The following is a 70,913-nucleotide window of genomic DNA, read 5'->3' on the forward strand; positions in this document are numbered from 1 at the left end:
ATCTGAAATCTTGGCATGTGGAACCTTTTTGGGGCCTCGAATTTATCCAACTCCACTGAGAATGGTGTCCTCAACTTGACCGAGGATGTGACCTCGGCATTCTGCCCCTTCCTCTGGAGGTAGTCCCTCAAATCTTCCTTAGTTCAACCAGGAGTTCGGCTGTCAATGGATTTCAGCCTTTTTGGTGCGCTGCTCCCAGCGTCATTATGAGTCCTCTTGGACTTCTCTTCATTCATCATATCAAAACAAAGTTCCTTCTCTTGAACATACCGATGTTCCTTGACATACGTTCCTTTGGTACGAGGCGTCCTCTAAGACTCTCCTCTTATTGACTCTGCTCGCCCGGCATCCCGTGAAGGCTGATGTGTGCATTCCTTCACCCTGTCATGCTGAAGGACTGCTGGGACGACTTTCTGTCCCCCTTTCTGGGCATCATTCTTGGCCACTAGAATCGGCGTGTCCTTCAATGGAAACGGTGGCTATATGATGTTGTTTTGCATCATGAAATTGACAACCGATTGTAGGTCTACCAACTTGTTTGCCATTCCCTTCATCTCGCCATCCCTCCTCAGGCATCTATCTTTCCATACCTGGAGGTCACTTTCGTTGTAATACTCGCCTTGACATGCTTTCTTCAGTGTGTCTCCTTCTTAGCCAACGTCTTTTTCCAAAGGATTCTGATCCTGAGGTCCTTCATTGCAGTTCTCATCCTCCACATTTGGATCGGTATGTTTGCCACTCCCACTAGGGATGTCGTCTTTGACCTTTTCTTTCTGCCTGTCATTGGCCATCTATTCTCGTTACTTTCCCACAGACAGTGCCAAATTGTGGGTGTTGATTTTTAACCACACAACCAAACAGGGAAACTCAGCAGGACAGCACCAGTAGAATAGATTAAGCCTGAACAACCTGTTACAGAAAGATAAGAATACGGTGGTAGTTCGTCCACCCGGGGGCATTCCGACGATCAAGTCAATAATTCTCTCTTAAAGATAGCCAATAAGGCTTAACTCACTAGACAGAGCCTAAAAAGCATACCTTAGACCCATGAGGGTGCCTTACTTTTATAAAGCATACCTTAGACCCACGAGGGTGTCTTACTTTTATAGTCAGCTTTAACCTGATCCCTGTAGAAGCCTAACTTCAATGGATTTTGGCTCAATGCTTATCCTAGACTCCCAACTAGATAGAGATAAATTCCCTAAGAGCTTTCTTTATCTTTATTGAGACTGAGGTCCTCCCCCATTCTAGAACTCTTGTTCATTATCCGCTCATCTCAGATTCCGATATCTTCAAAGATAACATTGACCTAGCCAAGATCATCTCGCACATGACCAAGCCACGTGGCACTCTGGCTGACACGTCAGCGTCACCTCAGCCACGTGTTGTCATTCATAAAATATGCTCCCACATGTATATATATATATATTATATGTACATAAATATACTTTTATTTTATATATATACATATATTTCACCCATGCACACATAGCTTACTAAAAAAATATAACTATCTTTCTAAACATAAAAATTCTAACCTGCTAAGATAGCTTACTAAAATAGTAACTTCATAAACACCTATATCATATCACACGAGATTAGATAATTTTTCTAGTTCATCTACCTTGTTGAAAAAATATTTTTCTAAAATAAAAAAACAATTGGAGAGAATAATTTTTTTTAAAAAACACTACCAAGTAGTCTGGTAGCCAATGTCCAATGTTTTATGTTGGGGGTGGGGTTGTAGAGAAGAAAAGTATTTAAAAATGAAAGCGATTATGTCAAAAAAATGTTTGTGAAAAATATATATATTTTTGATTGACAATGTTGAATTCAAAATTTTTAAGAATATAAAAAAAAATGTTGTTTATTAAGAAATGTAACATTATTAAAAAAAAATGGGTTTAAATTTTGTTTTTATTTTAAATCCACTTTTTTTGGATTTTTTTTTTTTTTGGGATAACTCTGAACTCAAAATTTAAATTAGGTTCTGTTAAAAAAAAAAAAAAACAAAGAGACAAAAGTAATTTATGTTTCACTATTACGGAATCTTTCCAAAAGGAGGCAAGGCAAGCGAGACAAAAAGACGAGAGACGATGAGGTAGTGTGATTTGTTTAAAAATTAAAAAGAAGAGTTTTTATTTTAAGGGAAAATTACCATGTAGTCCTATGTAGGGGATCTATTTCCCTTCTAATCCCAATTTATTTTTAATAGTTTAATAGGTCCACAGTTTTTTTAGTTTTATACCTAGAGGTCCCATTTTTTATTTTCGTATTTTTAAATGACTGTGTTACCCTTTGTTTTGAGATCTATATGTACGTGAGAAATCAAATTTTTGCTTCGTTGAAAAAAAGGAAATCAAATCTTCGTCTCCGCGATCTCGATTTCTCTTCGTTGTGGCGATCTCATTGTGCTGTGTGGTCGATCTCATTGTGCTGTGAGGTGGATCTGGTTGTGCGATTTGAATCTCTGTGTACAGGCGATATCTTCGTACGTTGTCTCTCTCTCTCTCTCTCTCTCTCTCTCTCTCTCTGGTGATAGATATATGTATGTGTATGTATGTATCAGTCGATACATAGATATACATATATATGTATATATATATATATATGTCTGTGTGTGTATGTCGTTTGTATTTGTCGATATATATGTATGTATATATATAAGCAAATTTGCGTGATATGTGGTTTGTGTTTGGCGAATTTTGTTTGTTTGATTTTGATTTTGTTGATTTTGTTTGTCGTATAGTGTAATGTATTTTGAAGTTGTATTTTGGAATTGTGAATTCTGGTGTTTTGATACTGATATGTTGTAAGTGTATAATTTTGCAGTTTTGGAATTGTAAATCGTGCACTGTTGTTATTGATATGTTGTAACTGCATAATTTTGCAGTTTGGAATCTGTGAACAATTGTTTGTTGGTTTCTGATTTTGTAGTATGGAGCGGTGTTTCATGTTAATGTGCAAATACAGTAATTGTTGTGCTGCTATTAAGATTAGTGACGGATGTAGTTATGATGAAGTTGTTGAGAAAATATGTGCGAAGTTCAAGGAGTTGAGTGTTGGTAACTTCTGTTTGTTTTTCTCTGTTCCTGGATATTCTAATTGTATTGTTGAATGTGATGATGATTTGGGGAATATGCTGTCAATGGTAGGTGGTAGTGGTTGTCATGTTGTTGATGTTATTGTGGGGGATAAGAGAGTTGTGGAGGTTGATGATGGTAATTCTTGTAGGATTGATTCTGTAACTTGTGAGAGTTCTTTTGTGAATGATTGTGATGATGTTGGTGGTTTGTTGCGTAGTTTTTATCCAGAACCAGAGAGAGTTTTGTTGTCTGCTAGTTGGAAGGGGATTATACATAGTGTTGGTCAAGAATTTGAAGGTGGAGTGTCGGGGTTCCGCATTGCATTGGCTAAGTATGCGGTTCAGTGTGGTTTTGCAGTGAATTATTTGAAGAATGATGCAACAAGAGTAACCGCTGAATGTATGATGAAGTCGTCTACGGGTTGTAAATGGTTTGTGCATGGAAGGGTGTTGATGGATTCTGGTGTTTTTTTTATAATGAAGTTGGATAATGTGCATACTTGTGGGGTTGTTGCTCGTAGATCTTGTAGCAAAATGGTTGGTTCTAGACTTGTGTCTGATATTGTGCAAAATGATATTAGTGATAATCCGTTGACTCGTCCTATTGAAGTTAAAAAAAAGTTGAAGAAGCAATATGGTATAGATGTTTCTTATCGGGTTGCATGGTTAGGAGTTGATAAGGCAAGAGGTGGGTTGTTTGATGATTTTGCAACTTCTTTTGACCAGCTTCGATGGTACCTTGAGACGGCTATGAGAACGAATCCGGGAAGTGTGTTTGAATTAGATGTGGATGAAAGTAGTGGGTGTTTTCGGAGGTTGTTTGTGGCATTTCATGGATGTTTGTATGGCTTTCAATTTTGTCGTCCGTTGTTGTTTGTTGATGGTACATTTTTGAAGGGGCGTTACAAGGGGCATTTGCTTGCAGCAACATCAAAGGATGGTAATCAAGGTATGTATTTATTTGCAGTTAGTATTGGTTTAGTTTGTCAGTGTGTTATTGTATTGTGAGTCTGCTAATTTTTGCAGTTTCATGTGGTTTTGTTTGCAGGTTTGTTTCCTTTGGCTTTTGCGATTGTTGACGTTGAAAATCAAGATAATTGGATGTGGTTCTTAAGTCAGTTGTTGAAGGCTGTTGGTTCAGGCCGGAGATTGACTTTTGTGTCGGACCGTTAACATGGATTGCTAGACGCTCTTTCAGTGGTTTTCCCCAATGCACATCATGCTTATTGCTTGAATCATTTGAAGAGAAATTTGATTGACAAATTGGTGGGACTTCGTACTAACTATAAGCTGTGTTTGATGAAAATATTAGTTAAATGTGCTTATGCGCCAACGGTTGCTTCTTTCCAACATTATATGGAGAAATTGAGGCGTATTGCTGGGAATGGTAGAGTTGATAGTATGTTGGATGGTTTGCAAAATGATAAGTGGGCCAATGCATTTTTTAGAGGGAAACGATATGGTGAGATGTCATCTAATGCTGCCGAGTCTTACAATAATTGGATTGGTGGGGCCCGTGAGTTGCCTATTACTTGTATGGTTGATATGATTAGGGTTCAAATCATGACTCAATTGTTGGATAGAAGAGCTGAATCTAGAAGATGGACTACGAAATTGTGTCCAGTTATGGAAAAGAAGTTGGTGGACTCTTTGGAGCTAGCTAAGTCTTGGGATGTGATTGTTGCTAGTGATACTGTGCTTGAGGTTCATTCTTCTATTTCTTTTTATGTTGATATTGGTAGACAAACTTGTTCTTGCCATGAATGGCAATTGAATGGTTTTCCTTGTTGTCATGCTGTGCATGCTTTGCGTAGTAGTGGTAGAGATGTGTATGGTTTCATTGATCCTTTTTTTTTCATGTAGATTGTTTTAGAGAGTCATACAAGGAATCTGTTTATCCAGTGCCTTCAAGTGAGAGATTTGACTTTGATGGTGCCAGTAGTTCGGTTATCAAACCTCCTATAACGAAGAAGCAGCCCGGGCGGAACAAGAAGAAGAGGATACCTTCAAGGGGTGAGAATGTGAAGCAAATCAAGTGTGGGAGGTGCTTGAAATATGGGAATCACAATAAGAAGACGTGCAAGGCTGCTATTTGAGGCCACAATCTATTATTTTGGATTTGTATTTGAATTTGAGGAATTATGATAATAAAAAACGTGATACTTGGTATTATGGAAGTAATGAATAAAGTTGGTTGAATTGTTTTTTGTTTGTTGATGTGTTTTTTACTTATTGAAGTTGTTTTCTAATAGTCTGGTTTTGTTTTTTATTTTTATGGAATGCAGAGAAGGTTGTTGAAAATTTCTTATTGAAACAGTATAATATGGAAACGCAGTTCATATTTCATAGCGATAAAACTGTATAATTTTGCAGTTTTAAGAATTATTAGAAACAACCTGATGAAACCGCATAATTTTGCAGTTTTAAAAATCATTAGAAACAAGCTGATGAAACTGAAAAATTTTGCAGTTTGAAGAATTATTAGAATCAACCTTTACTGTATGAAAATATATGCAACCACAAACAAGTAGACAAACAATCAGAAGAAGAACCACAATAATAATAATAATAATAAGAAGAGCAACAACAACATCAATCATTTTCACCATAACCATGATAACCAGAAAAAGATCATTCCCAAAAGTATATAAAGTACTTGTCACATGTTAAAAAAGAAAAATAAAAAAAAATAAAAAAAAAGGTTCAAAGATATGTTCCCTTGAATATTTGTATTGTTAAGAAGTTTGTTCATTGTTTCTATGGTTTGGTATGTTTTGTCAACATTTGGTAGTGCTCGAGTTTCCAAGATCGGTTCCCATCATTGAGGAATTGATTGATGATTTGTGCTCGAAATTTGACCCATTCAGTTGGACGAAGTTTTTTCTGCACAGGTTGCCAGTTGAGATATTGGTTGATAACATTGCAGACGGCAATTGCACAATCATTCCTGCAATGTTTGAGATGAAGTTAATTAGTTAGGTGAAACTGCAAAAATTAGCATATTGGAAGATTAGTTTATGGATTTTGTATCTTACGAGTGTGGGGTTTGTTGTGGGCATTCCTCAATTGATGCAATTTCTGTCTCGCACTCTTGAGATGAAAACATGTTTCCCTGTTTGCTGAGTAATGCTTTATTCCATCTCAGTTGATGTTGTTGCTACAAAATAGTTAGTGGGTGTTTTTGTTAGTTATAGTGATGAGTTGAGATGTTTGTAAAGGAATGGAACTAAGTATGAAATTTTATTTTAGCTTACAATTTGCTTTGCAATTTCAAAGTGCTTGTTGTGGCAATCTTTTGCTGGTCTCAAAGAGTCATAGTGTCTCCATATTCCATCAGCATTGTTAAAGACCACAATTGTCCAATGGTTGTCGTGGTTGATTGGGAAATGGATATATCTGTTTTTCATTGCTTCTGGAAAATGGTTGTCCATCAGTTTTTCTCTCAGTGCTTGATCTTGGTTTTGTAGTGGAGTCTGTAAGTCATATATATGTTTGAAATATGTCATAAAACTATGTAGTAATACATGTTGATAAAGTAGAAAATTTTGCAGTTGTAAGGTATGTTAAGTTTTGCTTACATTGATGAGTGTTGAGAAAACGTAAGATCTTCCTGCGTATGGATTGCTTGCAAAGACTAGATCGTTTTTCTCAAATTCTTCAATGGTTGGTTGGAGTGCCAATTGCTTTTCTGAGAAGGCATCAATGACCTGAAACATGTTATATATGAGAATGTGTTAGGTTTGTGGAATAGGTTATTGAATATGTACAGAAACTGTAAAATTGTGCAGTTGGAGACCTACATTCCTATATAAGGGTTCCCTGTTGGTCAATCTGCATATATCTGAAAAGTATACGCAGTTTTCATCTTCGCTGCCAGACCAGACACAAGCAGTTGATTGTGTGTTGTTGATGAGTTGAATTTGGTCTTGGTCTTTTTTGGATAGGCTATGCCAAACCTTGTTTGTTTTGCGGCATGAAATGGTGAGTGGCTTGTTTGGGATTGATTCTTCCTGGAAATCATCATCACTTTCCAATACTTGAAGATTTGTCTTCTTTTGATTGGCATGCTCTTTTGGGTTTGTTTCAGCAGCAACTGGTTTCTCTTGGCCAATATGTTCTTGCATCTTTTCTTTCTGCTGTTGTTTTGCTTCATGAGCACCCTCTTTTTTGTTGTCATTCTTCTTCTCTTTTTCTTCATTGGTACCCTGTGTTGGTTTGGGTACATCAGCAGCAGTTTGTGTCTTGTTTGTTGCATCTTCTTTGGGTTTGGTCATTGGTTGGTATTCAAAATCTGGGTCATGTGCTTGTTTTCTTGATTTTTGTTTGATTCTCTTGACCATGGATCTTTGTTGGGGACTGCCAGTTTTTTTGGTGGACATTTCCTTCAATTGATCTTCTTTTTTACGCAATTCAGCCATGAATTTTTGTTCCATTTCTTGCATTTGTGCTCTCAGGGCTGATATGAGCTTGTCCTTGTCGTCCTCTTTGGTTGGTGTTTGTGGTTGGTCATGACCTATAAAAATGTTGGATTGTGTTTTGGTTAGTTTAATGAAATTTTGCAGTATGCTTTAGTATTAGACAATAGTTTACCTTGTGCATGAAGTATGTCAGATTTCTCTTGCAGTTCTTCTTGTTGGTTTGTCAGTTCTTGTTCATTGACTTCTTCGTGTTGGTTTGTTTGTTGTTCTTCTTGTTCTTGTTGTTGGTCTTCTTCTTCATCAAGGTGTTCTTCTTCTTCTTCTTCTTCTTCTTCTTCTTCTTCTTCTTCTTCAGTTTCTTCTTCAGTTTCAGTTTCTTCTTCTTCTTCAGTTTCTTTTTCATCAGTTTTTTCTTCATCAGTCACTTGATTTTTTTCATCATCACTCTTTTCTTCTTGTTCATCACTTTTTGGTTCTTCTTGTGGTTTTTGCTTTCTTTTCTTTTTTTTTTTTTGTTGTGCTTCTTGTTCTGATTGTGATTCTGATTCTGAATGATGTTCTTCTTCAAGAAAGTCATCCTCATCACTGTCTAGAAGTGTTCTTTTTTTTGTTGCTTTTGTTTTCTTTTTTTGCTTATTGTCCTTTTTGTGGTCTTGTTTCTTTGCTGAAGAGTCTGTTGATGTGCTTTGATTGATATGCAATAACTGTATTTCTTGTTCAGTTGGGGTTAAAGCACTTTGGTTAACCTGCATTGGAACAATGTGGCATATATCAGTAATACTGCAAATTTGGTCAGTTTCATAAGATGAGTTGTACTGTGAGTAATGTAGGTTAAGTGTCGAAATATGTTTTTTGAAACTGAAAAATGTTACAGTTTCATAACATGAGTGATGTTAAAGAAGTGTGTGCTTTGAAACTGAAAATTTTCACAGTTTCATAATATGATTTGTACTACAATGAATATGAAAGGAGTGTTGAATAGATTTGTGCTAGGATAGTATCGAAGAGTTTGAATACCTTTTCAAAGTGAGCGAGGCTGATGTGTTTCCACTTGGAGTACATTTTGCCAAGGTTCCATTTCATAAACCTTGGGAAGCCTTCTTTGTTGGATGGTCGGAGGAGTTTACTGTGCTCACAGTACCAGTACTGTAAAAAAAAAAAAAAAAAAATTGAAATATGTTAGATAGTTAGAAATAGGTGGATGTCTGATATTTTTGTGGGAAGTAGTTGAGTAATGTGTTTACCAAGAGTAACATGACGCATCCAGTGACATGCCTTGGGTTGTTGTTTGCATTTGCCATTGAATTCATCAGTGTGTCTTTTATTGCCTCAACCCAATTGTACTTCTTGATGTTGTTGAGATTGTCAACATAGTTGAGGAAACTCCAACTGAGTGTATGGCCTGTTGTGGGCATGAGAAGTTTCAAGCACAAGTAAAAGGTGATTACCCTTGCAAGATCTTGACAATCATTGGTTGATTTTCCTTTTTTTGTTTGTTGAAACATTTTGGTCAAAGACTTGCCATCCAATCTCTTGACTGATTTGCATCTTCGTTTGTAAAATGGAAGCTCAAAATCCTTTGGTCTTGCATAGGATTTGGTGGTGATGCTGTCTTCTCCACAGTCGATACCAAAAATGAGCTTGACATCACTGGTTCTGAGTTTCATTTCCTTTTTGCCAAGTACAAATGATCTTTTTCTTTTGTTGTAGAGTGTTGTCATTTCTGCTACAATAGAATTGTAGCATCTGCACCAAGAGGCCTTCAGTTGTGTTGAGGAGAGAGCATTTATAAGGGGCCAAAAAGGGGTTTTTTGCAGCTCTGTCTGTTGGGCTTTTGTGAATTTGACCCCCTTCAACAGTTTGATTACCGTTCCGATGTTGGAACGATAATTAAATTGTTGGACTCTCTTTGCAGGGACTGCTGCTTTTTTTTCTTTTGATGCCTTGGTTTTTGTTTTGGGAGTTGATTGGCTTTCTTGGAGCTTTCTTTTTTTGGTTGGAGGAGCTTCTTGGTTTTTTGTTGGCTTTCTTTTGTTTGTTTTTGTTGTGGTTGGAGGTGTGGTTGGTGTTTGTTGGGTGGGTGGGGTCTGTGGTGTAGTTCTTGGGCTTTTTCTTGTAGGTGGTGTGGTTGTTTTGTGGGTTTTTTGGTGGGGTCTGTTGGGTTTGGTTGTTTTTGGGTATGGTGGTTTGGTTTTTTGTGGATGGGGAGATGGTGGTGGCATTTGAGTGGATACAGGAGAGGGACTTTCAAAAGGGGAGATGGTTAAATCCCTGATTGGATTTGTGGGCATACGGGTTTGTTTCTTCCAATATCTTCCAACAGCTATTTCTGAAAAAATGAAAGTGACAACAGGGTATGAGTAATATAGTGACAAAACTGTATAATTTTGAAGTTTTATATGCAGTTTAATATGAAGTTATATGTATTTTGTTGGTAAGAGTTACGAAACTGTATAATTTGACAGTTTGATTTGCACTTTATAATAAGTTAGCTATTTGTTTTGAGTAGTGGTTAAACTGTGTAATTTTGCAGTTTCATTTGCAGTTTGAATAAATTTAGATATGTTGCTTGTATAGTGATGAAATGAAACACTATGATGTTGCAGTTTTTATAAGGAAACAGTATGAACAATAGGAACAGCCCATTGTATTTTGTAAAAAGCAACAATAACAACAAGAAGATTAAAAATTCAAAAATAAGAATAAGAGAAGCCAATATTGAACAACAAGAATAAGAATAAGGTGTTGAATGTGTAAAAACAGGGATTTATGTGCAAAAACAGTGTTTAGAATGTTGAAAAACAGGGGACTATATATATATATTAAAAAAGGGTTTATACATTTGGAAGTATGTAAAATGTGTATATAAGAAATATTAAAGAATGATGTACAAATGTGAATGAAAAATAATGAATATGTGAAGAGAGATGTTACTTTTTTTCCCCATTTTTGTGAATCGGAAGTCAGGAACTATGAAATCTCTTCAGAGTGGTGATGGTTCTTCGTGTTGTTGAGAGTCGCCGATTGGAGAATATGAACGGCTTGGTGTTGTGTTGAAGTTGAACAGTTTGGTTTTGTGGTTAGGGTAGGGTTTCAGAGAGAATGGAGTCGAACGGAGGAGAGATAGAGGATTGAGAATGCGATTTCGAGCGGCGGAGATGTAACAGTGTACTGATCAGACTGAGATGATTGTGGGTGATGAAGATGAACGGTTACGTTTTCTGGTTAGGGTTAGGGTTTCAGAGGGGATGGAGTTGAACGGAAGAGAGATGGAGGACTGAGGAGTTGATTTCGAGCGGCGGAGACGTGACAGTGTAGTGATCGGACTGAGATGATGGGGACGTGGGAGATGGTTGCGCGCGTGTAAATTGGATGATATATTGTGGGTATTTTCGTCTTATTGTTAATTTGAGGACTTAATGGAGTATTAAATTTGTTTTGGGTCTAAATGGGGTATGATATGTTGGGCTTGGACCTTTGGGTCAGTCGCCCTTATTTTAATTCTTAAACGTAACTTTGTTATACAAAACCCACAACACATAAGCAGCCTATGCATTTATGCTCGGCTAATTTTACAAAATTTATTTGAAAGTCGAAATTAACCGAACTTGTAGTTATATTGACCTCAAACTTTTAGCAAGATAAATTATATTTTAACTTAATAATTTAATATTTATTTATATTTATTTATATTTTGATCTCATCATTAATTGTATCTTGCCTTTAGTCACGGTCATACAATAGTGTCTTAGAGTATCCACATCAGTCTCAGCAAATTTTGAGCCAAATTATAACTCAAAATCCACTTTTGTATTTTAGCTAACCTCTTTTTTATATACACACATTCAAACTCTCTATTCTAAAATTCTATTTCATTAAAATATTATTTTTATTCTCCTTTTCAATTTAAATATGTTTTTTTCCAATGCACTATAGTAGCAGTAGAGAGCAGCAGCCGAAGGAAGCAAACCCACTGAGGGCTGATCGACCGGCTGGATGGTCGACTGGTCAGGCCAAAATTCAACAAAACTTCCTTCTCTGCAGGGACATCTAGGTGGACATCTGGGAGAACGTCTGGTGCGTGAGAAAATATAATAAAAATAGATTAACCTGTCTCAAAAAAATAATAAACTATTAAATAACAAATGAATAGTACCTCAACAAATTTACTGTAGCGAATTCAACCAAAAGTTAATTTGGAAATAATTTGTTAAGACTGATGGAGGAAGAATTTGATGATTTACTAGCTATATTTAACCTTTTTTTTTTTTTTTGCCTCAGCGGATGCGGATGCTCTTATACAATTAGATTGAATTTATCATCAATTTTTTCATTAAATATTAAAAAATTATTAAAAATTAAAAAATATGAATTAAAAGTTCAAACTTTTAAAAAGTCCTCAATTTTTAAAGTTTTCAATTTTTAATTTTGAAAATTAAAGTCCTCAATTATTGAAAACTGCTCAATTTTGAAAGATAAGTTTTCAATTTTTTATTTGGAAAATTAAAGTTCTCAATTATTGAAAAGTGCTCCATTTTTAAAAACAAGATTTCAATTTTTAATTTTGAAAATTAAGAGGGTTTTTTGAATAATTTAAATAAGTATATTTTTTTTATTTTTTATGAAAAGATGTATAGAAAAATAGAAAAATAATGTGACCTAAAAAAATTAAAAATAAAAAAATATGCCAAATAATCCCTAAAGTCATCAATTATTGGAAAGTCCTCAATTATTGAGAGTACTAAGGGGTTGCTTAGAACCAACTATTTTAATTATTTTTAAAAAAATTTTACAAAAATTACAAAGAAAAAAAAGAAAAAAAAAGCGCGACTATTTATAATAAAATTTAAATTTTTTTTGACTAAAATATTTTTAGTCCAAGACTAAGCCCAAAAGGCACGGTAGGGCTCAACTTGTTTCACATTATCTCATGAGATTGGAATCATGACGTAAGCAAGATTGAAGGTTGTTTTTTCCTAGGCTAGAAACCACTAGACTACATAGAAATGGCAATGATCAAATGCTAAAATAATAATAGTAATAATAAATATTAAAAAATAAACCCGTAAATGTAAAAATAATTTTTGAGAGTTCAAAATTCAAATGGCTAGATTTGATTTAGTTTTTATATTAAGTTTTGAGTATAGAGATGTGTTTTGAAAAATTTAAATGAGTTTTGAAAAAGAAAATTTATTTGGTTATGAGTTTTGAAAAAAATTTGGAAAGAGTTTTGAGTTTTGAATTGTATTTTAAAATTATTTTGGGTTTATTTTTTAAATATTTAAAAAAATTCTTAATTTTATTTTCTTAGGATAAATATTTTTTATTATAAATGTTTCTTTACTATTTTTAATTTGTGCGCCGTATTTTTTTTAAATCTTTTAAATATTTAAAAATTTAAAATTTTTTATTTTACTTATATATTTTTTATTTTAAATATTTTTTTCCATTTTTTTATATTTTAAATATTTTATTTTTTAAAATAATTTAAATATTGTTATAAATATTTTTTATCTTTTTAAATATTTAATTTTTTAAAATTTTAAAATTTTTTGGATCACTCATATATGTCTAAATCATAAAAAATTATTTGGCCAATACGTACAAAAATAACAAAATATTTTTTCGAAAAAATAAAAAATATTTTTTTTCAAAAATAAATAAAAAATATTTTTTAAAAAAATTAAAAAATAATTTTAAATAACAAAATAGTTTTTTTGAATTTTTTTTTGAAAAAGTAGAGTTTTGAAAATAATTTGCTTATGAGTTTTGAAAAGAATTTTTGAACTAAATTTTGAAAACTTTGTTTGGTTATGTGGTTTGAAAAGAGTTTTAAATTTTTGTTATTAAAATTATGATTTTAAATTCAAATCAAATGCTACAGATGGCCACGTTTGGTTAAGTTTTAAAATTAATTTTAAAGATAAATTTTTAAAAAGAATTTTCAAAATTTGAAAATTTGTTTAGTTATATATTTTGAAAATTAATTTATAGTTGGAGTTTTGTAGTTTTATAATTTGATTGATGTATAGAATGTAAGAGAAAATGGATAAGCTCTGCACCATATCTCATCTCTTTATACCACTCCATACTCCTTATAGGGGTTTTAATTCGGACCCGCACTGATCATCTGAAACATTTATTTTGTAGGTCCTGTAATAAAGGTCATTTATGCAAAAATTTAATTTTATCAAAAAGTTATACATCGGATTTTGTTTTATGAAATAAATGGTAAATATAATTAAATTTAAACCATCTATTTTATAAAATTGAATCATATTTGTTCCTATGTTTATAGTTGTCCTATGAAGGGATTTGGGTTGGCTGCTGTGCGGTGGTGCACAATAGCCACTATTGTGTAGCTAAATGGGCCCATTTCGGGCCAATTTTGATAATCTGAACTGTTTACATTTTAGAATATATCAAGTAGAACATACCTGTTAAAAAATCAAGTCAATCAGATATCGTTTACCCATTCATCCATTCACATTTGTATTCATTTTAATACTTTAAATCATAATTGTTATTTTTTTTGTAAATACAAATGTGTGTGAATGAATGGGTAAACGATATCCGATTAATTTGATTTTTTGTAAGTATATTCTACTTGATATATTTTAAAATGTGAACGGTTTGGATTATCGAAATGGGTCCCAAAATGGGCCCATTGAGCTGCACAACAGTCGCTGTTGTGCCACTCTAAATCCCCGATGAAGCTAATTTTTTTATATGAGTGACCTTTATTGCAGGGCTTATAAGGTAGACTGTTCGGAGGGTCTGAATTAAAAAAAATAAAAGAAATATGAAGAAGGTATAGAGAAATGAGAAATGCAAGGGAACTTATCCAAAATGAATGAGAGAGAAAAGGGAAAAAATGATTGATTGATGTATAGAATACGAGAAAAGAAGATAAGAGATAGAAAAAATGATTGAAAATAGCTGTGAAAAATTTATAAACTAAACAAAGGCTCTGTTTGATTTAAAGGGTTGTTTGTGATGATCTAAATAAGTGCAGTTTTTGAATTTTTATGAAAATATGTGCAAAAAAATAGAGATGTGATGTAACCCAAAAAAAATAAAAAGGGTACTTAGGCCTCGTTTGACAATTACATGTTTTAGCTAAAAAGTTACTATAAGTTGTCACATCACTCTCTCTACTTTTTTTGCGAATCTTTTCATAAAAAGTTCAAAAAGTTACTAAAATAACTTATTCTCAAATGAGGCCTTATATAGTGTATTCTAAACAAGGCCTTAGGATGGTGTGTTTGGTTTCGTTTTGGGAGATAAATTTTCAAAAAAAAAATTGAGAAAAGGGTTTAGAAATTTTTTTGGTTTATTTGGTTGTATATTTTGGAAATCGTTTTGGAGTTTGTGAGTTTGGAATGATTTGATATTTTGTTATAGTTGAGTAGATGTGTGTGAGAGAAAAAGTGATTGAGAATGAGAGAAGAGAGAGAAAAAAATGATTGATTGATGTGTACAAGATATAAAGTGATTTTGGAAATTTTTTTTCCAAAATTACTAAACCAAACAAAATTTTAAAAAAATTTCTCCAAAATTTATTTTTAAAACAAACCAAACAAGGCCAATCAGTGATGGAAGATAGAGAGAGAATGAGTGGGAGATAAAGACACTAAAGGGTGCCCCCAAAAAAAAAAAGTGAGAACCGTGGTGAGACCATTCTTTGATTTAACAATTTTGATTTCTCAACTTTTGATTTTTGTGATGCATTTATTGTGTGTATTTATGTTTTGAGGGATGTTTTGAGAAGTTGGTAAAAAGTTAAATTTTGACTTTTTATCAAGTTTTTTAGCTTTTTGAAAAGTGATTTGGAAAGTTAGTAAAAAACTGACTTTTGATTTTTTAGTTTAATATTTATTTATGATGTCAAATCAAATTAAAATGACCAAAATATCTTTACCCAACATAAGAAATTTATTTTTTTATTTTTTTGTTATAAGCCCCAATTTGTAATTTCACACTTGCGTTTTTATAACTTTTCAAACCAATTTTGTTGCGTTTTTGCCACTTGCGTTTTTAGACCAAAGATAAAAAACGTGACTTTTTATTTTGGTTCCCAAAACGGCACTGAGTAATGTTAGGGAATCCAAATAATTTATTAAATATTTTACCAAACCTCTTATATGAATGTAGGACTTACACACATGTGGATTTATATGGGTCTTACACCCATGCGAGAGATTTGATAAAATATTTGGTAGATTAATTGAGGTTCATAACATTTTCCTTATGTTTTTATTGTAATTTGTCATAAGTTTTACGCTGTATTTTGTTACGAGATTTGACAAGGAATTTGAAAAGGAAAAAAAAAATATGAAACTAAGTAAAATATATGTATATTTTATTAATATTTTATCCTTTTTTTTTCTAAATCTTTTTCTAAATCCCCAACCACATAACATTAAAAAGTTGAAAAAAAAATTAGATTAAAATAATACTAAAAAAATTTAGAGATTGGATTTTATTTTATGCTTCCATAAATAAAATAACAAATTCAAAAATATTAAGAGATCGGGGAGAGAGAGAGATCGGAGTAAAGCACATTGCCAAACCAAAGAGGGAGAGGTTTCTCTCTCTAAAAGTTAGACAGAGAGAGAGACAGTGGCAGAAAAGATGGGAAAAGAAATAATAATAAAAAAAAAAATGAGCCAATTAACCCACAGGACAACCCATGTGCGTTCTGTACCACGCAGACCCCTGGACACAACATCACACACACACAAAAATAGTATATATATGTATATATATATTTTTTTATATATATATATGCATATACTTTACCCATGCACACGTATAGCTTACTATAAAAATCTAATTATTTTTTTAAACATAAAAATTCTAACCGGCTAAGATAGTTTATCAAAATAGTAATTTCTTAAACAATCATATCATATCACACGAGATTAGATAATTTTTTAAGTTCATCTATCTTGTTGAAAAAATATTTTTTGAAAATAAAAAAATCAAGTGGAGAGAAGAATTTTTTTTTATAAAAATACTACCAAATAGTGTGGTAGCCAATGTCCAATGTTTTATGTTTGGGGAGGACGGGATGTAGAGAAGAAAATTATTTAAAAATGGAATTGTGAATGTGATTATGTCAAAAAATATATATATTTTTTTGATTGACAATGTTGAATTCAAAATTTTTAAGAATATATAAAAAAAATGTTGTTTATTAAGAAATGTAACATTATTAAAAATAAAAAATAAAAACGTGGGTTTAAATGCTGTTTTTATTTTAAATCCACTTTTTTTGGAATTTTTTTTTTTTGGAGATAAATTTGAACTCAAAATTTAAATTAGGTTCTGTTAAAAATAAAAATGACAAAAGTGATTTATGTTTTACTATTATGGAATCTTTTCAAAAGGTAAGTGAGAAAGAAAGGCAACGCAGGTGAGACAGAAAGACGAGAGATAATGGGGTAGTGTGATTTCTTTAAAAATAAAAAGAAAGAGTTTTTTTTAATTTTTTTTTTAACATAACTTTGTTATACAAAACCCACAACACATAAGCAACCTGTGCATTTATGCACCGCCAATTTTATAAAATTTATTTGAAAGTCGAAACCAATCGAACTTGCAATTATATTTTGACCTCAAACTTTTAGCAAGATAAATTACATTTTAACTTAATAATTTAATATTTATTTATATTTTGATCTCATTATTAATTGTACTTTGCCTTTAGTCACGGTCATACACTAGTGCCTTAGAGTATCCGCGTTAGCCTCAGCAAATTTTGAGTCAAATTATAACTTAACATCCACTTTTTTATTTTAGCTAACCTTTTTTTTATATACACATTCCATCAAACTCTCTATTCTAAAATTCTATTTCATTAAAATATTATTTTTTATTTTCTTTTTCAATTTAAATATATTTTTTTCAATGCACCATAGCAGCAGCAGAGAGCAGCAGTTGAAGGAGGCAAACCCATTGAGGGCCGGTCAACCGGCCGGAAGATTGGGCGGTCGACCGATCAGGCCAAAATTCAACAAAACTTCCTTCTCTGCAGGGACCTCCGGGAGGATGTCCAATGCGTGGGAAATTATAATAAAAAATAGATCAATCAGTCTAAAAATAATAATAAACTATTGAATAACTAATGTTGTTGAGGTATTGTAGCAAATTCAAACAAAAGTTAATTTAGAAATAATTTGTTAAGACTGATGGAGGAGGAATTTTATGATTTACTAACCATATTTAACCTTTTTGTTATTTTGTCTCAGCTGATGCGAATGCTCTTATACAATTAGATTGAATTTATCACCAATTTTTTCATTAAATATTAAAAAATTATTAAAAATTAAAAGATATGAATTAAAAGTTCAAACTTTTAAAAAGTCCTCAATTTTTAAAGTTTTCAATTTTTAATTTTGAAAAATTTAAGTCCTCAGTTATTGGAAAGTGCTCAATTTTAAAAAATAAGTTTTCAATTTTTAATTTTGAAAATTAAGAGAGTGTTTGGAATAATTTAAATAAGTATATTTTTTTTACTTTTTATGAAAAGATGTATAGAAAAATAGACAAATAATGTGACCTAAAAAAATTTAAAAATAAAAAAAAATATGCCAAATAATCCCTAAAGTCATCAATTATTGGAAAGTCCTCAATTATTGAGAGTACTAAGGGGACGTTCAGAACCAACTACTTTAATAATTTTTAAATTTTTTTATAAAAATTACAAACCAAAAGAAAAAAAAAATAGCGTGACTATTTATAATAAAATTTTAATTTTTTTTTACTAAAATATTTTTAGTCCAAGACTAAGCCCAGAAGTCACGGTAGGGCTCAAAGTGTTTCACGCAATTTGGATTGTCTCGTGACATCAAAATCACGATGCAAGCAAAATTGAATGTTATTTTTTCTTGAGCTAGAAACCACTACAGTACATATAAATGGCAATGACCAAATGCTAAAATAATAATAATAATAATAATAATAATAATAATAATAATAATAATAATAATAATATTAAAAAATAAACCCGTAATTGTAAAAATAATTTTTGAGAGTTCAAAACTTAAATGACTAGATTTGATTTAGTTTTTACATTAAGTTTTGAGTATAGAGATGTGTTTTGAAAGATTTAAATGTAACGCCCTAAAAAATTACAATACAAATCAATTAACTATGAGATCCATAATCATAAAGGAAACATTATATTTTATTCATCAGAGTGTTCTATACAAAAGGTGGTACATATTAATCAACAAAATAGATGCCCTACGGGCTTACAACTTTTCAAGTGATCACTTGGTTACAACAAAAGAAGAATTCTAACTCTTTACATATAAAACCCTTGACTTGAATTTACATTTAATATCAGAACAAGATAACAAAAGAGAGTCTTCAACTCCAAGACCTCCCAAGTTAAAACCTTGGAGGCGCCATGTCCCCTGTTCCTGAAAAATGATATCCCAAGTAGGGTGAGACAAAACTCAGTAGAGATATGCTAAACAAAATATGAGAATCAACTAAAATATTAGCATCCGATAAATGTTTAACACATAAAATCAACTTATACACTTTCCATGGCCAATCAACATTTACATGCACTTTTCAACCCATTTCCTTTTATTTATCCAATTCAATTTAAAATGAGACTACAACTCATATTATTAATACTTCAATAAGAAACATTTTTCATGCACTTCCAATCACTTGCCATTTTACGAAACTACGTCTGAGGGAACCGGCACCCATAAATAAATAGGATTTCGGGACTTTCACCCAGGACGCTCCGGCCAACTTAGTTATCAATGGAGTCCATCCCCTATCTCCTTCCACACAATGGAGTACATCCCATATCTTCTCACATACAAAGATACATATACAATGTATTAAACACGTTGGCATATACAATGACCCAACAATTCACGTATTCAACATTTTAATCCAACCGTCATATTCAATGACACAATTCAATTGATTAGTTCCAATTTACATAATCATCATGCAGTGTCTACAACATTCAAGACTATCCTCTACCGATAGCCCAAAACAGTTATTTCTAAACAGATAATAAATTTATCAAACAGATAATTTATCAACTTTTTCATAGGTGGGTGATTATTCAATCCAACCACACCATTTATACACAATTCTTTCCAATTTCATAGTTTCCAAACCAATTCCATATTCCCACAATGAATTCACCATTTATAAAAAAATAGTTATTTAATTCCAAACTAGGGCATTTTCTCCCAAATTTCACAACATTGATCCAAAGATCCAAATCTCACCATTTCAACAATCATACACCAATAACCCATTTTTTTGACCCACATACACATGGAGTTTAAAATTGAAAACCCCTCTTTCACAAATTAACATCCAATCCTAACTTCACCCAAACTTCTCAAATCCAACCATTTATACAAAATGAGCAACATTTACGTTAAAACTCATAATAGTGAGTAGAATATCCCTACCTCAAATAGAGAAGCTCAAAGGAGAAGGAGAAAGAAACTCAAGATGCTCCAAATCCACACTTTTTCGGATCAGGTGAAGTCCACGCAATGCTCTAGCCTTCCTACAAAGAGGCTAGGGTAGAGAGACCCCAGAATAAGGTGTATTTGTAAAGAGAGAGCGAGTTTAGAGAGAGAGGCAGCCGAATTTAGGGTTTGGGATGAAAATGAGATGAAAAAGTGATGTATAAACCCGCTGCTGCGAACTGATATAAATAGGGCTCACTCGAGCGAAGGAATGGTCGCTCAAGCGACCAGGCACAAAAGGACCTCGCTCGAGCGCAAGAATCGTCGCTCGAGCGAACAATGAGAAGCTTTAGGTTTGAACCAACGCAGACGCATGCTCGAGCGAAAGAGTTCTCGCTCGAGTGACGGATCAAACAACACAGGGCTCGCTCGAGCGCAAGAAAGCTCGCTCGAGCGAATAATGCCATCCTTCAGGTCTAAAAGAGACGTAGACGCACGCTCGAGCGCAATACTGCTCGCCCGAGCAAAGAGACACAAAACACAAGGCTCGCTCGAGCGCAAGAAAGCTCGCTTGAGCGGATGCTGCGTCTGAAAAAAGAAACCTGAGGACTCATAATACTTGCTCGAGCGCACAAACCCTCGCTTGAGCGAAGAAGCAAACACCCAAGGCTCGCTCGAGCGTAAAAAGCCTCGCTTGAGCGAAGAAGGAAAAATCTGGGCAACAACTATTTGTTTCAACTCACAACTAACCTGTTCCAAACTTAACCAACACACCCCACAACTCAAAATACAAAGAATGACGGATGGAAACAAGATATAGACAACAACAAACACCCACGGAACTTGAGTCCGAAATACAATAAATGACGAGGAAAATTGGGATCGCTATATAAATGAGTTTTGAAAAAGAAATTTGTTTGGTTATGAGTTTTGGAAAAAAATTGGAAAGAGTTTTGAGTTTTGAGTTTTGAGTTGTATTTTAAAATTATTTTGTGTTTATTTTTTAAATATATAAAAAATTTCTCAATTTTATTTTTTTAGGGTAAATATTTTTTATTATAAATACTTATTACTATTTTTAATTTGTGCATTGTATTTTTTTTAAATATTTTAAATATTTAAAAACTTAATTTTTTTATTTTAATTATATTTTTTTTTTACTTTAAATATTTTTTCATTTTTTATATTTTAAATATTTTATTTTATTTTTTAAATATTTTAATTTTTAAAATTTTTAAATATTGTTTTAAATATTTTTTACTTTTTTAATATTTATTTTTTTAAAATTTGAAATTTTTTTGGATCGCTCATATATGTCTAAATCATAAAAAAATTATTTGACCAATACTTACAAAAATAAAAAACATTTTTTTTAAAAAATAAATAAAAAATATTTTTTTGAAAAATAAAAATAATTTTAAATAAAAAAATATTTTTTTGAAGAATAAAAATAATTTTAAATAAAAAAATATTTTTTTTGAATTTTTTTGAAAAAATAGAGTTTTGAAAATAATTTGCTTAAGAGTTTCGAAAATAATTTTTTAATTGAATTTTGAAAACTTTGTTTGGTTATGTGGTTTGAAAAGAGTTTTGAAATTTTTTAATCAAAACCATGTTTCTAAAATCAAATAAAATGCTACCATATGGCTACATTTGGTTAAGTTTTAAAATTAATTTTAAAAGATAAATTTTTGAAAAGAGTTTTCAAAATTTGAAAATTTGTTTAGTTATATATTTTGAAAATTATTTTATAGTTGGAGTTTTGTAGTTTTACACTACAACAAATTATACTTTTGGCGACTACTTTTGGCGATGACGTCAATTTTTCATCGCCAAAAGTATATTTTTGGCAACACAGTGATCAATTTCGTTGGTAAAAGTATACCTTTACCGACACAATTTGTTGTCGTCGCTAAAAAGGCATAAAATTATTTTAGCGCCAAATTTTTTGGTTGGCGCCAAAAATTCAAAACTTTTACCTACGAGGCTTATGTTTTAGCAACATAATGAGCGTTGCTATTAGTGTGCTTACTTTTGGCGACGACAAGTTGGCATGGGCAAAGAGTTAATCATTTAGCGACGATGACACTATTCGTCGGTAAAAGTTTTGCTAGTGGAATGATGTGATTTAGTGATTTGTGTTTTTTATTATAATTTTTGAAAAAGTTTTAAATATTTTAGTTACTGAATTGTAAAATTAAAATGATCATTGAATTAGATCACAAAATGAACCCATTGAGCCCAAACACACTCTTAAGTTGAGATGACTAATTTGAGATAATTTAAACTTTTTCAAAGAATATTGTTAGATTATCAATTTCAATATGTTTGTTTTTATTTTCAGAAACTAGTTTCAATTTTTTTTCCTAAAAAACTAAAAAAAAAATTGGGTGAAAAAAAAAACTTATTATTTTTGTATATTTTTATCTTTTAGGTCATAAATACTTTTTAAAATTTTAAAAATATAATTTTGATTTTTATTGCTTTCAAATTATTTTTAATTTTTTCAAAAAAAAAACAAATCTAAAATTTTTTTTGAATTTTTTTTTAATCTTTTAGGTCATAAATACTTTTTAAAATTTTAAAAATATAATTTTTATTTTTATTGCTCTGAGATTATTTTTAATTTTTTTAAAAAAAAAAACAAATCTAAAAATTGTTTTGAATACTTTATTTTATTTTATTGTATTTATTTTTTTGGGGTAATCTACTGATCGGCGGTCTCCCTCTTAAAATTCCCTCTCTTTTTTTTTCCCTTATCAAATCTCCCCAAATCAATCTCTCAATGTATGTGTTTCTCTCTCTCTAAACGGGGAGTGATCAGGAAAATGGATTTGAAAGCCGCTGGCACAACCACAACACAAAAGAGACACCTTTGGAAGACAGAGAGAGAGAGAGAGAGAGCCTTTGCATTTCAAAAATCAAATCCTATACACTCAAAATACACACATACATACTCTCATTTCTCTCGATTTCAGTTGAGTTTTATCCAATTTCGCCAAGATCACAGTCCTAGGGTTCGGATTCATCCTCACTCTCTCTCTACTTCCCCAGATCCTTCTATATCCTCTCACTTCAATGGCCTTCTTTTGATCTTCGTATGCTTAAATAGGTAACTATACGTACTTACTTACACACTCTTTCTCTGTATATATATATATATATATATTTGCATTTGTGTTTTCAAAGAGGTTTATGTGAAGCGATGGGTTCAATCTGGGTATCTTTTGTTTCAATGCGTGGATCTTCATTTTGGGTGAATCTTAGAATCGAGCTCTAGATCTTTTGCATCATGGGTTTGAAGCCTTCATTTGCAGCTTTTTGCTGTGTTCGCTTAAGTTTGTAGAATTGGTGTTACAAGATTGACTTGCAAATAATTACGAATAGATTTGGGAACGGGATTAGTGACTCAAAATTGATGATGATAGCCTACACATCAGATTAAAAGTAGTTATAAACACTAATGTTTGGTTCTCCATGAAAATTTATTGAATATAACACATAAAAAATAGTGTGGTGAAACCCTTAGGTTTTGTTTGGATCTTGGATTTGTTGAAGGATTTGTTGAGAGAAAGGGAAAGGGAAGGAGGGTTTTTTTTTTCACTTTTCCCTTCCTTATTCCTTTTTCTCCACAAATCCAAGATCCAACAACATTAAGGTTGCCACTCTCCATTTAAATCAGTCTTCATATCTTGAAATTTAGGAGTAAAAAAATTTATGAGAGCCACGTTCAAGTCTTATTTATGCTTGGCCATGTTGCTTACTACCAAAATTAAGGTCCTGCAATCGTCAAGTCATTTTAGAACTCTGTTTATGTCATTTTGAGACAAGTTTTCAAATTATTTTTTCATCTGAAGGTTTGGCAATCAAGCAAGAAGAAATTCACTGCCTTCAAGCTCATGATGTGAAAGAAGCAGTTCATGAGTTGACAACAAATTCCAACGTTGCATGCTTTTCCTCCCAAGGAACAGGTGTTAAGGCAAGCTTTCGTAGATTGTTCCAACAAATTAACATGTGTGATTCATAGAAGATAATGATTTGTTGAACAATGTGTTATGCAGATTTATAATTGGTCTGGGGTTATAAAGCATATTAACTTCAACAAAACCGTCAAGTCCCTTGCAATGTTTGGAAGTAAGTTGTACTGTGGTTGCACTGGTTACAGTATCCTGGTAAACATTCTCTAACATCGATTGGATTCAGTCTATTTGGCCTTGCAATTAAGGTTATGTTTGGATCTTAGATTTGTCGAGGGAAATACATTACTCATAAATATTTATTTTTATGGGTAATTTATAAAAAAAAAAATTATGTTTTATTAATAAGTATGCATTTTCTTCTCATTTTCCAAGCCCAACAAAAAAAGAGAGAAAAAAAATCTTCTTTTACTTCATTTTCCTTTCCTATCTTTTTCCATTTCCTTTTTATTTTCTATCTACAAATCCAAGACCCAAACGTAGCATAAAGGTTGCCCTAGGTTACCCCTCTGCCTGTACTTATGAACTTCCAATAATTTTGCAATTGATACTCTCTAGTACTTACTAAAGAAAGCTTAAGAATATTCTTATTTGTCTTGAAAATTTAGAGAAAAAATGGCAGGAGGTGGATTTGCACAAATACACAGCTGCTACATTCTATTCTGGTGTGAGAAAAATCTTAGGGAAACAAACTATACATTCTTTATGTATTCACAATGGTCTTCTCTTTGCGGGTGGTACTTCAGTTGATGGCATTGCAGGGAACGTATTGAACCATCATCATCCCTATCATTTGTCACCCCCTCCCCCCCCCCAAAACAAAAAAAATAATAATAATAATAAAATATAAAACTTTGATTGATGAGTGATTTTTGTTTGCATATGAACGATGACGTGATATCATTGTTGCATTGAAGTTTTACTCAGTAGCCACATCATTCTTTATATGGACAAAAAAGCTACAGAGCCATAATAAGTAGTACTCAGTAGCCACATCATTCTTTATATGGAAAAAAAAGCTACAGAGCCATAATAAGTAGTCCGAAAAATGGCTAGTGTGTGGATCAGCTTCACTTTAGATGTGACTCACATCACGTTAAATTTGAATCTTCAATACTGACTTCTATTTTTGTGAATTCTGTATGGCATCGCATTGCATTGCATATTGGAACTTAGTGAAAGATCACTACAAGAAATTGCATTTTTCACAACGCGACAAAATATGTTGCTAAAAGGGAAAATTCGTTGGCAAAGAGTTTTGCCGACACACAAAGCTACGTTGGCAACCCGTAGGCAAAAGTGAGTTGGCAAAAGTTTTTGCCGACAAAATTATCATTGCGTTGGTAAAAGTAATGCCTTTAGCGACGAACATAGTCGTCGATAAAAACCTCCATCCATCGTTGGCAATTTACCTTGCGTTGGTAAAAGTCATTCAAATATGATGATTGTGTGGCACTTTTCGCGACACAAATTTGCATGGGCAAAAAATATACTTTTACCAACAATATATGCGTCGGCAAAAGTAAACTTTTGGTGACACATTTACGTCGGTAAATGTTGCCATTTGCCAACGATTTGATTGTCGATAAAGCTTTAGTTTTGGCAACGACAAATTGGCATTGGCAAAAATCACACTTTTAACAACACAATATGAGTGGGCAAAAATAAACTTTTGGCTACACATTTACTGACAAGTTGTTTGTCGAGAAAGCTTTACATTTTGGCAACGACAAATTTGTAGCAGCAAAAAAAATTGAAAATTATGTATATTTTTTTGTAAGATTTACATATTTACAAGAGGCATCCCTCAGGCCCTAATATTACAAACTAATAACATTGATGTGTAGGCAAAAAAACACTGCTGAAAAATATGCTTTTGGAAGCGTCGTATAAAACCTAAAAGGGTAAACTCATTAAAATACACAAATACATCCAAATTGTGAACCCATAGTAAAAACAGCAGATAACAAAATGAAATCATGAAACTAACAACCACCCAAATTTGCAGCAGACCAGCATCTAGTAGCAGCCCACTTCACAGCAACATTGCAGCAGCAGCAGCAGCCCAGCAAAATTCTGCAGCAGCACACCGGCAGCAGCAACAGCAGCAGACCAGCAGACCAACAGACTAGCAGAATTAAAGATGAACATCTAAGCAACAAGGCAATCACTATTGTAGTGTGTTACCGAGTGGAGGCAGTAAAGATGAAGCCATATTTTCTTTCTTTTGGTAACAAAAATTAAATTTCAACGCAATCACTATTATTGTAGTTAAACAATAATTCTATATTTAGAATTTAGTATGTTCAAATTTGTAAATCTACACTTACAATGATAGATGCTCGTGATGCAAATTTACTTTTAACAGATGATGGGACCACAATACTTTTAAAATCTTCATGCGACAAATAAGTAAACAGTGGAAGGAAAGATTCACTGAGACCCATTGTTGGCTTTTCTTTTGCATTCAGAACTGATTTAACATACATATCAAGAAATGTTGGTTGTGCAACAAAAAACAATCAATCAAAACACTAGTTAGAGGGATGTTAAATATAAGTGCAACATAAAATCCGAAATCGCAGGACCTGACATAACATTAACATCATGTTTGACAACATTGATAATTTTAGTGCCATTTTAGTATTACTAAACACTGTCAGCATCCAAATTTGTAGAATTTCAAAATGTAATGGTTAATTTGGCACTTGAAATCAGAATTTAAATCATATTCCATGTAGCATGTTCATTTTGTGCAAAGTCAAGTTTCTCTATCTTAAAAATTAGACCCCCTCTTTAATGGATCTTATTATTTAATTAGTAACTAATTTTGCATTACCAAATTGCACTCAATAGACGAAGCTCCAAAATTTATCATTTTTTAGCACTAGATAGGGTCATTAATAGCCCACAAGAATATTGTTGCTGATAAAACAGCTAAAAGAAAAGAGCTTCTTACCTTCCATTGATCAAATAAAGAAGGAATTAAACTTGAAAATTCCAGTAAAAGCCCCAACAGTTCCGGACTATCTTTGTATGGGATCCTCGCATCCTTTAGTTCTGCAATGTAGGTTTTGTAGATTTATGATGACTGAAAAAATTAAAAATATAAAATGCATAAGAAATTTAGAACTAGAAAACCATAAAAATGATTTAATCAAAACTGGAAAAATGTTAGAGGGGTAAACCTCTGAGAACAAACGAAAAAATGTTCGTTTAAGGCATTGCTCATAAGATTCAATGGCCAGAGTTATATTGCCGGCATCTCTATAAAGAACCCCTATACAAAAATAATTTTTAGAAACTAATCAATAATAAAACTGAGAGAGAGAGAGAGAGAGAGAGAGAGAGAGAGAGAGAGAATTTCAAAACAGAACATTATTTTTGTGTCCAAATAATAAAAATGTGTTAAGACTAGAAAACCTAGGATACTAGACATCACCACTAAACAGAATCAACAGACACAATATGTAGTATTGATTTTTCAAATGCAGTGTCAACAAGCATTCTTTTTCTCTTCTTCTTCTTCTTCTTCTTCTTCTTCTTCTTCTTCTTATCTCTTTTTTGTTTTTTTGTTTTTTCCTTCTTTTTGAGGTAAATTAATAAAGTGACAACAAAGGGGCACATCCTCCATCCATACACTAGGGGTCTACAAAAAGCCAACTATAATCCATCCACCAAAGATAACTCTCCCATAAAATCAACAAACGCAAAAGAAGTGTCACAAAAATTCCCTTTCAGCCAAAAATGAAAACAGCGTAAAAGAGCCAATTCAAGTTTGTGAAATGCAATCCCAATAAAAAATAAAACCATTAACTTCAGTATCAAATGAAAACTACATTTATGTAACCTTGAATTTTGGCAGAGAAGCAACATTCACAAATACAATCTTTTTTTATCCCCCTTGACAAGTAACACCAATAATACCAATGACAACCAAAAGAGCAGCAATAACTACCATGTTAACAAAAAGAGGAAATAACAGCATGCCAAAAACATGATGACCACAGGGTGAGAGAGAGAAACAAAGAGACCTAAGTTATTATATGCTTCCGCATATGTAGGGTTTGCAACAATAGCTTTCTCAATCATGCTCGCAGCAGCATCCATTTTACCTTGTAAAAAGAAATAAAACGTAAAATCGATCAGCAGCTGTATATTGTCCTTTCCAAAAAAAATGATTTTTTTGAACGGGTATAGGTACTAAACCTAGACAGTGTAGACGACACCAAGATTGTTCAAGGACTGTGAGAAATTTGGTTTGATGGATAAAGCCAACTGCAGAAGAATAAATAATTTCTATAATATCAAGCGCACGATGATTTGAGACTTAAAATTTGCACATAAGCATCATAATTTTGCCTGATAACACTCCACAGCTTTATCAAGGTTGTCACGGTCTTTGTATATCACTCCTAAATTGTTGCATGCCTCTGCACAATGAGGATTGAAGTGGAAAGCAAGTTCATAAAACACAATTGCCTGCACAGATATTAAATAAATATTCTCAAGTTCTAGATTTGAAATGCATCAAATTTCTCATTAAAGCAACTAACAGAAAGGAAGAAAATGAACGATGATTGCAAAAAGGAAAAAAAATAAAATAAAGATAATGTACTTTCTAGTAGAGAATAATGTTTGAGGAGATCAGTTTCATTCATGTGAAGTTTGCTTCAGAATGAAAGACATGAAAAGCAGAGAGATAGAGAGACACAAAAGTTTTATTTCCTACAAATTTACCATGTCAAACTTCAGCATTTCCCCATATGCAACGCCTAGATTATACATGGCATCAGCATAGTGCCAATTATAATACAGAGCCTTCTTGTAGTATTCCACACCTTGGTCAATGTCTCCCTCCAATTTAACCTGAATATATCATTAATTCACAATTTTTTTTAAAAAATAAAATTGTGAATGATAAAAAACCAAAACAAAATGATTCTACAAGCAAGTGTTTAATGTAGGAAGATAAACTATTACAAATGATCCTTGGAGTTTCTCTCCTTCTTCCTTAATATAATCCATGTTTATTATGGGGGAATTTTGGCACTATTGCACTATGTTGTTTCTCAAGACCCCTATAGGTGAACACTAAAAAGTAAAATTTATTTTTGACATCAACTTGTGTCATCTAAATAGATCTAATATGTGTCATTGATGAATGGAAGACTAACAATTATATTCAAGAAACATGAAATGTGTTAGAGCACAAAAGCACCAAAAAATTGCATCAACTAGAACTAATCTAACATTAGACCATCCAAATTATTGACCACAGTACTGCCAGGAGTCACAAATCAAAGCCTAAGAAAAAATATGGGTACGGGACACGGACACGACACAGACAAGCAGATACGGCATTTTTCTAAAAGTAGGACTAGAACATGTAGAGCACTTTTCCAAAAGTAGGACACATACACGTCAAATAATATATTAAAATTTTATTTTATATATGCATATATAATTTTATATAAATTAAATAAAATCACTTTTTTCAATAAATAATTTGTCTAAAATAACCATTATACAATTGAATTTTTACTCTCTAACATGTGGCCAAAAATTGGCCAGGTCGAGGATCTACTACATTAACAAAGCCAACAAGGCACATGAGTCTACAACATAAAAAAAAAATTCAAAACGATCGCTTTGACTTCTCCCTTTCACAACTCATCTACTACGATTTGTACATTTTGTCTCTAGATGTGTCTCTGCAAGCTCAACTCGAGCAACTATAGCCTCCCCTCCACTAAGGGCTTGGGTCTTGATGAGGTGTCATCAGTCTAGGAAATCAATTCTGATGGGGGCTTTTGCAAGGGCTTCAATCACAATTAGGTGTGGTCATTCTAGGGCATCGATCACAATGGGGGCTTCGGCGAGGGCTTCAATCATGATGGGTGCATCTATCTAGGGCTTCAACAAGGGTTTTAATTGTGGTTGTTAAAGCCTTCGATCTAGGGTTCCAATAACACTGGCATCAATTGCAACGAGAGTTTGTTTTATCCATGGTCAGTTTCTTTCAATAAATTTCTTTCTTTTAGAGGGAAAAAATAAATAAATAAAAGAAAGTGTCCGGCAATGTGTCTGGTCTTGTCCATCACATGTCCATAATTTAAAAAAATAAAACAGAAAAATTGGATACTATTTTTCGCTTCTCAAACACAAGTCGGTGACATGTTCGGAAGTATGTGTCTCAGACATTGGGACAATAATACATGAGATGATAGTGTGTTGGTGCTTCATAGACCAAAGCTAATAATAAAATTGTCAGGGGATAGCAAAAGTTCTGCAGGTAACTATGGAATGAAGTTTAGCATGTGACTAATTCAACCCTATGTACACAAGCAGAACCTGAAAACAGATGAAAGTAAAAATTGAAACATATAAGAGTAAAAAAGGAGAGAGAATACAATATAACAAAGATGGAGGAGCAAGAGAATATAATATAAAAAAGGAGAGCCCTTTGACATATATAAAGAAAACAAGAGAGCTGCTAATGACCAACCAATGGGTGGTTATCAGTCATAATGTATGTGTAAAAAGTGTAGAAAATGTATAAAAAGTGTATAGAAATGTGTAAAAATGTTTAAGAATACATGGAAAGTGCATCGGAATTTTAACTATTTTTTCATTATTTTCACCTTAAACACCCATATGGCCATGCATTACCCAAAAACAAAGGGCAATGTGGAAGACAAGAAAAGAGAAATGGATTTACGTGCAGCAGTTGCCAGCAACAACCAAAAAGATCAAGTGCCAGCAAAAATTGTAGAGAGATGACAATATGCAGCTGCTGATTGCAGAGGACATTCCCTATTACATGGACTCTTCTACTTCTTCTAAAGTATCCGTGTCTACCGGATATGACAAAGATAAGGGTGTAGGACATGTGTCTCCCAAATCCTCAAACTTTTTACGATATTTGAAGAATAAGAATTTCACATTAGCTAGTAAAGAAACATTTGTAGCTCTAACATAGATAAGAGATGAAAATTCTGTATTTTCTCTAAATTCTATTTAATTTCAAGTACATTTTTACATAATTTACCACATCTTATTCAAGAATATTATACAATATGCAATATATGTGTCCATGACGAGTCCTCATTCTCATATCCAACTTTTGGATACATATCCCTCTTTTGGATACATATCCCTATATCCTTAGATTTAGATTTACAAAGGTCTAATACTTAGACACACACATACACCCCTAGTACTTGTAGCCGAGTCCATGTAAAATAGGACATTCCCATAGAATAAGACTAGGATCGATATAAATAAGTGCTTCTGGAGTGATGTGTAACGTGGAAGTAGTGAAAAATGAAGGGGAATTTTTATATGGCACGCATGATACCACATTGCACATTCCTTTCTCCTTAGATTTAATCAGCCCCTCCAATTATGCCATAAGTTTAAACTTTACCTAGCCTAATCTGTTCCTACTCATAGAACATATAAGATTAAGTAACATTTTGGTTTCACAAACAATACCCCTTTGCAAACTCATAGAAGCACTTATACACTAGTAGTTATTATAAGTTCCTAATGACCAATAAAAGTCCAAAATGAGCATCACTACATCAATTTCCTTCATATTCTTGTGAAATGATACATATAGTGGGAAGGATGCCAGCAAGTGACCCTGCAAATGCAACCATTAGTTTCAACTCTTAACAGATTTAAATATACACTGCAAACAGAAAAAATCCAATACCGAAGAAAGACATTGCCCTCCAGAGATCAACTCTCTCAGTTCATTCTCAAGCTGAGACTCGGATGGAGCTTCCACCACACAATTTGCCTTTCCTTCAATCAAGAATGTGATTTCTCCTTTTGGTTGGCGAGTCAAGAATGCTCCTTTGGCTTCTTCCAAAGTTCCACACCAAAACTATAAAGGCATGATCTATGTTAGTAAATCAAAAGAGAACAACACCCGCAGACATGTTGACATGACCAGCAGTGAAAATATGTTTATCCACTTACAAACCATGATTGTCACAGCATACTAACGCGTCTAAGTCATTAAAAGACTATCATTGTAGTATTATAGTCAAGTAAAAGATGGGACTAAATATTCTGAAGGGTGTCAATTGGGAGAAACCACTGACTTCATAAATGCATCCCAGATTTGCAGGGTATATAACCAGCAACATAGTGAATTTCTCGAAAAACCATGTGCAACCAATAACAATTATCAAAGAGAAGAGAAACTATAGCAAATAACTTAAAATACAAACCCACCTCTTCATGTATTTTTGTCATCTCTCGAGCTATGGCACATTGTCTGCAACACATCAAAACAATGGTCATAACCAATCCTCAGGCAGCGTGCATCTTTTGGTTAAATGGAGAAGAAATGATAGGAATATATAGAAAACATAGGAGCCAAAATCTTGCACTGCCAATAAAAGTAAATTTATAAACCAAAATTTATTTAGTTAGTCCCTTCCTCCCGCCTCCTGCCCCCAGTGCGGTGCCCCTGGGGAATCTATGACAACACATTTATACAGTTCTCGAGTGAGTTATGACTGCAACTGCATTATAGTGAAAACTTATTAGGATTGACTTTTATTCCTTCTTATTTTGATGTAATAAGTGATTTAACTTTAACACAAGGCAACACAAAGATGTCAAGAAGGATGTGGCTTGAATTGATGAGGAACTAAGCAAGGGCCTATAAAACAATGGAGAATCTAGCTCTTGATAGAGCTTATAGACATAAATGGTGAATGGATTTGTGTGCACAACCCCAACAACATATACAAACTTCATTTAATTTGGTTGAATATCTAATTCTTTCATGCAAACATTTGTCCCAATACCAACAGTTTCCAACGTCATTTTTCCAACTGTACCTGGAATACTAGAGAACATTCATTAATCCAGGTATTTAAAAGATGAAAATACATCAAAGTAAATAAAGGACCAAAGCAAAGGGTCAACTAATAAGCTCACCAATCCTTATCAAGTGATATCTCTAAATAGATATAGTAAATGAATTTTTACAGTGTTAATAGATATAATTTGCTTGAAATAGTTCTCAAAATTAAATTCACAATACTTTAGCGTTGCTTGATCTAAGAAAATGATGATTACTTCTCAGCAATCCTTCATGTGTCGCACAGAGTTGTGATCTCTTAAAACTACAAGAACAAAACAAAATGCCTAAAGAACACATAGAACGTAACACTGTAATGCCAATGTTCAAAGAAAAAAGAAGCCTGCCCTCTGAAACAAACTGGACTAGACCTAGACATGTCCATCTCTTACTAGATTAAGAACAAGAAAGGGCAAGACCATGGCATATGCTTAACAAGCTGACATGATAAGTTCACACACATCCTCATTTTTTATGTAACTAATTTAGTAGTCATCCAAGACATAAATACCCAATGAAAACATTTTAAAATGAAACTTAAATCATATCAGAGATACTGTAACATAAATTTTTTAGATTAAAAAGAATTTTCTAGTCCCTCTACTATTTTTCAAAGTGTATTCAAGTCAACAAAAAGATTTTAAAGAAAATGTATTTGGCTGATAAATATTCTCAATATACATTTAATCAAAAGAACTGCTATTTGCTTGTTCTATGATACACTATATGTATCAAAGATATGATGAATATGTGTTCTGCTATACTCTTTAAAACTTATATACACAGAAGAAAAAAAATGGTCTACGACTATCTCAAAAAATCATACGAAAGGAAACACAAATTAAGATTCTTTTTGTTTTTGTTGATGTGGCACATACCCAAAGACATGAAAACTCCTATTATTATCCTAAGATATGATAAAGATCTTCCTCAAATATTTACCTGCAGTCACCAAAAATAGAAGAAGCCTCTTCAATAAATTGATGAAGCTTATGAGGAGGAACATAGAATATCTGTGTTGCTACTTCCTTTTCAGATACAATCAACCTCTCCTTCCTTGATCCAGCATGTTTGGGCAGAAATCCAACTACAGACAACCAACAATACATATGATATTAGCTACTAGCCTACCACTATCACCAAATTGTTGCCAACACTAAGGGTGTCGAATTCATGAGCAACTTACCAAATGTAAACTCGTCAGTAGCCAACCCTGAGGCAGAAAGTGCAGCAACAAAGCAGAAGGACCAGGGATAGGAATCACAGGAATATTTTCATCCACACATAACTTAACCTACATCAAGTTTCCAAAATACATTGTTTATGTCCATATCAATTAATTAACCCATGAAGCATCCAATTAAACTGTCATCTCGACTAAAATCTGAGTTCCTTTCAAACCTTTAGAGGACACATTACAAATTAAAGTTAGCAATATTTTTGAATTTACAATTTTAAGGTCATATTATTGCAAAAAGATTATTTAAAAAACCGTTAGAATGAAAATTGTGATTGTTTCTGGGATCCTACATCTTAAGAGATTTGGTTTATTCAAAAGGAGCATTACATGCTTTCAATCTATGTGAACTAGAGAAAATACCAAATTGATTGTCAGTTATCACAATATAAAATTTAGTAAACCAAAATAAAAGAAGAAAATAAATAAAAGTGTACGAGTGTGTGGAAATTACAAATAGTTGTCTTCCCCTACCATATTTGTGCGCTATATTAGCAGACTAGGGTGACCAAATCAGTCGAACAATCAAATATAACCAAAAAAAATAAAAAAATTACATCAACAAAGAGTATAGGATTAATGTGTGCGGGAATGAAGTGTGGTAAAGTCCATGATAGCATATGGAGGTGTATATATATGCTCTAATACTGTGATGTAAACCTTACAAGCTAACAATAAGGATTAAAATGTAATGCAGTCGAGTAGAGATTGACATGACAGCCGTCATTTTTCCAAAGGAGAACATTTAGTTCTTCTCATCACAAACAAACAAAAAATTATAACATGTTCAGCAATTCCATACCAGGATCACTTATGCCTGGTGTTCCTGCATCACAGATTTGGGTCACAATTTCACTCTGTTGCAATCTCTTCAGAACTGCTTGTTCTCTTTGAGACTCATTGAATTTATGATAACTTAGCTGAAAATCTAAAGCTTACCATTAGAAAGAGAATAAGAATGCCAAATATCAGTTAGCGTTATCAAACAAAATCGATAAACCTATTCCCAGTTCAATTCCTTCCTAGATCTAGTTCAAGAACCTGGAATTCCCTTAGGGTTCTCTAATTTTAGATTCAAGAATTTTTTTTTTTATTTTTTATTTTATACAATCACAACTAAGTTAAAGGATCCTAATTTTTGTAACAGAACAACAATTGTTTTAGATTAACAAATTTTTTAAAAAAAAAATTTGTGTTCAACCCATTAAAAAACCCAATTTCACAATACGCAATTGACATTGAACATATTTTTCCCAACTCAGATTCAAGAAGTATATAAAAAAAAGAATAAATTCACAATCTAAAACAATACAGTCGCATGCTTTCAAAATTAATTCAAGAACCTAGAGTTCCTTAAGGTTCTCTAATTTTACATAATTTTGGAGTTGCTCAATCAAAACCTTGATTTTTCAGTGAAAATCCCCAAATCAAAACCCTAGTTTGAACCTACAAACCTGATTGAATGGTGGAAGTGTTCTTCTTCGCGTGCGTTCGTCTCTTCCGTCTCCTCTCGACCGTCTTCTCTCTCCATCGTTACTTCTCTTTCTTCGTTCTTTTCTTCTAGCTCAGAGCTCTGTCTGTGTGTATTTTCTTTGTCCATCTTCTCCTTCTCACTCGTTGTTATGCCGGTTGGGGTTTGGGATTGGGGATTTGGGGTCTGATAGAGAGAGAGAGAGTGAGGGTTTTGAAGAGTTTTTGCAGAGAGATGAAAAAAAAGAGAGAGGAGGGTTTGGGATTTGGGGTCTGATGGAGAGAGAGGGTAGGGGTTTGAAGAGTTTTTGCAGAGACATGAGGGTTCGAACCCTCTCTCTTCTCCCTCTCTGCTAGTTTTATCCGATTACAGCTTTCTATCTTCCTTAACCCAATTAGAAGCCAAACAATTTGATAAAAATAAAAAATTTCTAATATATTTTTGGTCATTGGCGCCACATGTATCTCATTTGGGCACTTTTTTAATTTTCAGTCGTACCATTCACGGCATAAATTATGTGTCGTAAAAATATAATATTTTAAACGGTTAGCATTTTATACGTCGTAAAATATATAATTTTTAACGATTGAATTTTTGTATATTGTGGAATGTTTAATATTTTTAACGGTTGTTGTATGCATGTCGTTTATAGTTAATGTATTAACGACATGCCATATGTATGTTATAGAAATGTTTTATTATTTACGGTTAACATTGCAAGCCGTAAAAAAAATCATCGTTATTAACATTCACGACTTACGCAATAGACATGTCATGGTTGGGAAATTATTTACGACATGCAAAAAAAGCAAGTCGTAAAAGTGAGAAACCACAGCTTGCATTTACTGTATGTCGTTGATGTGAAGTCATAAAAATCCAATTTTGTTGTAGTGAAAAAAAAAAAAAAAAAGGAATTTTAAGAGGGAAATGTCCACCGCCGATCAGCAGATCACCCCCAAAAAGTTAAATAAAATAAAATAAAATATTCAAAACAATTTTTAGATTTGTTTTTTTAAAAAAAAAATTAAAAATAATTTCAGAGCAATAAAAATCAAAATTATATTTTTAAAATTTTAAAAAGTATTAATGACCTAAAAGATTAAAAAAAAATTCAAAAAAAAAATTTAGATTTGTTTTTTTTGAAAAAATTAAAAATAATTTGAAAGCAATAAAAATCAAAATTATATTTTTAAAATTTTAAAAAGTATTTATGACCTAAAAGATAAAAATATACAAAAATAATAAGTTTTTTTTTTTCACCCAATTTTTTTTTTAGTTTTTTAGGAAAAAAAAATTTGAAACTAGTTTCTGAAAATAAAAATAAACATATTGAAATTGATAATCTAACCATATTCTTTGAAAAAATTTAAATTATCTCAAATTAGTCATCTCAACATAAGAGTGTGTTTGGGCTCAATGGGTTCATTTTGTAATCTAATTTAATAATCATTTTAATTATAGCGATCCCGGGTTTACCCTTGTTGTTCAGTGATCCGGACATGTGTCCGTGGATGTTGGTGGTTGTTTATTATCTTGTCTGCATCCTTGTTACTTCGTATTTGAGTTATAGGATGTGTTGGGCAGGTTTGTTGCAGGTTGGTTGTGTTTGGGAGCCTAGTGTTGCTGCCCAGATTTTTGGACCTTCGCTCGAGCGAGGCGTTGGTCGCTCGATCGAGAGTTGAGTTTGTGTCTGGTGGGTCGAGCCAGAGTGGCTTCGCTCGAGCGAGCGCTTGCATCTGGTTCTGGACCTGGGAGTCGTGTTTCTTGGCTCGAGCGAGCTTTTCTTGGCTCGAGCGGTCTGGGTTGTTCTTCGCTCGAGCGAGAGGTCTGTCGCTCGAGCGTGCTTCTGGTTGCAAGACCTGAAGGTTTGAGTTTTTGGCTCGAGCAAGTGGTTCTTGGCTCGAGCGAGGGTTTTCTGTGTCTGGTCGCTCGAGCGACCAAGTCTTCGCTCGAGCGAGAGTGTTTTATATCAGCGGCCAGTAGCGAGTTTAGACTTCACTTTTTCACTTTATCTTTTTGATAAAACCTAGATCCGTGACCCTCTCTCTCTACACTTATATTCTCTCTAAGATTTGATCTCCCTAGAGTGTGAATCTAGCCTAGGGCCTTTGTTAAAAAGATAAAGGGCGTTGGGGGCTTTGTTTTAATCTGAAAAAGTTTGGTTTTGGAGCACGTTGATCTTCGAGCCTTCATCTCCTTTTTGGCTCAAACTTCGAGGTAGGGATATCCTACTCCTCTCTATGGATTTTGTCTTTAAATTTTGGTATTTTGAGATGATGGGGTTGGTTTGGTAATTTCGTGAAAGTTTGGGGGCTTTTGTGCAATTTTACAAAAGTTGGGGTTTTATTCATAATAAACCTGTATGCACGTTTGGCATAGAGAACTGGATTAAATGTTGAATCATTGATGAAAATGGAACCTAAGGGTTGAAATGCTAATTTTGAATAATTACATTGTTTGATTAATTGGGATAATTAATTGTGAGAAATGAGGGAATGAAATGTTGATTGAATATCCATCGTGCATTTATTTTCTGTTTAGAAATAACTGCTTTGGGCTATCGGTGGAGGATAGTCGTGATTGTTGTAGACAATGCATGATGATTAGGCAAACTGAAACTAATCAATGGAATGTGTCGTGGAACTTGACGGTTGATAGAATACATTAACTGAATGTATTGTGTGATTGTATATAGAACCAATGTGTTTGTATACGTTATGTGTAGAGGAGGAGATGGGGGATGTACTCCGCGGTTTAGGGGAAGATAGGGGATGTACCTCTAAACCGGTTAGTGTTGGGAGAAGATAGGGGATGAACTCCGTAGATACAGCTCATATGCTTGTCTAGAAACGTGAAGATAGAGCTTATATGCTTATCTTTGTGAAGTGTGGATAGAGCTTATATGCTTATCTGTGGATATTGTTGTTATACATATCTATTGTAGACTGTGGATATAGCTTGTATGCTTATCTGTGGATATTGTTGTTTTACATATCTGGTGAGAACGTGGGTAGTGCTTATACGCCTATCTGTTGAAAAAGGGAAATGAAAGGTAACTTGGACTCATAAGTCGTATGGCATAAATATGTGATTTATGTGATAATATCAGTGTTGACCATCTATCAATTTCTAATATTTTAGTCATTGTTCATGGTTGGTTTAGTATATTTCTACTGGGCTGTGGCTCACCCTATATGGGAATATCATTTTCAGGTACAGGAAGCATGCCACCTCCAAGGACCTAGCTTGGGAGGATAGAGGCGGACATACTTTTGTCGTTTTACTTTTTGATGTATTACATGTAAATCCGGGCCAAGGGCTTAATGTGTATGAGTTAGTACTCTTTTGTTGTAACCAAGTGTTAACTTGGAAAGCTGTAAGCCCTTAGGGCATTTGCTTTTGTTGTTAACATGTAATACTTTTGTAATAGGATTCTGATATAATAGATAAATGTGGAACTTTTGAATCTCAATGCTTGTCTTATTTAATGGGTTTAATGCTATTAATTTGAGGGCGTTACAACTTGGTATCAGAGCGTACCGGGTTCGAATACTTTGGGTACGTGGGAAGTGATTAGGATCACAATGGGTTTGTCTCGCTTGATAGAGACTTTGATGTAGTATCACATGTAATGTGTTTAATTGATAACATGCTTATGTGTTTATCTGGGTATGGGATTTAATTTCTAAGATGTTGATTGGATCCTTGGATTTCTGTGAGTCTTGTTGGAAAAGCACTTGATCAATGCTGTTTCTAACTGGAACTCTAGTAATGCCTCGGGACTATCATTATCCGGAAATGAAATTCGTAAGTGCTTATGTGTTTATGTGCTTACGTGGAGTAAATTACAGTTGTCCATGCATTAGGACGTGAGTGTTTAGTTTTGGCACATTTTTGAATGTGCTAATGTTCTGTGTTACCTTTATTAGGATGTCAGGACGAGGAAGAGGTGCTAGGCGTGGTAGACCTGCAAGGCAGGAAGTACCGTTACCGGAGGAGGTTCCGGCTGTTCAGGAGGGAGTTGGTCAGGCCAATGTGGCCGAGCCAGTGGGTCAGCAGGCCATGGGTGCTTTGGCCAGAGAGATAGCAGGGGCTTTGGGTATTCTCAGAGCAGGGAATCAGGCAGCTGAGGCTGGGCCTTCTTTCTTGAAGAGGGAGTTCTTCCGGTCTAATCCGGATGAGTTTGTCGGGGATCCGAAGGAGCCATTGAAGGCTGATGAGTGGTTAGAGCAAATGAGTAAGACGTTTGAGATGCTTGCCATCGAGGATGGAGCACTGAAGGTGACCTTGGCATCCTTCCAGCTGAAGGGAGATGCGGGTCAATGGTGGAAATACGAGAAAACTCGTGTTGGTGGTACTTGGGAGGCATTTGTGAATGCTTTTCAGGAGAGGTTTTTGTCTGCAGCAGCTAGGGAGAAGCTGAGGGATCAGTTCAGCCGGCTTAATCAGCAGGGCTTGTCTGTGGCCGAGTTTGAGGCTACCTTTACCAGTTTGTCCAGGTTTGCGCCGGAACTGGTGGCGTCTGAGGAACGCCGTTGTTTTGAGTTTGAGCGGAAGTTGAGGCGAGGCCTCAAGTTGAGAATTGGTGGGTCATACATTCGGGAGTATAGACACCTGGTAGATGCAGCTGCTCATATGGAGATTATGATGCAGGAGGAGGATGAGGGGCAGAGAGGCTTCAAGAGGAGCCAAGATGGCCAGGCTGATGGCAGGAGGTAGAGGGGTTCTAACCCTCAGCAGTCGCAGGGTGGTGTTGCTAGATCGACCTTCCCAGTTGTAGACACCCCATTTTTGACCGACCTTAAGACTCAGACGTCACCGATTGAGCGCTTGGTGATGTTGCATAATGTGCTTGTTCAGAAGTTTCGGAGTTGCGGCCGTGAGCCCTGCCTCCGGACTCCCGAACCCTTTTCTGTGCCTTATCTCGGTTTGCGAACCAGACTCGGTTTTCTCTGTTTCTTTTCCTGAGGGAAGGAAGAGGTCCTGTAGACCATCTCTCAATGTCTGCAGGCTACATTTGGTGGCCGTAGGCCATTTTGCCCATTTCGGAGTCCGGTTCTCGGTTTTGGGAGCCGTCAGGCCGTGTGCCTCGGTTCGGGACCGCCTAACCATCTCCGTTTGCTCTGATTTTTGGCATACATCTTATTTTCTCCTTTTTGAGGGACACTGGGGTCTGAGAAACCCACTTCGTGGCCGAACGCCACTTTCGGTGTTTAACGGGCAGTTTCCGGGGCCCCGAACTGCGTGTTTTGGCCCCCGAACATTCGTTTTGCATCGGTTTTCGTTCATTTTTGGCAGGTACCTCTGTTTTATCACCAGGAAGGTCACTGAAGGGTGGGAGGCCAGCAATTGTTGCAGCAACCAGTTATCTCTCCTCCGGAGCCTCCCGACGCCCGTTTTTCGCACTTCCGGGCTAATGTTGAATACCTTAGGGGTAGTGTTGCCAACTTTCAACCACATATCTGTGATCTACACATCTGGGAGGCCACTAAAAGTTGGTGGCCGGCCATTAAGGTCACCTGACCCTTTTGACCCCTTTCTTCCGGGCTAATGTTGAACCCCTTGGACCTTTTTTCTTGAACTTTGAACCACATATCTGTGATGTACACACCTGAGAGGCCACTAAAAGTTCATGGCCGGCCAGTAAGTCAACTTGACCCTTTTGACCCCCTCTTTCCGAGCCATTGTTGAACCCCTTGGGCCCACTTTCTTGGAACTTCAATTACATGGTTGTGTTGTACACACATAGGGCTACCTCCCCAATACCTGGCCGGCCAGAAAAGCTTGTTGACCCTTTTGACCCCTAGCCGGCCGGCTAGGGGGTGTGGCCGGCCGGCCACCTCCAGCCAAAGTGAGAGGCCGGCCGTGTTCTTCTCACTGTACCCTTTCCAGCTGTGGGGCAATATCCCCCAGATATTTTCTGTATCCGGGGGATATTTTGGGAGAGAGTTATGCTCTCCATTTCACCCCCCTTTTACACCCCTTTCTTGACCTTATAACCAGCTGAGGGTCTTCTTCTTTAGGGTTAGAAAATTTCCTCTCCAAGCACAAACCCTAAACTCCATTGTCTTCTTCTTCAATTCTTCAAAAAACCCTAAGTCCATAACCTTCACTCCTTCTACACCACCAAGCTCTACCACCACCATCTCATTTCCAGCAGCAAGGAGGGATTCTTGAAGGCTAAAGAAGCTGCAAATCAACCCAAGAAGCAACAAAAGCTTGGATCTTCAAGGGTAAGTTACACTTTGATCCTTTTGACCCTTTTCCTTGAGCTATTTCTAAGCCTCATCTCTTTTTGGTTTCAAGCTTCGGCCCTAACTGAAAAGGGTCATATTTTGAGCTCATCTTCACTTCTCATTAAGGGCTCAACCCTGTTTGAGCCCTCCATAATACACTTGCTTCATTGATCATCTTGTATGTCATAGTTTTGCATGCTATTTTTGACCCATGAGAAATTTATTTTCGAGCATGTTGTAAACTGATATAAGGCTTATTTTGAGCCCCTCTTCAACATTGGAGAAGGGCGCAACATTGTTTGGTGCCTCCATGTGTCACTTGTAGTTATATCCATTATTTGGCCCCTTTTTTGCATAAATTAGTAGCCCTCTTTGTTTCTGTTTTTGGACCTTGGTCCGAACTGAAAGTGGTCTTATTTTGGCCTATACTTCATGTTTCATTCACACTTTTTTTCTGTTTGGTGATTATTTTATACACTTCATGTTTTAGCACCTTTTGAGCCTTATTTTGCATCATATTTTTAGCATGTTTGTATACTGACTTTGAGGCTGCCATATGCTGTAAATGTTCATATTTTTGGTCCATCTTCAGTGTTGTAGAAGGAATTTTTTCAGTTTGGGTTTAGCTTATACCACTTGCTTCATTACCCCTATCTTGGCCCCTATTCTTGTATGCTATTTTTGCCATACCTATATTTGCTGTTTGGCCATGTTTATAACTGGAAAAGTGCTTATTTTGGGACTGTCTAGCTTCCGTCTTTGCATTGCATGTCCATGTTGTGCATGTTTAGTATGGCTATAAGCCATTTCGGATGCCTAATGTTGCATTTCGGGACATTTCCTTGCATTTCATGTCATTTCGCTTCATTTCGGGACTGTTTTCCCTCATATTTTGTTGCTGAAATTCCATTAGTATGCTTGCATATCATTTCCATGTCATTTCATATCATCGCCTCGGTTTGCGTGCCCGTGTGCACGCATTTCGAGGCACTTCATTTTCGTCCGCCGGCATCTTATGTGAGTGTGGCTGAGGCTCACTCATGTTGGTATAAGCCCATTTGTCATTTTCATGTTATTTCATCACATCTTATCATCGCCTCGGTTTGCGTGCCCGTGTGCACGCATTTCGAGGCACTTCATTTTCGTCCGCCGGCATCTTATGTGAGTGTGGCTGAGGCTCTCTCATGTTAGTATAAGTCCATGTTGCATTCTATATGCCATTTCCATGCCATTGCATTGCGTATGCCATTGCCTCGGTTTGCGTGCCCGTGTGCGCGCATTTCGAGGCGCTTCATTTTCTGCCATCGGCATCTTATGTGAGTGTGGCTGAGGCTCTCTCATGTTAGTATAAGTCCATGTTGCATTCTATATGCCATTTCCATGCCATTGCATTGCGTATGCCATTGCCTCGGTTTGCGTGCCCGTGTGTGCGCATTTCGAGGCACTTCATTTTCTGCCATCGGCCTCTTATGTGAGTGTGGCTGAGGCTCTCTCATGTTAGTATAAGTCCATGTTGCATTCTATATGCCATTTCCATGCCATTGCATTGCGTATGCATTGCCTCGGTTTGCGTACCCGTGTGCACGCATTTCGAGGCACTTTATTTTCTGCCATCGGCACCCGATGTGAGTGTGGCTGAGGCTCACTCATGTTGGTATAAGCCCATTTGTCATTTCCATGTCACTTTGTCATCGCCTCGGTTTGCGTGCCCGTGTGCACGTACTTCGAGGCACTTCATTTACATTGCATCTGTTATTGCCTCGGTTTGCGTGCCCGTGTGCACGCATTTTGAGGCATTTCATTTTCGCTGCATTTGTCATCGCCTCGGTTTGCGTGCCCGCATGCACGCATTTCGAGGCATCTCATTTTCATTGCACATATCATCGCCTCGGTTTGCGTGCCCGTGTGCACGCATTTCGAGGCACCTCATTTTCAGCATTCTGTCATTTTCTCGGTTTGCGTGCCCGTGTGCACGCACTTCGAGGCATCTCATTTCCATAGCATTCTGTATGTTAGGATTATATCTCAGTTGCATTTCATGCATGCCATGCATATTGCATCATGTTCGGAATAGGAGTTAGCCCGGGCACGGGAAACGAGGTACATTTCGTACTCCGAGTGACGGAGTGTGTCTCAATTTCCCAGTCACCGACACTCCGGATTATCCATGATGGAGTTAGGTTTTAGCTGTAGTTTCATGTGCATTCATCCTATATTGAGTTGTGCATTTCGACTCCTCGGCCATCATGCCTCGGTATGCGTGATTGGTGGCACGAAGATCGAGACATGCATATATCTGTGCAAATACATTGCTATGCCCCTCTCCTGCTCTCTGTTGCAGCAAAATCAGGAATCAGCAACATTTTGGGAATTGGCACGCATTTCAAGGACAGGTGTAAACAGAGGCTAATTGGGGCATTCCGGTGGATTTCCGCGCAAGACAATCCGGGCATGCATCATCCATCAGAAGCAAGGCAGTCCCTGGCTTGCACGCCAGTTTATTTGCTTTCTAGTTAATTCATTAATTAATTAGAATTCTGTAATATTTTGGACTGTAATATTCTTTTATTTTGGGGACTGTAATATTCGGACTATATATTTATTTGGACCCTCTGGATGAGGGCACAACTGTAATAAGTGTGGGTGAGTGTGATGTATGTCTTCCAACCCCACGTCTTTCTGCCTTTTATTTATCCGCTTTTGATGGTTAGATTAGGGCATATTTCAATTAGCATACAGTATGACAGCATGTTTGCATCATTCATCTGTATTGTATGCACCGGGCTCGGCGCATCATACTAACTGCATTGTATTTTCAATTCCAAGTTGAATACATGTTAGTTGTAGCATTTCATATGCCATCTTAGAATAGCCGAGCCTACTATAGTTGCATTTTGCATGTGTTGCATTAAGCATTTTTGTATACTTAGGATCATGCATGATTTCTAATGTAGTTCCTATTTTGGCTTGGAGTACTCGGTAAGTTCTATGCTTTAGCATCCTCGCATGCGTGTGAGTGACTGCCATGAATAGCATGCTTACCATGAGGCTATGTGCTTATGTGATATATCTGCCTGAATGTCTGTGGGTGAAGGTTGAGTTGTTTAGATTGGAATAAATCATCGACTGTTTGTTTTAAGCCCACTAGATAGTGGCAAAACCATCTTTTCTAAACCCACCTGCGGGTGGTAAAATCTGCATTTTAAGCCTACTTGTGAGTAGCAAATCATCTTTCAGATAAACAAGCATGAAATGTTTTGTTCCAATTCGGGCGATCCAGTCTATACTTATATGCTGTGTGCATCACATAGTAACCTAGGCTAATAACCGGAATAAGAACTCACAATGTTTTCAAAAATTGATATCATGGTTAGTAGAGGCCGGTCTATGACCGGGCGAGCGGGGGTGCTCACGAAGTGACCTTCCCCAATCGTACCCAAGTTCCCGAGCCGAGGCAACTTTGGTGATGACGGACACGTGGCCTTTTGGCACCGAGTCAGGGTTTCCTAAATTTCCCAAAATAAAATATTTAGGTGGCGACTCTGTATCTGGCAAAGCAGTCCATGTTTGGCACTTCTTTCAAAATTCTGTTTTCTCAAAACGATTTGCCGGATTTGGACTCTTTGGTTCAGATTTAAAACCGTGACTGCGAAAGTCGAGTCCGAGCTGTAGCGAGGTCCCCCCGCGGGCTTGTTACAGTTTCTGGCGACTCTGCTGGGGAGTTAGAGAACTTGACTCGAACTCTTGATATCTGTTTTTAACTACACTTGTGTGTTTCTTTGCATTGCATTTGCATTGGTGCGCCTAGGACACCGTGTTTGCCATCTGCTATTCCTGAACGGTTTGCCAGAGGCTTGTCTTGTCAAGGCATGACCATAAGGCTGACCGGTTGTGGGCTCTGCCAGTATGGGAACACAAACCCCGGTTTTACCGGGGCACCCTCTTTGACCATTCGACCTAGTGCATATTCGGATCCATAGTGACCATTCCAAATTAGGACAGGTTGCTTACCCGTTTATAGGTTGTTTGAAGCCGCTGTGTGCGTAATGAAACCCTAGCTCCTGACAAAATAGGACAGGGAAACCTTACCCTAACATAGGGGTGTTTTGGCTCTCACTTATCTGTTATGTGCTTTAGAGTGCGTCTCTACAGGAATGCATGTATCAGTGTATGAGTTTGGGTGTCAGGCCTGCGGGCACCAGTTTGCGAATTTTGGCATCAGGCCTGCGGGCATTACTATCAGTATTTGGGAGTCAGCTTTACCCGTGGGTATCAGACTCAGTTTAGGGCAGAATTTTGGGGCAGAATTCAGTCGAGAGCACACTCATTCAAATAGGCTCATATCTATTCAGGTGGAATCAGGCTGAGATGCTGTCTGTTTTCTCTTTTGCAAGGTAGTCTGGGAACCATAGCTTCAGAAGGCTCCGATATCCCCCGAGGTTCATCGAACTTGTGCTGATAGACTTTGTTAGGTCAGAAATTCAATTCAAGGGCAACCAGTGTTCTTTCGCTGAGGCAAGGTAAAGAAAAGCCGATCAGGGCTCATATGTTCATCTAATCCGTCAGTCGCCAGTCACATCACTTTTGTTCAGACTCAGCAGACCATGATGGCACAAGGTTCGGAAGAATTTGCGGCCATGACAGCAGCGCTAAATCGGGGAACTGCCATGCAAGCTGAGACCAGTATTGAAACGCAGCGCCCATCTGGAGCATCTGCCTCACATCTAGCTTTGGGACCCCAGCCGAACTTTGATCCAATTCCGCCAGTTGAAGACTTGCAGTGTCTGAATCCTCGAGAAAGGCTGACTCAAGCTCGAGTTTCCACAACCCCGGTGTAGCCTACTGAGAAGCTTTCTTCTTCTGATGTTAATGAATTCAATCCGACTGCAGTGAAAATTGTGAACCTTGAGAAGCAGTTAAAAAGGGCACAGGACCCCAACTCCATTCACAACATTGAGGATTGGTCCACCGAGGTTGCCGTAAGGCTCCCAGCCGAGAGTACCAATGTTGGTGGTAACACTATTTCCAAACCTGCTAAAGTCAACACAGTCGCCATAGCCGACCCTTTTGCCAAGGCCAGCCTACAAATAGCCAGCTCAGCCCGAGCTCAGGGTAGATTTTTCACCCCCCTCCATATGAGCCTAACCAGGACATTCAAAGTTCTAATGGAAAGAGGGCACCTCAAACCCCTTAATCCTCAACCTTTGCCAAACCCACTCCCTGCCAGACATAACCCCAGCAAATACTGTGTATATCATCAACAGCGCGGCCATGGCACCGATGGTTGCTACCGCCTTCGTCATGAGATCCAGAATCTCATTGACAACCGGACAATAGTTCCACCTCAAAACCCCGAGGACCAAGTGCCTCCTCCACATCTCAACCTCAGCCAAACACTGCCACCCACCTACGATCCCAGTATATACACCCCGACCCATATACTCAAACCCGAGATGTTTATCCCGGAAAGCATGGGCTTAAGCACGATGGATGCACTAGGACCCCAATCATCTCAAACCCGTGAGCCCATGACTTCTGAGCTGAAGAGAATGATCGAAGATCTTCAGAGAACTGTGATAGGTTTGGCCTCCGGGACATCGGCTCCGTCATCAACCACATCACATGCCAGGAAGTTCATGTCAAAAGGCTCCCCAATTTCAGAACGGGCTATATTTGAGGAATGCCAATCCCTTGGTAAAGTAGAGGCAAGTAGAAAGAACGAGGTAGAGGTAGACATGGATCCTCATGAATATCTTCTGTTGGCTGTCGAGGCTTTGAAAGCCGAGGGACTGAACAAAGAGCAAGTGTTCACGGTCATTGCAAAAACTGTGGACGACATTTTCGCCACTCAGGTTGGGGGCAGTTTAAATCAAGGGGCAAGTCAGGAGAAGGGTCGTTGTATCAGAAACGTTCCTTTCGGCTATAGTCCTCCACTCGGAAGAGATCAGCGAACCAGGCCAGCACCTGCTAATCCCCCTGCTAGTGCGTCCAGCAAAAATCCACAAACCTCGAAGTACCAACCCCGAGGTCGGAGGGTCTTCCATGCCCTCTATATGCCTTTGTCAAAGGCTCTAGAGGTTTTGATCAAGAAAGGGCATTTAAAGCCCCTTGGGCCGCAGCCATTACCAAAGAACCTCCCTCTCTCGCACAATTCAGCCAACTACTGTGCCTTCCATCAGCGAGCTGGTCATGACACCGACAGTTGCTTTCGTTTGCGCCATGATGTACAAGATTTGTTTGACAACGGGGTCATCCCCGCACCAAGTCCTGCAAAGCCTATCGGCACTTGATCAGTGAATTTGTGGGGGATAATGTGGTCTGACCAAAGATTGAACCACCTGCGGGCGGCGCTCAGTTTACTCCAGATATGGCATATGGCACGCACCGTTTTGAGCAGTTGGCGAATGCTACATTTTGACTTGGGTATTGAGTCAGTCTTGTCGTTTTGTTTTGAGTCTGTCGTTTTGTTTTCAGTCAGTCTCTTTTGGTTTTGGGTCTGTCTTGTTGAGTCAGTCCTGTTGTATAGGAGTTAGGTGATTCCGGGGGGTGTTACCTCGGGCGTCACCTTTTTGCTTTGTGCTTGTCTTTTCGTTTTGTTTTGAGTCTGTTCCTGCCAGGGAGCCAGCTGTACCAACAGATCTTGAATGAAACAGCAGTGATTTCCACACTCTCATATTTGCTTCTACCATATGCTAGTTGTGCCGGGATTTGAATGAAACGGCGGTACTTTCTTCGCCTACTCTTCTGCACCCCAAAGTCATTGCATTGACCTAAGTTTTTCAAAACTTTTTGAACACTGCGGTGAAAACGAAGAGGAGGGAATTCCTCAGGTTTTGCAAAATTTTGACCAATTGAGAGAAAGAGAGGCATGCTAAGCCCTTAATGAATGAAATCATGCTTGTTAGCGTGAGTACTGGGAAGGATCCTGGCTTGATCCAGACTGGTTCTACACTATCTTCAGCGCAAGCGATTTGTCGCTTTCTTAAAAACTTTCAAAAACAAAATGTTTTGCGCGGTCCTGCGAAGACCTGTGTGGAATCACTCTTGAGATTGTGCAGCCTAGGATTGCTCTCAGCCTCGAGACTTAACCCCTTTGCTTCCAAACCTTGGACTTGAATTCAGAAGGTTCAACGGTCAACTACGATGTGAGGCCTGTGTGGCTAGATTTGAAATAGCCCTCGAACAAGAGGCACCAAAGTCAGATCAAGAAGATCCGACCTCGTCAGAAGAAGCTTGCGAAGCTAAAACAGAAACACCCCTCGAACTAGGGGCGAAAATGTCCGATGTGCTCGAAGAACCGAAGACGGATCCTTCTGCAAATTGATACAGCAGTCACTCTCTTGGATACGGATGGCTTCGAGATCCTAAAACCATTTGGCATGGACTTGTTATACTTTTACCCCTTGAGAGGCTCGCTGGGCCGAAAACCCGGAAGGGCGACCCAGGCAAAAGTTAGAGCAAGAGAAAAATACAAAAAAGAAGCAAAAAATGCAAAAGAAAAGAAAAAAAGAATAAAAAAAGAAAGATGCAAAGAAAAGAACAAAAAAAAGAAAGAACAAAAAAATCGAAAAAGAAATGAAAAGAAAGGAAATGAAAAGAATTGAAAAGAAAAGAAAAACAAAGCTCGCAAGGTCGAAAACCTGCAACAGGCGCCTTGGCAAAAGTTAGAGCATAAAAAGGAGAGGTTAAATACCCGAGTGTACCTTAACCCCGAACTACGTAAGGCTTGATTCCCATCATTGGGATACGTAGGCAACTTCATTCTGAAGTCCAGCCGTAAAACAATTCGATTGTGTCCATGCGGTGGCTTTGGTCATCTTTGTCTTCTCTGTATCCGAGAAACGGATTGTGTTTGTCGCTCTGAGGGCTGCCTACAATGCGCTGTGGTGCCATCCAAACAAGGGGCAACTTTCCGTTGCCATTCAATGCGTCGTGGCGCCGTCCAAACAAGGGGCAACTTTCCGTTGCCATTCAAAGCGCCGTGGCGCCGTTCAAACAAGGGGCAACTTTCCATTGCCATTCAATGCGCTGTGGTGCCATCCAAACAAGGGGCAACTTTCCGTTGCCATGCAGTTCCTCTCAAGCAAGGGGCAATTTTCCATTGCCATGGATCCGAGATTGCGCATCTCAAAGGTAGGTTCCGTGCTCGTTCAGCAGTGGTCGTTTGCAAAAATGGTTTTTGAGAATTTTTACTGAGGTTGACTAATTCTCTCGAAAATTATTCCAATTTTTCCAAAAACTGGACCATTTCTTGGACCCAAAAGAGGAAAATTTTCAGTGCTCATGGCCTGACTTGCATGATTTTAAATCAGAAAATTGAACAAGCATACTAATCTAACTCTCATTTTGGTCAAATTTTTTTTAGGAGAAAACTAAAACAAAAAATGGTCAAAATGATGAACTAGGGGCACAGTTGAGTCAGGCTTCCTGTCTTTCCCATTGTCAACATACTTGCCAAGAAGGGCACTCTACCTGCCAGAATAGGGCACAACTGAAGTTAATAACAAAGGGCAGAAAGCTCTCACATCCTCCAACCAACGAGGTGTCAAGCCAAGTGCAAAGCACGAACTAGAATGGGGCAAGATATTCCACTCCATCATATGGACAGATCTTATCACGTCCAAACTCCCCAACAGAGCATCATCAACTGATGTTAGTTGCGGATTTGCTACACACCCAGTTGTAGCGCAACCCCTCTGTGGGAGAAACTCACTGTTGTGAACAAGAAGAAGAATCTGGCGGAATGCTAGGGGCATGAGCCCACAATTTGCCATTCATCCATCAACCACCCAGGGGAGGGATGAAAAATGAGAGATTGAAGAATAGAGAGATGTGCGATGAGAGAAAAAGTGAGAAGAGGGCTTTTTCAGAAAAACAGAGCTTGAGGGCCGAGTGATGTGAGGATCACAGATGAGAAAGGGTGGGAAACACTACTCGGTGAAACAGGCTCCCTGTGCACGTCTGAGTGTCGTGTCTTTTTGTTTTATCTTGGTTTTTGTTTTGAGTCGTTTCGAGTGTTACTCGATGTGTTTAGGTTGTTTACCTTTTGTTTTCCGTTGTTGAGTCGTGGTGCGCTGTGTTCAGTCGTAGGCTCGATACCCGGTCAAAAAAAATAAAATCGTTTTGTGCTCCGAGTGCCATGCCATTCTCCACATTTGTACAAAACAAAATTTGTTCTTTCATAAAATCGCAGGGTTCAACCCGGGTCATGTCGGAACAATAGAACTAGGACCTATTTGAAGCTATATGGGTTCCAGACTACAAAGCAAAAGCAAAAGAGGAAATGTCGGGTATCTGAGTTTGTTTCAACTTCAGTAAGTTCCGAGACTACATCCCGTGTGTGCCTCTTCAAGTCTTGCCAAGGCTCCGAAGTATGAGTGTGTCTCTACCTCAAGCTCAAGATCAAGTCTGCTTCAAGCCAGAATGGCGATCAGAAGTGCTCTCCCTGAGTACCATTCCCCGCCAGAGGCATCTTGGCTGTGTTCGCAATGAGTTCCTAGGAGACCAACTGCGACGGTGGAAACTAGAGTTCGAATGGCTGATGCCTAGAACGCAAAGGTTCAGGATTTCCGAGACTAAAGTCTGGTTTAAATACCCAGAGGTGTGTCCTCGGCTTGAAATCTGTATGGAAGCCCCATAGGTTGAGATAGCATGTTTGCACCTCAATTCTGGATACTGAACCAACCTAGTCTGTCACCCCGTTGGAGAATAGGGAAATTTGTGAATATGATCAAGAAGAAAGGCAACGTCCAAAGTGTTCTACATGAAGAACCCTTGTCAGTATTTCAGAGCCTTTGTACTGTAAACTGAAGGTTAGTGTTCGAAGAGCACAGGGGAAGATCCCTATCGGAGCAGAGCGGTTCACCGCCACTCACCTCATGAGGTGCTTTCTAAAAAACGCTGTTTTGTCTATTTATTGCTTTTCTTAAGCATCATGCATTGTATTGCATTGTACCTATCAAGTTTCTTTCTCATTCATACACGATATTGTATGTACGGTTCATTCAAAGAAGTTCCGTTTGAGATCATTCATTTAGTGTATCAATCACACTTCATTCATTTAGTATATCAATCATACTCTTTACACCATTGTTATTCTCCTCGGTTAAAACCTTCCCTCTCTCCGTATGAAATACGTTGAGATACGCCTGTTGGTTACACCATTGTTATTCTCCTCGGTTAAAACCTTCCCTCTCTCCGTATGAAATACGTTGAGATACGCCTGTTGGTTACACCATTGTTATTCTCCTCGGTTAAAACCTTCCCTCTCTCCGTATGAAATACGTTGAGATACGCCTGTTGGTTACACCATTGTTATTCTCCTCGGTTAAAACCTTCCCTCTCTCCGTATGAAATACGTTGAGATACGCCTGTTGGTTACACCATTGTTATTCTCCTCGGTTAAAACCTTCCCTCTCTCCGTATGAAATACGTTGAGATACGCCTGTTGGTTACACCATTGTTATTCTCCTCGGTTAAAACCTTCCCTCTCTCCGTATGAAATACGTTGAGATACGCCTGTTGGTTACACCATTGTTATTCTCCTCGGTTAAAACCTTCCCTCTCTCCGTATGAAATACGTTGAGATACGCCTGTTGGTTACACCATTGTTATTCTCCTCGGTTAAAACCTTCCCTCTCTTCGTATGAAATACGTTGAGATACGCCTGTTGGTTACACCATTGTTATTCTCCTCGGTTAAAACCTTCCCTCTCTCCGTATGAAATACGTTGAGATACGCCTGTTGGTTACACCATTGTTATTCTCCTCGGTTAAAACCTTCCCTCTCTTCGTATGAAATACAGTTAGGTATGCCTGCTGGTTACACCACCTTTCACGTGAAACGTGTTAGGACTTTGTGTTAATCTTTAGTATATCAATCATACTCTGTTCACATAGTGCATCTATCACACTTTGTGTTAATCTTTAGTATATCAATCATACTCTGTTCACATAGTGCATCTATCACACTTTGTTTTAATTTTCAGTATATCTATCATACTTGTTCACTAAGTGCATTTATCACACTACGTGTTCACATTCAGTATATCAATCATACTCTGTTCACATAGTGCATCTGTCACACTTTGTGTTCACCTTTAGTGTATCCATTACACTTTGTTCACTTCACCCCTTTGTATATCACTTACACTTTGCCCAAACAGTGTATCTATCACACACTCGCTTTGCTCACTTAGTGCATCTATCACACTCTGTGTTCACCTTTTTGTGTATCAATCACATGTTTGCTCTGTGTATCTATCGCACATGCACACTGTATTTGCAGTGAGAATTCCATAATTTTCTTACATCCTTTCTGCACGAGGTGTAGTTTGGCTCGAGTTTACTTGCTTGCCTAGCATTCGCTTAAAATGTTGCATTTATTTCGCATAATTGCTTCATTACAGCCCTCTTTGCATAATCATGAGTCAAAATCGGCTTCGCGTAGCGTATAAGTCCAATCTTCAAAATCTTCTCGCATATCATTTTGCATTTTGCCCCCTTTGCCTGCGGGCATGCCTGCGGGCACATCTCTGTTTATCTTGCATGTTTGTCTAAGTCTTCGGCCTTGTCAAAAATGGGTCGTCTCTGGGCTTTGACATTCACTCCCGTCACTTATGACTTCCGAGTTCTGTCAAAGAGGGGCAACTGTAGACACCCCATTTTTGACCGACCTTAAGACTCAGACGTCACCGATTGAGCGCTTGGTGATGTTGCATAATGTGCTTGTTCAGAAGTTTCGGAGTTGCGGCCGTGAGCCCTGCCTCCGGACTCCCGAACCCTTTTCTGTGCCTTATCTCGGTTTGCGAACCAGACTCGGTTTTCTCTGTTTCTTTTCCTGAGGGAAGGAAGAGGTCCTGTAGACCATCTCTCAATGTCTGCAGGCTACATTTGGTGGCCGTAGGCCATTTTGCCCATTTCGGAGTCCGGTTCTCGGTTTTGGGAGCCGTCAGGCCGTGTGCCTCGGTTCGGGACCGCCTAACCATCTCCGTTTGCTCTGATTTTTGGCATACATCTTATTTTCTCCCTTTTGAGGGACACTGGGGTCTGAGAAACCCACTTCGTGGCCGAACGCCACTTTCGGTGTTTAACGGGCAGTTTCCGGGGCCCCGAACTGCGTGTTTTGGCCCCCGAACATTCGTTTTGCATCGGTTTTCGTTCATTTTTGGCAGGTACCTCTGTTTTATCACCAGGAAGGTCACTGAAGGGTGGGAGGCCAGCAATTGTTGCAGCAACCAGTTATCTCTCCTCCGGAGCCTCCCGACGCCCGTTTTTCGCACTTCCGGGCTAATGTTGAATACCTTAGGGGTAGTGTTGCCAACTTTCAACCACATATCTGTGATCTACACATCTGGGAGGCCACTAAAAGTTGGTGGCCGGCCATTAAGGTCACCTGACCCTTTTGACCCCTTTCTTCCGGGCTAATGTTGAACCCCTTGGACCTTTTTTCTTGAACTTTGAACCACATATCTGTGATGTACACACCTGAGAGGCCACTAAAAGTTCATGGCCGGCCAGTAAGTCAACTTGACCCTTTTGACCCCCTCTTTCCGAGCCATTGTTGAACCCCTTGGGCCCACTTTCTTGGAACTTCAATTACATGGTTGTGTTGTACACACATAGGGCTACCTCCCCAATACCTGGCCGGCCAGAAAAGCTTGTTGACCCTTTTGACCCCTAGCCGGCCGGCTAGGGGGTGTGGCCGGCCGGCCACCTCCAGCCAAAGTGAGAGGCCGGCCGTGTTCTTCTCACTGTACCCTTTCCAGCTGTGGGGCAATATCCCCCAGATATTTTCTGTATCCGGGGGATATTTTGGGAGAGAGTTATGCTCTCCATTTCACCCCCCTTTTACACCCCTTTCTTGACCTTATAACCAGCTGAGGGTCTTCTTCTTTAGGGTTAGAAAATTTCCTCTCCAAGCACAAACCCTAAACTCCATTGTCTTCTTCTTCAATTCTTCAAAAAACCCTAAGTCCATAACCTTCACTCCTTCTACACCACCAAGCTCTACCACCACCATCTCATTTCCAGCAGCAAGGAGGGATTCTTGAAGGCTAAAGAAGCTGCAAATCAACCCAAGAAGCAACAAAAGCTTGGATCTTCAAGGGTAAGTTACACTTTGATCCTTTTGACCCTTTTCCTTGAGCTATTTCTAAGCCTCATCTCTTTTTGGTTTCAAGCTTCGGCCCTAACTGAAAAGGGTCATATTTTGAGCTCATCTTCACTTCTCATTAAGGGCTCAACCCTGTTTGAGCCCTCCATAATACACTTGCTTCATTGATCATCTTGTATGTCATAGTTTTGCATGCTATTTTTGACCCATGAGAAATTTATTTTCGAGCATGTTGTAAACTGATATAAGGCTTATTTTGAGCCCCTCTTCAACATTGGAGAAGGGCGCAACATTGTTTGGTGCCTCCATGTGTCACTTGTAGTTATATCCATTATTTGGCCCCTTTTTTGCATAAATTAGTAGCCCTCTTTGTTTCTGTTTTTGGACCTTGGTCCGAACTGAAAGTGGTCTTATTTTGGCCTATACTTCATGTTTCATTCACACTTTTTTTCTGTTTGGTGATTATTTTATACACTTCATGTTTTAGCACCTTTTGAGCCTTATTTTGCATCATATTTTTAGCATGTTTGTATACTGACTTTGAGGCTGCCATATGCTGTAAATGTTCATATTTTTGGTCCATCTTCAGTGTTGTAGAAGGAATTTTTTCAGTTTGGGTTTAGCTTATACCACTTGCTTCATTACCCCTATCTTGGCCCCTATTCTTGTATGCTATTTTTGCCATACCTATATTTGCTGTTTGGCCATGTTTATAACTGGAAAAGTGCTTATTTTGGGACTGTCTAGCTTCCGTCTTTGCATTGCATGTCCATGTTGTGCATGTTTAGTATGGCTATAAGCCATTTCGGATGCCTAATGTTGCATTTCGGGACATTTCCTTGCATTTCATGTCATTTCGCTTCATTTCGGGACTGTTTTCCCTCATATTTTGTTGCTGAAATTCCATTAGTATGCTTGCATATCATTTCCATGTCATTTCATATCATCGCCTCGGTTTGCGTGCCCGTGTGCACGCATTTCGAGGCACTTCATTTTCGTCCGCCGGCATCTTATGTGAGTGTGGCTGAGGCTCACTCATGTTGGTATAAGCCCATTTGTCATTTTCATGTTATTTCATCACATCTTATCATCGCCTCGGTTTGCGTGCCCGTGTGCACGCATTTCGAGGCACTTCATTTTCGTCCGCCGGCATCTTATGTGAGTGTGGCTGAGGCTCTCTCATGTTAGTATAAGTCCATGTTGCATTCTATATGCCATTTCCATGCCATTGCATTGCGTATGCCATTGCCTCGGTTTGCGTGCCCGTGTGCGCGCATTTCGAGGCGCTTCATTTTCTGCCATCGGCATCTTATGTGAGTGTGGCTGAGGCTCTCTCATGTTAGTATAAGTCCATGTTGCATTCTATATGCCATTTCCATGCCATTGCATTGCGTATGCCATTGCCTCGGTTTGCGTGCCCGTGTGTGCGCATTTCGAGGCACTTCATTTTCTGCCATCGGCCTCTTATGTGAGTGTGGCTGAGGCTCTCTCATGTTAGTATAAGTCCATGTTGCATTCTATATGCCATTTCCATGCCATTGCATTGCGTATGCATTGCCTCGGTTTGCGTACCCGTGTGCACGCATTTCGAGGCACTTTATTTTCTGCCATCGGCACCCGATGTGAGTGTGGCTGAGGCTCACTCATGTTGGTATAAGCCCATTTGTCATTTCCATGTCACTTTGTCATCGCCTCGGTTTGCGTGCCCGTGTGCACGTACTTCGAGGCACTTCATTTACATTGCATCTGTTATTGCCTCGGTTTGCGTGCCCGTGTGCACGCATTTCGAGGCATTTCATTTTCGCTGCATTTGTCATCGCCTCGGTTTGCGTGCCCGCATGCACGCATTTCGAGGCATCTCATTTTCATTGCACATATCATCGCCTCGGTTTGCGTGCCCGTGTGCACGCATTTCGAGGCACCTCATTTTCAGCATTCTGTCATTTTCTCGGTTTGCGTGCCCGTGTGCACGCACTTCGAGGCATCTCATTTCCATAGCATTCTGTATGTTAGGATTATATCTCAGTTGCATTTCATGCATGCCATGCATATTGCATCATGTTCGGAATAGGAGTTAGCCCGGGCACGGGAAACGAGGTACATTTCGTACTCCGAGTGACGGAGTGTGTCTCAATTTCCCAGTCACCGACACTCCGGATTATCCATGATGGAGTTAGGTTTTAGCTGTAGTTTCATGTGCATTCATCCTATATTGAGTTGTGCATTTCGACTCCTCGGCCATCATGCCTCGGTATGCGTGATTGGTGGCACGAAGATCGAGACATGCATATATCTGTGCAAATACATTGCTATGCCCCTCTCCTGCTCTCTGTTGCAGCAAAATCAGGAATCAGCAACATTTTGGGAATTGGCACGCATTTCAAGGACAGGTGTAAACAGAGGCTAATTGGGGCATTCCGGTGGATTTCCGCGCAAGACAATCCGGGCATGCATCATCCATCAGAAGCAAGGCAGTCCCTGGCTTGCACGCCAGTTTATTTGCTTTCTAGTTAATTCATTAATTAATTAGAATTCTGTAATATTTTGGACTGTAATATTCTTTTATTTTGGGGACTGTAATATTCGGACTATATATTTATTTGGACCCTCTGGATGAGGGCACAACTGTAATAAGTGTGGGTGAGTGTGATGTATGTCTTCCAACCCCACGTCTTTCTGCCTTTTATTTATCCGCTTTTGATGGTTAGATTAGGGCATATTTCAATTAGCATACAGTATGACAGCATGTTTGCATCATTCATCTGTATTGTATGCACCGGGCTCGGCGCATCATACTAACTGCATTGTATTTTCAATTCCAAGTTGAATACATGTTAGTTGTAGCATTTCATATGCCATCTTAGAATAGCCGAGCCTACTATAGTTGCATTTTGCATGTGTTGCATTAAGCATTTTTGTATACTTAGGATCATGCATGATTTCTAATGTAGTTCCTATTTTGGCTTGGAGTACTCGGTAAGTTCTATGCTTTAGCATCCTCGCATGCGTGTGAGTGACTGCCATGAATAGCATGCTTACCATGAGGCTATGTGCTTATGTGATATATCTGCCTGAATGTCTGTGGGTGAAGGTTGAGTTGTTTAGATTGGAATAAATCATCGACTGTTTGTTTTAAGCCCACTAGATAGTGGCAAAACCATCTTTTCTAAACCCACCTGCGGGTGGTAAAATCTGCATTTTAAGCCTACTTGTGAGTAGCAAATCATCTTTCAGATAAACAAGCATGAAATGTTTTGTTCCAATTCGGGCGATCCAGTCTATACTTATATGCTGTGTGCATCACATAGTAACCTAGGCTAATAACCGGAATAAGAACTCACAATGTTTTCAAAAATTGATATCATGGTTAGTAGAGGCCGGTCTATGACCGGGCGAGCGGGGGTGCTCACGAAGTGACCTTCCCCAATCGTACCCAAGTTCCCGAGCCGAGGCAACTTTGGTGATGACGGACACGTGGCCTTTTGGCACCGAGTCAGGGTTTCCTAAATTTCCCAAAATAAAATATTTAGGTGGCGACTCTGTATCTGGCAAAGCAGTCCATGTTTGGCACTTCTTTCAAAATTCTGTTTTCTCAAAACGATTTGCCGGATTTGGACTCTTTGGTTCAGATTTAAAACCGTGACTGCGAAAGTCGAGTCCGAGCTGTAGCGAGGTCCCCCCGCGGGCTTGTTACACCAGTGCCGAGTGCAGGCTCCGGGAGAGGTGGTCAGGGAGAGTTTACTTGTTACAAGTGTGGCCAGCTGGGTCACAAAGTTTCTGTTTGCCCGTTGAAGGGTGGGGGTCAGAGAGCTGCTTCTTCTTCAGCTAGACCGCAGAGTCAGAGTTCGGGCAGGGGGCAGCCCTTGTCTTGTTATCAGTGTGGACAACCTGGGCACCTGAAGAGGTTTTGCCCGCAGTTGAGTGCCACTTCAGGAGCGTCTGGTTCTAGGCAGACGCAGGGTTTTCAGCCAGCTCAGTCTGTGCAGGCCTCGAGGGCCAATCCGGGAGCTTCGTCATCCCAGTCTGTGCAGCAGTCTTTTGCTCCGAGAGGTGAGCAGGTAGACCAGGGGCCTACGGGGCGCGTGTATGCTGTTACCGCGCCGGATTTAGTACCGGCTCCATCAGTTGTGAGAGGTACTTTTCTGTTTTGCAACTCGGTTGCTAATGTGTTGATAGACACGGGGGCATCTCATTCTTTTGTATCTGCTGCATTTGCATCTCTTTTGGAATTGGAGTTAGCATTGTTGGCATCTCCTATTTGTGTGGTATCGCCTTTGGGTGGTGAGTTGATCCTGAAACAGGGTGTTAGAGGATGTGATATAGAAGTTGACGACTATAGGATTACTTTTCCGTTTGTTGTCATGCCCATGAAGGGTTTTGATGTTATTTTGGGTATGGACTGGTTATCGTCATACCGGGCTGTTATCGATTGCTACCGCCAGAGGGTTACGTTATGTACCTTGAGCGGGGAGTGGTTCCATTTCTTGGGAGACCGGGTTGGTAGTGTTTTGCCACCGGGGTATGATTCGCGAAAGTATAGTGAGCTTAGTAGTCTACTTGCCAGCTTTGAGAGTGGTGAGTGTGGTGAGACCCAGCTTGTGTTGCCAAGGTGGTTTGTGAGTATTCGGATGTCTTTCCCGAAGATCTTGTTAGTTTACCACCTCATCGAGAGGTAGAGTTTTCTATTGATTTAGTGTCCGGTACGGCGCCGATTTCCATGGCACCTTACCGTTTTGCTCCAGCAGAGTTGGTTGAGTTGAAAGTTCAGCTCCAAGAATTGTTAGTCAAGGGCTTTGTTCGCCCTAGTGTTTCGCCGTGGGGAGCACCGGCCCTCTTTGTTAAAAAGAAAGATGGGGCCTTGAGATTGTGCATCGACTACCGGAAGTTGAATAGGGCTACGGTTAAGAATAAGTATCCTATGCCCCGTATAGATGATTTGTTTGACCAGTTGAAGGGTTCCCGTTGTTTCTCTAAGATAGACTTGAGATCGGGTTACCACCAGTTGAGGGTCAGGGAAGAGGATATTCTGAAAACGGCATTCCGTACGCGGTATGGCCATTACGAGTTTCTGGTGATGCCATTTGGGCTTACCAATGCACCGGCAGTCTTTATGGACTTGATGAACCGGATTTTCCGGGAGTTCTTAGACCGATTTGTGGTCGTCTTCGTGGACGACATCCTTATCTATTCGCCTTCTGAGGAGGAGCACGAGGAACACTTGAGAGTGGTGCTTGAGTTGCTTAGAGCCCATAGGCTGTATGCCAAGTTTGGGAAGTGTGAGTTCTGGCTGAGGGAAGTCAAATTCTTAGGCCACGTGGTATCCGGGAAAGGGGTGTCTGTTGATACATCCAAGGTTGAGGCAGTGCAAGATTGGGCACAGCCTAAGAGTGTGTTTGAGATCCGCAGTTTTCTGGGATTGGCTGGGTATTACCGTCGGTTTGTGAAAGATTTCTCCAGGTTAGCGTCACCGTTGACTCGACTGACTCGGAAGGGAGTCAAGTTTGTGTGGAGTGAGACTTGTGAAAAGTCGTTCCAAGAGCTGAAAGTTAGATTGACCACCGCTCCGGTGTTGATTATTCCGGAGAGAGGGTTGGGTTACGCGGTTTACTGTGATGCCTCACGAGAGGGTTTGGGTTGTGTGTTGATGCAGGAGGGGAAAGTGGTAGCTTATGGTTCACGTCAGTTGAAACAACACGAGAAGAATTACCCCACACACGACCTAGAGTTAGCAGCAGTGATCTTTGCCTTGAAAATCTGGAGGCACTACCTTTATGGTGAGAGGTTCGAGGTGTTCTCAGACCACAAGAGTTTGAAGTATCTGTTTACATAGAGAGACTTAAATCTGAGGCAGAGGAGGTGGATGGAGTTCATCGAGGATTATGATTTTGAGTTGCATTATCATCCGGGAAAGGCCAATGTTGTGGCCGATGCCCTTAGTAGGAAGACCATTAGTGATGTAGCTGGTATAGCCATCCGGGAATGGGAGATGTTGGGAGCACTTGGCGAGTTTGATTTGCTACTGGGCGAATCTGTTGAGGCTGCGGCCTTGTTTTCTGTTATTGCGCAGCCTACACTTGTGACTAGAGTATTAGAGGCACAGAGAGGTGACCTTGAGGTAGAATCCCTCCGAGAGAAGATTTCCAGTGGGAAAGTTGAGAAGGGTTTGACGGTGTATCCCGACCTGAGTGTGAGATACCGAGACCGTTTGTTTGTACCGGAGTCTTGTCGAGAGGAGGTACTCCGAGAGTTTCATCATTCGCGCCTTGCGGTGCATCCAGGAGGTACTAAGATGTATCAGGATTTGGGTCGCCAGTTTTGGTGGCGGGGTATGAAGAAAGATGTGGCGGTTTTCGTGTCGAAGTGCCTTACTTGCCAGCAAGTGAAGGCCGAGCATCAGAGGCCAGCGGGTTTGTTGCAACCCTTGCCTATTGCCGAGTGGAAGTGGGAGCATGTCACTATGGACTTCGTTGTAGGTCTTCCGAGGACTCAGAGGGGTAGTGATGCTATTTGGGTGGTTGTAGACCGGTTGACTAAGTCGGCGCACTTTATTCCTATGCGCGTGAGAGATTCGGTAGATCATCTTGCCGACTTGTATGTTCGGGACGTAGTGAGATTGCACGGGGTCCCAGTGACGATCATCTCAGATAGAGATCCTCGTTTTACTGCTAGGTTGTGGCAGAGTTTGCAGAGTGCCTTGGGCACTAAGTTGACCTTTAGTACGGCCTATCATCCTCAGACTGATGGGCAGTCCGAGCGTACTATCCAGATCCTCGAGGATATGCTTCGGGGTTGTGTCCTGGACTTCAGTGGGACGTGGGAGAGGCACTTACCATTGGTAGAGTTTGCCTACAACAACAGTTTTCAGTCTAGCATCGGTATAGCACCGTTTGAGGCCTTGTATGGCCGACCGTGTAGGTCTCCAGTTTGTTGGGCCGAGGTGGGTGATGCACCTTTGTTGGGTCCGGAGTTGGTTAGGGAGACGACGGAGAAAGTTGCGCTTATCCGTAGGAGGCTTGTTACAGCCCAGAGTCGGCAGAAATCTTATGCTGACCGTAGGAGGAGGCCTTTAGCGTTTGAGGTAGGTGATCATGTCTTTCTGAAGATATCACCTAGGCGAGGCCTGATGAGGTTTGGGAAGAGTGGGAAGTTATCCCCTCGGTTTATTGGTCCTTTTGAGATCCTTGAGAGGATTGGTGAGGTTGCTTATCGGTTAGCCTTACCGCCGCAGTTGTCCGGAGTGCATGACGTGTTTCATGTGAGTATGCTTCGGAAGTATGAGCCAGATCCATCACATGTGTTGGATTGGACCGATTTAGAAGTAGATGAGGACGCCTCGTATGAGGAGAGACCGGTTCGGGTCTTGGATAGGCGGGATCAGGTTCTGCGTGGCAAGACCATTCCCTTGGTGAAAGTCTTGTGGAAACATCACGGAGTGGAGGAGGCCACTTGGGAACGTGAGTTGGGAGTCCGCGAGAAATATCCGGACTTGTTTGTTGATTTGTAATCTTGTATTTACATTTTGAACTGTTGTAGCACTTAAGAGCTTTTATATATGTCTTAAGTTGTGAAACATTGAAAATGTTTTGGTTATTGGAAGTATGGTTTAGAACTTGCCTCATATGGAAGTTGAATGTGACACTATATCTGTTAAATATATTGTTGAAAATGGAAAGATAATGCGTAATGTTAATGCATGTTGAAAGTACATATGTTGTTTACATATTGTGAATGCCTCTTGTTAAAGGGAGGGGATGACCGGTAATGGGTCGAAGTGTGGAATGTTAAAATGTAACATTGTTTAAAATGGAGGAAAACTTGTTTTGCAAACTTGTGCTTAATTTCGGGGACGAAATTCTTTAAGGGGGGGAGGTTATAGCGATCCCGGGTTTACCCTTGTTGTTCAGTGATCCGGACATGTGTCCGTGGATGTTGGTAGTTGTTTATTATCTTGTCTGCATCCTTGTTACTTCGTATTTGAGTTATAGGATGTGTTGGGCAGGTTTGTTGTAGGTTGGTTGTGTTTGGGAGCCTAGTGTTGCTGCCCAGATTTTTGGACCTTCGCTCGAGCGAGGCGTTGGTCGCTCGATCGAGAGTTGAGTTTGTGTCTGGTGGGTCGAGCCAGAGTGGCTTCGCTCGAGCGAGCGCTTGCATCTGGTTCTGGACCTGGGAGTCGTGTTTCTTGGCTCGAGCGAGCTTTTCTTGGCTCGAGCGGTCTGGGTTGTTCTTCGCTCGAGCGAGAGGTCTGTCGCTCGAGCGTGCTTCTGGTTGCAAGACCTGAAGGTTTGAGTTTTTGGCTCGAGCAAGTGGTTCTTGGCTCGAGCGAGGGTTTTCTGTGTCTGGTCGCTCGAGCGACCAAGTCTTCGCTCGAGCGAGAGTGTTTTATATCAGCGGCCAGTAGCGAGTTTAGACTTCACTTTTTCACTTTATCTTTTTGATAAAACCTAGATCCGTGACCCTCTCTCTCTACACTTATATTCTCTCTAAGATTTGATCTCCCTAGAGTGTGAATCTAGCCTAGGGCCTTTGTTAAAAAGATAGAGGGCGTTGGGGGCTTTGTTTTAATCTGAAAAAGTTTGATTTTGGAGCACGTTGATCTTCGAGCCTTCATCTCCTTTTTGGCTCAAACTTCGAGGTAGGGATATCCTACTCCTCTCTATGGATTTTGTCTTTAAATTTTGGTATTTTGAGATGATGGGGTTGGTTTGGTAATTTCGTGAAAGTTTGGGGGCTTTTGTGCAATTTTACAAAAGTTGGGGTTTTATTCATAATAAACCTGTATGCACGTTTGGCATAGAGAACTGGATTAAATGTTGAATCATTGATGAAAATGGAACCTAAGGGTTGAAATGCTAATTTTGAATAATTACATTGTTTGATTAATTGGAATAATTAATTGTGAGAAATGAGGGAATGAAATGTTGATTGAATATCCATCGTGCATTTATTTTCTGTTTAGAAATAACTGCTTTGGGCTATCGGTGGAGGATAGTCGTGATTGTTGTAGACAATGCATGATGATTAGGCAAACTGAAACTAATCAATGGAATGTGTCGTGGAACTTGACGGTTGATAGAATACATTAACTGAATGTATTGTGTGATTGTATATAGAACCAATGTGTTTGTATACGTTATGTGTAGAGGAGGAGATGGGGGATGTACTCCGCAGTTTAGGGGAAGATAGGGGATGTACCTCTAAACCGGTTAGTGTTGGGAGAAGATAGGGGATGAACTCCGTAGATACAGCTCATATGCTTGTCTAGAAACGTGAAGATAGAGCTTATATGCTTATCTTTGTGAAGTGTGGATAGAGCTTATATGCTTATCTGTGGATATTGTTGTTATACATATCTGTTGTAGACTGTGGATATAGCTTGTATGCTTATCTGTGGATATTGTTGTTTTACATATCTGGTGAGAACGTGGGTAGTGCTTATACGCCTATCTGTTGAAAAAGGGAAATGAAAGGTAACTTGGACTCATAAGTCGTATGGCATAAATATGTGATTTATGTGATAATATCAGTGTTGACCATCTATCAATTTCTAATATTTTAGTCATTGTTCATGGTTGGTTTAGTATATTTCTACTGGGCTGTGGCTCACCCTATATGGGAATATCATTTTCAGGTACAGGAAGCATGCCACCTCCAAGGACCTAGCTTGGGAGGATAGAGGCGGACATACTTTTGTCGTTTTACTTTTTGATGTATTACATGTAAATCCGGGCCAAGGGCTTAATGTGTATGAGTTAGTACTCTTTTGTTGTAACCAAGTGTTAACTTGGAAAGCTGTAAGCCCTTAGGGCATTTGCTTTTGTTGTTAACATGTAATACTTTTGTAATAGGATTCTGATATAATAGATAAATGTGGAACTTTTGAATCTCAATGCTTGTCTTATTTAATGGGTTTAATGCTATTAATTTGAGGGCGTTACAACTTGGTATCAGAGCGTACCGGGTTCGAATACTTTGGGTACGTGGGAAGTGATTAGGATCACAATGGGTTTGTCTCGCTTGATAGAGACTTTGATGTAGTATCACATGTAATGTGTTTAATTGATAACATGCTTATGTGTTTATCTGGGTATGGGATTTAATTTCTAAGATGTTGATTGGATCCTTGGATTTCTGTGAGTCTTGTTGGAAAAGCACTTGATCAATGCTGTTTCTAACTGGAACTCTAGTAATGCCTCGGGACTATCATTATCCGGAAATGAAATTCGTAAGTGCTTATGTGTTTATGTGCTTACGTGGAGTAAATTACAGTTGTCCATGCATTAGGACGTGAGTGTTTAGTTTTGGCACATTTTTGAATGTGCTAATGTTCTGTGTTACCTTTATTAGGATGTCAGGACGAGGAAGAGGTGCTAGGCGTGGTAGACCTGCAAGGCAGGAAGTACCGTTACCGGAGGAGGTTCCGGCTGTTCAGGAGGGAGTTGGCCAGGCCAATGTGGCCGAGCCAGTGGGTCAGCAGGCCATGGGTGCTTTGGCCAGAGAGATAGCAGGGGCTTTGGGTATTCTCAGAGCAGGGAATCAGGCAGCTGAGGCTGGGCCTTCTTTCTTGAAGAGGGAGTTCTTCCGGTCTAATCCGGATGAGTTTGTCGGGGATCCGAAGGAGCCATTGAAGGCTGATGAGTGGTTAGAGCAAATGAGTAAGACGTTTGAGATGCTTGCCATCGAGGATGGAGCACTGAAGGTGACCTTGGCATCCTTCCAGCTGAAGGGAGATGCGGGTCAATGGTGGAAATACGAGAAAACTCGTGTTGGTGGTACTTGGGAGGCATTTGTGAAGTACAGCTTTCCTTGCTGAAATATTGACACTGTTATTTGCTTAAAAGTGTAATAGTTGCCATTAGTTGCGGGGCCACCAGCCACTTTTAATCAGCAAACAGAGTTCTTTGTTATGTTATTAGTTGACATTTTCCTTGCACATACTTGATGGAGTTGCAATTAGTGAAATTTATCGAAATCATATTTTTTGACGTGCAGGGAATGGCTTGGAGGTTGCAAGCCGTGAATATCCAGAACAATAAGCTGGGGTGTTCCATATGCAAGTGGACCACCCCAGCTTATTGTTAAAAAACAATTGGCCTCCTCGAGGAGAATGATGACTTTGAAGAGAGTGGAGAAGTGTCTACAAATGATTCAATGGAATCGTTAAAAAACAATTGGCCTCCTCGAGGACAACTTTCAGAGAGAATGTCTGAGCATGGGAATTTGTGGCGAAAAATTTGGAATGATGCACCTACTTTGCCAGCTTCTGAGCAGAAGCCACTTTTGGATCCTAATCGAGAAGGAGAAAAGGTAAAATTCTTTGTAAATGTGCACATCATGCAATTTTTTTTAAAAAAAATATCTGGACTGCTCTAGTTTTTATGTTTCCCAACAAAATATTAGCAAATGTAGGATGTTACAGCGAAGGTCTCAAGTTCATAAAAGTGGTGTTACCACAAGATAGTAATTTCTGATTAAATGGTGATCAACATTTGATGTTTTGAAATGCTGTTCAATTTATGTTTCAGAGCAATAGATTTGACAGTCCAAAATGGTTCTTTCTACCATTGTCTTTCTTGTTTGTCGAAAGATATAGAAAATAATCTACTAAGATCTGATGCTACCTAGAATATGTCTTGGTTCAACAAATGGAATGAGAATTCAAAATTCAAATGCAATAAGGTATAGTTTGTTGGGAATTGGGATACTTCTAAGCACAAGGCTGACTGCCTTTTAATGGAAGGTTATTAAAACATGCAAGTTGTCTTTTTGCATCTCAACATTTGTCGTATTGGATAAATGTAAAAAAGAAAAGAAAAGAAAAGAAAAGAAAGGGAAAAAAAAAAACAAACTCAGTGTACCCCGTCTAAGTATAAATCAAATTCAGTATATTCCTTCTAAGCATGAACTTCGTGTGGAATACTGAAGGATAAACAGCTGGCAGCTAGACTTGCACTGAAGTATGTAAAATATAGGTTCTTCACCATTTAAGAATACTTGTTGATATTTAAGTCTGATGATCCGATGTTTCTGAATGCAATCTATTTTATGGGTAGGATAGGTCTGTTTCCTTATTTGTGGGGTGCCTTTGATATCTTGTATATCCTTCTTTTGGAAGTAACATTTTTTATTTCAAAATTGAGCCTTTCAGGAGATGTTTGATGGGGATGAAAAATTTCGTCTTTCGATGACCTTTAAAGACTAATATTCTCTACATTTTCCTATACGTACTCAAGGGAGTGATTATGATAGACCTTTGTTGTGTTTTGCATCGATAGACATTTTCTTACAGCTGTATTCGTTTCTGTTGCAGATATTTGCACAGATGGGAACTGGATGCTGCTCTGGATGTTATCACTATGTGCAGCTGCCACTTGCCTGAAGGCGATCCAGTTAAGAATGAGGTACCTAGTGGTATACTAGTATTGTTTATGATTTTTTTGCATTAGAGACTGTGTTTGGATCTTGGATTTGGAAAGGGAAAGGAAAAAAGTGGGGTGAACTATATTTCATTCGCATTTTACCCACATTTTCTTTTTCCCTTTCCAAATCTCTAGCCAAATCTATGATCCAAACATAGCGGGTTCATATCTGATGCTGGAATTTGTTGTGTTGATGGTTCTTGCTGAAGCTGCATAGGATGACAATATGTGTTTTTATTTTAGATGGTTGCATTGTTGGGCTGATTGGTTATGTTTACTTCATATTTCTTTGGGCTATCAGGTTGTTCAAATGAGACAAGATCTCTTGAGATACAAGCACATTTTATCTGCGGATGATCATTACTGCAGCTGGCAAGAGGTGACAATTGATTCTCTTTAAGTTCTGATTGGATAAAAACATAAAAGAACATATCATCTGGAGCTTGCTAGTTGAGGAATTATAAGTTCCATACTTAATCTCTCTGTCTTACTATACTGTACTCTCCATTCTGATGGAATTGTCAGGTTGAAGTAGAGTGTAAGGAAGATCCTGAGGGTCTTGCCCTTCGATTGGCTGGCAAAGGAGCTGTTTCTGCTGCCTTAGAATTGGCTGAAAGTGCAGGATTATCTATTGATTTGCGGAGAGAACTGAGAGGGCGTCAACTTGTGAAACTTCTTATAGCAGACCCTCTAAATGGTGGAGGTCCAGCTGAAGCTTCACGTTTTCTTTCTTCCCTACGTGACACTGATGATGCTCTTCCAGTTGCCATGGGTGCAATGCAGCTGTTGCCTAACCTGCGGTCAAGGCAGCTTCTTGTAAGTGATTGTTTTTGTTTTATAAAATATCATTTCTTTTATTTTTCTTCTTTTTTCGAAGGAAAAAAAAAAATTGCTTCAAAATTTATGACATTTTGTTCTTTAACTAGAGCCATGTTATTTATTTAATATCTGTGCAGGCAATTGTGTTTTATGAACTTGCTTTCCACTTCAATCCTCATTGTGCAGAGGCATGCAACAATTTAGGAGTGATATACAAAGACTGTGACAACCTTGATAAAGCTGTGGAGTGTTATTAGGAAAAATTATGATGCTTATGTGCAAATTTTAAGTCTCAAATCATCGTGTGCTTGATATTATAAAAACTATTTATTCTTCTGCAGTTGGCTTTATCCACTGGTCTGCTGCTGCTGCTGTCGGTGTGCTGCTACAGAATTTTGTTGTGAAGCGGGCTGCTACTAGATGCTGGTCTACTGCAAATTTGGGCTGTTGTTAGTTAAATGTTTTCATTTTGTTATCTGCTGTTTTTACTATGGGTTCACAATTTGTATGTATTTGAGTATTTTAGTGAGTTTACCCTTTTAGGTTTTATACAACGCTTCCAAAAGCATATTTTTCATCAGTGTTTTTTTGCCTGCACATCAACTTTAGGTGATTTAATATCAATGTTATTAGTTTGTAATAGTAGTGCTTGAGTGATGCCTCTTGTAAATATGTAAATCTTATAAAAAAAATATATATGATTTTTAATTTCTTTTGTCGCTACAAATTTGTCGTTGTCAAAAAGTAAAGCTTTCTTGACAAACAACTTGTCGGTAAATGTATAGCCAAAAGTTTATTTTTGCCCACTCATATTGTGTTGCTAAAAGTGTATTTTTTGCCAATGCCAATTTGTTGTTGCCAAAACTAAAGCTTTATCGACAACCAAATCGTTGGCAAATGGCAACATTTATCGACGTAAATGTGTCGCTAAAAGTTACTTTTGCCCACTCATATTGTGTTGGTAGAAGTGTATTTTTTGCCAATGTCAATTTGTCGTTGCCAAAAGTAAAGCTTTAGCGACAAACAAATCGTCGACAAATGGCAACATTTACCGACGTAAATGTGTCGCTAAAAGTTTACTTTTGCCGACGCATATGTTGTTGGTAAAAGTATATTTTTTGCCCATGCAAATTTGTGTCGCGAAAAGTGCCACACAATTATCATATTTGAATGACTTTTACCAACGTAAGGTAAATTGCCAACGATAGATGAAGGCTTTTAGCGACGACTATGTTCGTCGCTAAAGACATTACTTTTACCAACGCAATGATAATTTCGTCGGCAAAAACTTTTGCCAACTCACTTTTGCCTACGGGTTGCCAACGTAGCTTTGTGTGTCAGCAAAACTCTTTGCCAACGAATTTTCCCTTTTAGCAACATATTTTGTTGCATTGCGAAAAATGCAATTTTGTTGTAGTGTTATAATTTGAGATGATTTGTAATTTTTTTATAGTTGAATAGATGAATGTAAGAGAAAAAAATGATTGATTAATGTGTAGAATGTAAGAGAAAAGGGATAAGCTCCACTCCATACCTCATCTCTTTATACCACTCCATACTCCTTATAGGTGTTTTAATTCGGACCCGCACCTATGATCTGAACCATCTATTTTGTAGGTCCCGTAATAAAGGTCATCCATGCAAAAATTTAATTTTATCAGAAAGTTATAAATCAGATTTCGTTTGATAAAATGAATGGTAAATATAATTAAATTTAAACCATCTATTTTATAAGATAAAATCCGATTTGTTCCTATGTTTATAGTTGTCCGGTGAAGGGATTTGGCGTGGCTGCTGTGCGATGGTGCACAATAGCCACTATTGTATAGCTAAATTGGCCCCAAAACCATATCGATAATCTGAACCGTTTACATTTTAGATTACATCAAGTAAAGCATACTTGTAAAAAATCAAGTTAATTAGATATCGTTTACCCATTCATCCACTCACATTTGTATTCATTTTAATACTTTAAATCATAATTGTTATTTATTTTTGTAAATACAAATGTGTGTAGATGAATGGGTAAACGATATCTGATTAACTTGATTTTTTACAAGTATGTTCTACTTCATGTATTCTAAAATGTGAACGGTTCGGATTATCGAAATGGGCCAAAAAATGGGCCCATTTGGCTGCACAATAGTGGTTGTTGTGCACCTTGCACAACCGCCACTCTAAATCCCCAATGAAGCTAATTTTTTTACACGTTTGACCTTTATTGCGAGGCTTTTAAGGTAGACTGTTCGAAGGGTCCGAATTAAAACAAATAAAAGAAGTATGAAGAAGGTATAGAGAAATGAGATATGCAAGGGAACTTATCCAAAAAGAATGAGAGAGAAGAGAGAAAAAATGATTGATTAATGTGTAGGATACGAGAAAAGAAGATAAGAGATAGAAAAAATGATTGAAAACAGTTTTGAAAAAATTATAAACTAAACAAAAGCTCCGTTTGATTTAAAGGGTTGTTTGAGATAATCTAAATAAATGCACTTTTGACTTTTTACGAAAAGATGTGTAAAAAAGTAGAGATGTGATGTGACCCAAAAAAGATAAAAAAATAAAAAGTACACTTAGGCCTTGTTTGACAACTACATGTTTTAGCTAAAAAGTTATTATAAGTTGTCACATCACTCTCTCTACTTTTTTGCAGATCTTTTCATAAAAAATCAAAAAGTTACTAAAATAACTTATTCCCAAATGAGACCTTATATAATGTATTCCAAGGCCTTAGGGTGTGTATGGTTTGATTCTGGAAAATAAATTTTCAAAAAAAAAATTTGGAAAAAGAGTTTA

General features: G+C 37.9%; 4 protein-coding genes, 3 long non-coding RNA genes and 1 pseudogene across 8 annotated transcripts; 3 read left to right on the forward strand and 5 right to left on the reverse strand.

Moving 5' to 3' along the window:
* The first annotated feature begins 2,895 nt into the window (after positions 1-2,895).
* LOC145796081 (uncharacterized) lies at positions 2,896-4,258 on the forward strand. Its single transcript, XM_082881079.1, has 2 exons — positions 2,896-4,034; positions 4,134-4,258. Exons 1-2 carry the CDS (start codon positions 2,939-2,941, stop codon positions 4,256-4,258), a joined length of 1,221 nt encoding a protein of 406 aa, XP_082737205.1. The 5' UTR covers positions 2,896-2,938.
* A 294-nt stretch (positions 4,259-4,552) lies between these two features.
* Positions 4,553-5,181, forward strand: LOC145796082 (uncharacterized). Its single transcript, XM_082881080.1, has 2 exons — positions 4,553-4,823; positions 4,949-5,181. The coding sequence occupies exons 1-2, from the start codon at positions 4,553-4,555 to the stop codon at positions 5,179-5,181; spliced, it is 504 nt and encodes a 167-aa protein (XP_082737206.1).
* A 450-nt stretch (positions 5,182-5,631) lies between these two features.
* LOC145794772 (uncharacterized) lies at positions 5,632-6,424 on the reverse strand. Its single transcript, XR_014334720.1, has 3 exons — positions 6,340-6,424; positions 6,121-6,242; positions 5,632-6,032 (listed from the first exon to the last, which is right to left on the reverse strand). It is a non-coding gene; the product is annotated as an uncharacterized LOC145794772 (long non-coding RNA).
* A 465-nt stretch (positions 6,425-6,889) lies between these two features.
* LOC145796083 (uncharacterized) lies at positions 6,890-9,225 on the reverse strand. The gene is made up of 5 exons (XM_082881081.1): positions 8,748-9,225; positions 8,521-8,649; positions 7,929-8,249; positions 7,042-7,290; positions 6,890-6,916 (listed from the first exon to the last, which is right to left on the reverse strand). Exons 1-5 carry the CDS (start codon positions 9,222-9,224, stop codon positions 6,890-6,892), a joined length of 1,203 nt encoding a protein of 400 aa, XP_082737207.1. The 5' UTR covers position 9,225.
* A 17,675-nt stretch (positions 9,226-26,900) lies between these two features.
* Positions 26,901-28,060, reverse strand: LOC145794773 (uncharacterized). Its single transcript, XR_014334721.1, has 3 exons — positions 27,976-28,060; positions 27,130-27,221; positions 26,901-27,032 (listed from the first exon to the last, which is right to left on the reverse strand). It is a non-coding gene; the product is annotated as an uncharacterized LOC145794773 (long non-coding RNA).
* Positions 28,061-28,149: 89 nt separating this feature from the next.
* Positions 28,150-28,812, reverse strand: LOC145794774 (uncharacterized). The gene is made up of 3 exons (XR_014334722.1): positions 28,682-28,812; positions 28,304-28,423; positions 28,150-28,219 (listed from the first exon to the last, which is right to left on the reverse strand). It is a non-coding gene; the product is annotated as an uncharacterized LOC145794774 (long non-coding RNA).
* Positions 28,813-31,387: 2,575 nt separating this feature from the next.
* LOC114264271 (uncharacterized) lies at positions 31,388-34,241 on the reverse strand (annotated as a pseudogene). The gene is made up of 5 exons (XR_014336806.1): positions 34,227-34,241; positions 34,012-34,119; positions 33,768-33,912; positions 32,189-32,231; positions 31,388-31,835 (listed from the first exon to the last, which is right to left on the reverse strand). The product of XR_014336806.1 is annotated as an uncharacterized LOC114264271 (transcript).
* A 31,840-nt stretch (positions 34,242-66,081) lies between these two features.
* On the forward strand, positions 66,082-68,458 carry LOC145796084 (uncharacterized). The gene is made up of 5 exons (XM_082881082.1): positions 66,082-66,186; positions 66,805-66,836; positions 67,190-67,280; positions 67,600-67,677; positions 67,824-68,458. The coding sequence occupies exons 1-5, from the start codon at positions 66,082-66,084 to the stop codon at positions 68,241-68,243; spliced, it is 726 nt and encodes a 241-aa protein (XP_082737208.1). The 3' UTR covers positions 68,244-68,458.
* Positions 68,459-70,913: the final 2,455 nt, after the last annotated feature.

Source organism: Camellia sinensis, chromosome 7 (assembly GCF_055761805.1).
Source record: "Camellia sinensis isolate YWXY chromosome 7, ASM5576180v1, whole genome shotgun sequence".
In the NCBI taxonomy this organism is placed as follows: Eukaryota; Viridiplantae; Streptophyta; class Magnoliopsida; order Ericales; family Theaceae; genus Camellia; species Camellia sinensis.

Coding starts and splice junctions, on each gene's coding strand:
- LOC145796081 (XM_082881079.1), top strand. CDS start 2,939: ATGGAGCGGTGTTTCATGTTAATGTGCAAATACAGTAATTGTTGTGCT. Junction 4,035..4,133: donor ATCAAAGGATGGTAATCAAG/GTATGTATTTAT, acceptor TTTTGTTTGCAG/GTTTGTTTCCTTTGGCTTTT.
- LOC145796082 (XM_082881080.1), top strand. CDS start 4,553: ATGTCATCTAATGCTGCCGAGTCTTACAATAATTGGATTGGTGGGGCC. Junction 4,824..4,948: donor TTCTTTTTATGTTGATATTG/GTAGACAAACTT, acceptor TTTTTCATGTAG/ATTGTTTTAGAGAGTCATAC.
- LOC145796083 (XM_082881081.1), bottom strand. CDS start 9,224: ATGACAACACTCTACAACAAAAGAAAAAGATCATTTGTACTTGGCAAA. Junction 8,250..8,520: donor GCCTCGCTCACTTTGAAAAG/GTATTCAAACTC, acceptor GTTCCAATGCAG/GTTAACCAAAGTGCTTTAAC. Junction 7,291..7,928: donor GTGATGATGAAAAAAATCAA/GTGACTGATGAA, acceptor AAACCAACACAG/GGTACCAATGAAGAAAAAGA.
- LOC145796084 (XM_082881082.1), top strand. CDS start 66,082: ATGTCTGAGCATGGGAATTTGTGGCGAAAAATTTGGAATGATGCACCT. Junction 67,281..67,599: donor GCGATCCAGTTAAGAATGAG/GTACCTAGTGGT, acceptor TTGGGCTATCAG/GTTGTTCAAATGAGACAAGA. Junction 67,678..67,823: donor ATTACTGCAGCTGGCAAGAG/GTGACAATTGAT, acceptor TGGAATTGTCAG/GTTGAAGTAGAGTGTAAGGA.